The sequence below is a fragment of the Lepisma saccharinum genome, chromosome 1 (assembly GCF_977018435.1).
Source record: "Lepisma saccharinum chromosome 1, izLepSacc3.1, whole genome shotgun sequence".
Lineage (NCBI taxonomy): Eukaryota > Metazoa > Arthropoda > Insecta > Zygentoma > Lepismatidae > Lepisma > Lepisma saccharinum.
In genome coordinates this window covers 202,035,313-202,101,938 of record NC_139229.1, presented here as the reverse complement: position 1 = coordinate 202,101,938, position 66,626 = coordinate 202,035,313, and the positions used below count along the sequence as shown (strand labels likewise).

Genomic DNA, 66,626 nt, shown 5'->3' with positions numbered 1-66,626 from the left:
TGGGCTAAAGGGGGGGTAACCCCCCTTGGGCACACCACTTATTGTAAGGTCCGTAAAGTTTCTACAAATTGTGAATAAAATTCCACAAGTCACACTACTTAGTATTGTCACTTTTCTGTTCATGTTGTGTCAAACAACTGAGAATGTTACGGTGTTTCCCTGGTTTTCTTGCACTGCCTTTTTAAGAAAACCAAATTCCTTTAAGAAAACTCGAAGGAAAGAAATTATAACTGATTTGACAGTCCCAATGCAGTTTCTTAACGCAGAATTTCCGAAACTATCAGTCCATCTATAGTGTGTTAAATTACGTAATTTTCTTCCCATAGGTATCCCGTACTGTACATCTCGAATTTAGGAGAATGATCTAAGTCCGAAGAAATGTTTATGACAAGCGGATAGAGCAGGTAATTTGGTAATTTTATTGAAAAATAAGGGGGCTGGACCGTTGAATCCCCCCTTAAATACGCCCATGGGCACAATCATTTACAGTTACCACAAATTGGAAAGTGAAGCCCTCCGCAATATCCTTAAGAAAGGAGATCTGTAATGGGTATCTTGGTTTTCTAGTATGTATGCAGTAAACCTACTCGGCAGTTTCATTGGGTTTGAATTGGGCTAATATCGAGACCACACTTCAAGAATCGTGACCAGATCCTTCAAGACTTGTCCGACGATTCCAAAGGACATATTGAGAAGATAGATTTAATTTTCTTATTTTCGGCATTCGAGCCCGTGACTCCTGGCGTTGTAACTCGATATGCTAACCACTCCGTCACGGAGGACGGCATGTATCGAGAAGGGAATGAAACTTAATTTCCGATTTCGAGACTTGTGTGAATGAGATGTCAAATTATGAACATTTCGTTTAGATCAAAATTGATTGGTTGCTGTTGGACTTATAGGAGTACGAATTATACCGAAGAGGCGGCTGACTAAGTAGAGATATTTTAGTTGCTAGAGACTAAAGCTTGTGTTTTTCATTGCGATGCCTACCTAAGTAGGCCATTATTTTGACACCTATTTTCACTCACTTTATGCTCAGAATTTACAAATTCAACATTATTGACAATGACGATTGTACTTGGGGGGGGGGGGGTCGGAGGGCTAGTTCCCCTGCCAGGAATTCCTACTACTCCACATGTTGATAATTGATTAATATATTTGTCTTATTTTACTTGGTTTTCTGCCATTTTTGGTTAATCGCGAAGATTAGGATGAAAAGTTGTAAGATAAAATTCGTAAAATATTCACATGTCTTCTTTAGACAAGATGAAACCATAAATGAAGACATGAGTCATCAACTTCACCAGATCATTATGTCAACAGAGACTATTTTGACAGGATGTGTACTGTACTTATTGTTATTAATGTTGAAGATATTACCTCTGAATACATTTCATCTGCACCAACACAATATTTTGTTGCTTTTAACGTGTTATCCAACCAAGAGATTAATTTAGTGACAACTGCAAATCTCATCTACGTGACATGTAGGATAGAAAATGCTGTTTTCTTTAGTTTGAACAGACCTTAATGAGCAAAACGTTACCAAGGAGAAACTCTACATAATAATTCCACTCCATGCATATTGCAGAGAGTTTGTTGTCATTTTATGCAGACATTTAGGGTGTGTTTTAAGTCCACGTTCTTCGCAGATAAGCTAATGAGAACTAGATCTACAGTTTACTGTGGGATCTACACAGCTATGTGCCTCCACCAGGTATTGAATCCAAGACCCCTTGATTATAGGGCGATGACAAACACTTTGTCATCATGGAGGCACTGGGTTATTCTGTATTTGTGTGTGTTTGTGTCACAAAGTTCATCCCATACCTCTTTGAATTGACACCAGTTCTCATACCAATTTCCTCTCCCTGTCATTGTGATACCAATATGTGAATATTGTAATAAATTTAGAATTACTCAATATTGAATACGTACAGAAAAAACACATTTAGATATTTAACAGTGTTGCTACGCGTCTGGAAAACTTGCAAAACAGGGAAATGTCAGGGAAAATCAGGGAAACGACAGGGAATCTTGCAGATCGTCTGTAATTTACGTGCATTTTGGAGTCTGCAAGAGAAAATGTTGCAAAATGAACAAGCAGTTCACTTCCACTTCTGGATTCGGTTCTTGTGATTTCACTCCTAAAAAGTATTCAGTTCAGAAAATTGTTTCTCTGGTGCTTATGATTCTCAGTCTCGTGCAAGATTATTATGGTTCCTTTGAATTTCAGTAAAAATTTCACTTTTATATTACAAGATATTAGAAAGAATATCAAAGTCCAGATAACTGATTGATAATATGATCATAATTATCGGAATGGTTGGTGAAGATGAAGTTATCGTCTATTATAGATCATAGTCTTGTTTGCATTTCGAATATGCAACAAAAATTTCTCCGGATGATGTGTAGTTGTAAATGTAAGCAAGAAAGCAGCATTTCCTACGACACTATAAATCCGCTAAAAAATGAAAAATTGTGTATTGTTTATCGGTATGGTCTGCTTTCGTCGTGTAGTTAAGCCAGACATCGGCCCTGTTGTGGCATTGTTACTAGTTGACAACCTTGTTCTGGTCTGCCATGAACATCTACTGGAAATGACTGTGGTACAGTGAACGCTGCTGTGACTTCAGTCTGTGTTTGATCTGCTTCCAGGAGTCCGATGATTCTTCGCAAACGTCTATGTGCTATGTTATTACTCTACATTTACCAAGAGATTGTCCTTAGATGACTATGACCGTTCGTTACAGAATGAGGCACTCTTGTTCTGATATGTTGTGTTTTGCTTATCTATCAATCAAGGGTCTATTTCACACTAGCAGTACTGTTGCCTATGCGCGTAAAGTGAGTTACACACCTTCATAAATATTTATGTTGATCATGCAAAACTTCTACTCCAACATTTCTACTCTTTGGACACTACAGTATTGTGGTAAAGGAGTAATAACGTTGCCTGTGACTTCCTCATTCAACATTTTCTGCAGCTCTATTCAGTGCCAATATGACAGGGATGATCTTTTTATAAACATTTTCTATTTGATCCCATCAAAAGTCCATTTGGCTAGGTAGAGTTGGATGTTCCTTTTCTGCTTTTATCTCACCCCAATAATTGGAAGTAACTCCTTCTTATAAAATGAGTGATGGACACTTTTTGTTGGTGCAAGACGTGAGCCTTACACATCCCGTTTCGTGAACAGACACCATCTTACTTTGCCAAAATCTTTGATTTTAGTGTCAGGCACGGATTCTATATGAATGAATTTCTTAAAAATTGTGTCATCATTTTCGTAGTGTAAGAGACAACCAAATGTCAACCTCTATTCAACATAGTACACCCTGTCTGCATTTTGCTGACTAACAATGCTCTGGCGTCTAGACTTATCTAGTGTGCTGTCTATATGTGCTTGTGATTGTCCTTCATCTATTTCATCTTATCATCATTCATTCTCATATTTGAAATTAGTCAAATGTAGCAGACACGAGAAGTAAAATAAATCAATTTATTGTTTCATTCTGTCATCTTGCTCATCGGATCCAGGAGAACCAAAGTTTGAAACAGATTGAAGCACATCATTTTCTGCGCCATCAAATACATTCAACACCCACTTCTTTGCCACACAAGCACAAACTGGGACACCATTAATAGTGTGCGCCTTACACCTTTCACCAGAAGGAGTTACTTCCAAGTAATGGAGTGAAATAAAAGCAGTAAGGTAACATCCAAAACTAACCACCCCATTAGGATGTTGAAGGGAAGAAGAACAGAATGAGGATGACAAGATCTTTACTGTCATAGTCACACTGCCTAGAGCTCCAGAGGATATTACAGTTTGCATGTAGTTGCGGAAAGAGGAAATGTTCATGCATATGCCGTGATCGCTCCATGAGACGTACTGGACTCTGTCTTTGTAGAGCAGATGAAGAAAGTGTGATAACAATGGCTTACAGGACAGATATTCAGATCCGAGTGACAAGCCACTCTTAATCTTCATAACAGGTGAGCTGCTTAAATTTCAAAAGACAATACGGAAGTCCCAGGTGGTGTAATTACTCCTGTACTATAATAGTTACAATAATAGTAATTATAATGATAATAATATTAATGAATATCTTTCAATTGTTATCTAATAACAGGGCGCCCGTGACGGTGCAGTTGTAGCGTCTTCGCCTTGTAATCAAGCGGTGCCGGGTTCGATACCCGGTGAAGGCACATAGTGGTTCGAATACCACTTTAAACTGTACATCCAGTACCGATTAGCCTTACTGTGCATCAAGTGGACTTAAAACACCAACTCAAAATGTTATTTATTAACAGAAAATGCATCTACATAAATCTGATAATCGAGCACTAAATCAGGATATGGACAGTATTTTATGTGTAGAACCTCCATGACGGCCATCTTGTATTTCCGACGTCATGTATGATCTCTGACACATTTTCCAGCAAGACACCTGTAGTAATGCATGATTGCATGCCTCCAAATGAAGGCATCCTCGTTACACATCTATTCGCTTCGTATAAACACCCAACAAACTTACAAATGGTTAACATGACTCCAAAAGAGATTAGAAGGTATAGTCGTTTATCTTTCTTAATGTCTGCAGAGGCGACATCTTGGATGTATGACGTCACATAAAATATACTCCACATAGTAGGCATCAAGAAAATATCACATGCGGTATTTTTGCCATTTATATAAAGAATGTCAAGTAAAGTGTAAAATACGCTTAGAATCCTTGCAGAAAAGGACGCAAAATAGTTTCACTGGATATATCTATAACAGTGCGTGATACGAAAAAAACCTGGAAGAATCGATTTTGTTCCGTTTTCAATTCTGAACAAATACTGTATCTACAAGACTTTGTCTAAAGCCATTCTTAAAGGAGTTATGATCGATTTTCTTTGTTAGTGCAAAAATGGTTCAGCCATGTTGGATTTATGGCGTCACACAAGAGATATGCCAGATGTCGGCCAAAACATGTGGTTGTACATGATTATGTACCACACTAGCAACCTATTACCGGTAGTCATATATTCCCTTCATTCAAAAACCCAACGGATTAGATATGCGCCTAGACTATAAATAAGTAAGTAAATATTAATTGGCGAAGATGAATAGAGAACAATAGTTGTATGAAGCAATATTCACGTTGATTCATACAATTATTTATGAATGTACAAGATGATAATACATAAAGGGAACTCTGTTTAATGCTACAAGAATGAAGTATGTACACTTGGAAGACTCCATACCTGCGCTCACCAATGGCGGAATCTAAAGATTCTATAGCGCCTACAATGACTTTAAAATTGAATACAGGGTAAAGAAACGCTTTCCATAATTGATTGATTGAATTGGTGTTTTAAGTCCACTTTGTGTACAGTCGGATCCGACCCACTATTTGCCTCCACCGCATATACACCTTCCTTAAATACTATTTGTTTACCTAACACTTCCACTTCCATTATGCCCGTAAACGTCTGTTTGCAGGAACAGCAGGACTCCACGCCTACTACGAATTAGTGATATTAATTAATTCTTGATTTCCTTAAAGAGAGAAAGGGAGAGAGGAAGAGAGAGGGGAAGGGGAGGCTCTCATGGATCTGGTCTCAAGCATTCTTGAAATCTTTGGTATCATTTTCGTCTTTAGTTTTAAAAGACCATCGAAAGTTTGTCTCGAAATTCGACTCGTGACTGATATAAAACCGAGATTTCTCTCATCTCCTCACAATCTTTAATTTAAACAAAATCTCCATCCTCCTATATACAGTAGGTATAAGTATAGATTTCCGAACACTTATTGACACAATTTATAACTTTAAGTCATAATGAAAAATGGGTGATAATTTAAAGAATCACTTAAGGTCGGACCATTTACCGACGCCAACAAAGGCGTTCTCGAAATTTATTCTCCTTTTTAGAACCGCTAGACTCTATGATAACAAAATATCTGAGAAATTCTATGTGCTTTAAATTCCTTCCAGAGCATTCACGTGAGTCTTCGTGTGATTTACTTTCGTTGTTCTCTAGATATTTGCAATAGTGTCGTGACTATGTTAGCTAATTAAAGTATTGCGAATATCTAGACCAGTGGTTCCTAAAGTGCGCATCACAGCGCCGTGGGGAGCCTCGAAAATATTCCAATATTTTCACTGAAATGATCTAATTGTCCCAAATATGTGCTTATTTAGTACTTGATACATTTAAAATGTTGCTGAATTTGAACTATGTGTTTATTTTGAAACTTAAGATAAGCAAACTAACCACACTAACTTATAACTTTGGCGCTGCGGAAAATTTTTGAAACACTAAGGGCGCCTGAAACTATTAACCAAAAAAATATTTTAATTAAATGCAAGGAAACAAGGGGGGAACCTCCGAAGTAAACCGCCTTCGCCCGCATACATTTGAACGCATGCCCTTAATGTCCTGGAGACTTAAATAAACCAGGACGTCAGTTTCCTGAATTTAAACTGTTCCCCCGCCTTTTTGTACTCTCTCTTGTCTTCTTTATTTTCAATTTTCATACATAAAATACAAATTCAAGCACAATAAGAAACAAAAAATAACAACAATAAGAAAAATATATATAGTTGGAGATTCTATAAATAGCTATATTTAATAACTTTGAGTTTGTATTTTAGTATTTGCCCGTTCTGGTGACCTGAACAAGTTTACAAATTTCTTGTTCATTTACTACTAGCTGATTGCCCAGCGTTTCCCTGGTATTTTTTATCTCAATCTTCTATTAGACAGGAAAATATTGAATTCTCACTATAGTGTAAAATGAACTTGGAGTTGAACTGCATTGGGAGTGTCGCTATTCATCTTAGCGGCCCCGAAAACTATGTTTTCCACACTAATATCGGTCGTTTTACATGTCACCCTATTACCAAACCCAACCTCGAGGGGTGCCAGGGATGTCTAGGATTTGAACGGCATTGGAGTGTCACTATTCATCTTAGCGACCCCGAAAACTATGTATTCTACAGTAATATCCGTTGTTTTACATGCCACTTTCTTCCCAATCCAATACGTAGGGGTGCTAGGGGACTCCTAGACTGGAACGGCATTTAGTGTGTTACTATTCACTCTAGCGACCCCGAAATTATGGATTCCACATTAATATAAATCGTTTTGGCTTATTTTTACACGTCACCCATTAGCACCCCCACCCATAGGGCTGCCAATGTAACTAATTTTATTTGCAGGTAAATGTCATCTTGAATGTCACCAATTAGCTTAACGACTCTAATGTGGATTCGACACTATTGTAGGTCGTTTTTTACACCGCCTCTCACTCGCCATGCCGATATGTTATGAACTTGGAGTTGAACTGCATTGGGAGTGTCGCTATTCATCTTAGCGGCCCCGATTGGGAGTGTTACTATTCATCTTAGCGGCCTCTAAAACTAGATATGGATTCCACAATAATATCGGTCGTTTTACATGTTACACTCTTCCCACCCCGACACCTAGGTTTCCAGGGCTGTTTTCGAGTTGAACGGCATTGGGAGTGTCACAACGAAAACAATGAATAACAGCTATTTCTTGTTCTTAGATTTATTTTTATCACTTCAAGAAGACTTTTATAGTGTGTGAAGGAGTTTGATTATTAACAATTTTCAAGTTGCAGGAATTTCTGCTGCTCATTTACAAGACCATAATATAATCAAATCTTTCATATCGTAATTGTTGCACCTTACCCCCAGGTACCCATTTATTTGAGGCTGGGTGAACCATGGGGCCACTTTATGCAGAGACAATGCCGGAAAAATTCCGACTTTGATCATCCGCCCTGGGTATCAAAACCTCGTTTTCCACTTGGCAGTAAATGTCCTACCGACTAACATATATAAAATAAGTTTCCAAGAGATTGTGGAGACACTGGGAAGACAGTAGTGATGCTAAATAGGGTTCAGTATGACTCTTCCCTATAGAGATACAACTGTGTCCCAGGTTTTAGAAACAAAAAATTGTCATTATATAATATAATCATTTTATTCATAGTTAGGCTTACCAGATCTATATAAGGGAAATGTAGGAAATGCTGTCCCAAAATGTATGACATTAAGTCAAAATATAGGACACGAAACGTTCTCAATAAATAATACATACTTCTATAGAACACGTTAGGAAGTAATTGAAAATCATACTAAACAATACACCTCTTACTACATGATTGAAGTGGTACCTCTCAGAGCAGCCAATTTTTCTCAAAATTTCAGGTTTAGTCAAAATATATTTATGTTAAAATCCTTGAAATTATAGGGGCCAGTACTAAACATTTTACAGACATTATGAAAAAATCATTTCTCTCTTGAGTCTTTTGTGCTGATGGTAATGAAAGTACTCTGTCAACATTTGCGTTATGACCTATGATGACAAACACATATTCAGCAATTACCGTAATTTGAAATGGTTCCAGAAGTTTCATTTTGGGTAGTTTTTAGTTCAATAACAGGGTGTCTACCAAAATAACACATCAGAATTCTGGACATCTTCTGTAGTTTTTTTTTCCTGTTTTTCTTAACGTTTATTTATTGGACCCCTACTTAGGTAAAATTGGAAATTACCAATTAAGAAAAAAATATATATTTAATGAAAAACTTCTACCAAAAAGACAGTTAGGATAGTAGAATGACAGCTCTTCGTTCCTACGCGTCAGCAAAAATTCGATGCGACTGGTGTTATGTTACATCCTGTTGTAGCGGGGTACGAGCTTGTGTAAAAGGGTTGAGTTTTACAACAATAAATCTATAAGGGATCCGTCTATAGTGAAAAGATTTTTCTATAAGGCAGTTAGAAAGAACAATGCCGAGGTGCACTGGTTAAGGTTGTCGGATTATAAGCAATAGGTTTTGTGTTTAAACTTATGTTAAAAATATGTTAACCAATCAAATAAAGTATGTTAATATTTTAAACAATGTGAGGTTTTGTTTAAAACTGTAGGCCCACTATTCTCTTTACCGAAAAAGTAAAATGGGTGGATAAGTAATTGTTAGAAAAAAAGAATGTGAATGTCCATAAGTGGATAGTGTGAAGCGTTTTTTCACGCTGATGAAAAAGACTGTGGTATTATGAAAAGTAAAAATGTGGTAAGTACAGAAAAAATGCAAATGTGAAGATGTAAAAAACGGTGCAATTAAATGTTTGGAAATTATACTGTTTCATATTGTAATGATTACAAGAAATAAAATATGTTTAAAGTTTAAAGTTTATGAATGTTCAGTTACAATTTTTGAAGTACATGATTGGTGCATATATAAATTATTTACAATGAAATGAATGGTGGTGTATTGTATATAAATGTATGCAATAGGCAATAAGATGGAGGGCATGGTGGTTTGGATCTCACTTTGCAAACTGTAGGTCCTATTGTGCTTATTGATTTTGTGAATGAAATGGACGTAAAAACTAAACTGGAACTATTAACTCAGAGCGGTTGGAATTCTACATTAAATAAATTATCTCAATGAATTAACGTTGTAATGGTAACCTATCTTATTGTCTTGTATTCAACTGTCCCGGGTTTGGCACCTAATGAAATTATCCATTCTATGTCCATCTCAAATTTACCCGATAATGTTGTTACCTTGTAATAAAAATGCCTGGCTAAATACCCGGTGGAAACACACATTGTCCGGACACACAAAGTCTTTGGAGACGTGTGGCGAGAAATTTCTCGGAAATGTAAGATTTGAGCGTAAAGTCTTGGAAGTTGCCAACAGTCAAACTTGATAAATGTGTGTAGATTAAGAAAAGAGTTTCCAGAAGTAATAGTAGTGGTTATCACATTAAATCTATGTGAATATTACAAAGCTAAAACAATCGAGAGAATTATTTTTTGTATTTTGCAAGTTGTAGTTGTAATGTTGTTAATATGCAATGATACAAGGGCCCCCCGGATTATAATACCGGGTAACGCAAATGTTCAAGGTTCCAGGAACGGACACCTAGTGGAGACACCAGTCTACGATCGAACCCGGTGCTCTTGAAGACAAATTTGAAAGGTTCAAAGGTTGCTGGTTAGATACCCGATGTGGATACCACACTGCATTTCACAATGTTGTAATGAAAGAAAAGTGGCAGGAATGCGACAGTAAAGAAATTAAGATAATCAAGCGGTGACATAATGGTAATGTTTCGCATTATGATAAAGGGGTCCCAGAATCGATACCCGATTACGATACACCAATTTCAAAGTTGGATCTTATGCCTCGATATTTTAACAGAGCTGTGTTTGAAATTAAAATTTCGAGTCCTTGTGATCAACACGTCCAACTGTGTTATTTTATCGCGTTTTCTGCAAATGAACCGATTTGTACAATGGAACTAACATTTTCTGCTTTTGCATATTAGAACAAAACCGATGCCAAGCTGAATAATAGCATGCAGGGAGAAAAAGAGAGAAACAAAGAAGGAGAGAGTGTGTGTGTGTGAGAGAGAGAGAGAGAGAGAGAGAGAGAGAGAGAGAGAGAGATGAAGATTAAGAAAGGGAGATGAAATAGAAAGAAAAACAATTTTTCTCTCTTGTTTCTCTATGTACGGCTGTGAAAAAGAAAAGAAAGATATAGAGAAAGAGTCAAAAAGTTAGAGGAACAAAGGAAAAAATAAAGAGATATACAAATTCCCTCATTCTGTTTTTTTCCCTTTTGTATTGTGACTCGAAAGGAGAAAAAAATAAATAAAATACAAAGAGTGATAAAAACAACCCGAAAGAAACATAAGAGAAAAAGACACTCCCTCCCTCTTTTCTTTTAGAGTATATCCTTCACTGCTGTTTTTTTCCTTTTTAGATTCACACAGAGCTGCGACAAAGCAATAAAACACAACACGAATGATTTGTCGAGCAGATAATTGAACAGTAAACTGACTCTCGAAGACAAATTTGAAAAGGTCCCTTGTTCGAGACTCGATGGAGCATTTTCCTACGAACATCATAAATTCACCTCATATACCTATTTTATATTTTGATAAGAAAAAACCGTTGGAACAATTTGGGGTGGTTTTTAATGGTGGTAGAGGGAAAATGTTGAGAATGGAAAGGAGTAAATAATGGGTGGGGGTTGGAATTGAATATTGAACAAACGTTTTACAAGTTTGAGGATGAAATTGTATCCAAAAATGCTCCAGGGCGTATTAGATTTTTGGAAATCTCTCCGATTATATCCTTCACTGCACTATTGCTTTTTTGCCCATTAGATTCACGCAGATCTGCGATAAAGCAAGAAAACACAACATGAAACTGTCTCTTGACGACAAGTTTGAAAAGATTAAAGGGGTCCATGGTTCGACAATTGATTACATTCGGCTACGGACATCTTATATTCCCCTTATATGCCTTTTTCGTACCTTGATAAGAAAAACCGTTGTAACAATCTGGAGGAGTTAATGTTGATAAGAGGAAGCAGTTCGGAGTAAATGGAAGTAAAAAATGGGCGTGTGTTGGATTTGATCAGAAAACAAACTTTTTTACAAGGTTGAGCATGAATTATTATCCGAAAATGTTCCAGGGCATATTAATTTGTTTGGAAATTGGACAGTTTTACACGTTATGTGATATATTATTAGAAATGGGATTATTGATAATTGAAAAATGGGTCAAGACGTATTCGTTATCACTTAAGTAATATTTGGTGGAAAATGGAGTATTGGCAAGCCATACTGGGAAAGAAATTGCAAAAGGACGCATATGAATTTTTAGATATTTTGTGATGTCATATGATCTATGTTTTACCACTTGTGAATAATTGCGAAGGTAAAGAATAGTGGTAAAGATTGATTGATTGATTGAGTTGGTGTTATAAGTCCACTTGATGCACAGTAAGGCTAATCGGGACTGGACCTATATTTCAAAGTGGGATCCGAACCACTACCTGCTTCCACCGTGTATCGAACCCGGGAGCTTTTATTACAAGGCGACGAAGCTGGCAAGGTCACTAAATTCCGACTTTTGAACATCCGCCCTGGGAATAAAACCCTCGTCTTCCAAGTGGCAGTAAACGTCCTACCGACTAACATATATAAAATAAGATTACAAGATATTATGCAGACACTGGGAAAACAGAAGGGATTCTAAATAGGGGTCAATGTGACCCTTCTCCTCAGAGAAACAACTGGCTCCCAGTTTTTAGAAACAAAAAATTGTCAGTATATAATAGTATTATTTTTTTCGAAGTGGGACTTGAAGAGGAATAAAAGGGAATTTCCCATTCTTGATTCTCTATGGTGAGGGATGGGGTTAAGATGAGGTGTCCTCTTGTGTGAATAATTGCTCATAAAATACGCTACCACACACACAATATATAATATAATTTTTTTCAATGCAACCACCAACTTTCCGAACCACTGTTCTCTACACATGAGGATTTCTGTGTTCACGTGTGCAGTCAGTAGCTACATTAGAGCAAACTGGTTAAGAAAGTAATAGTTCAAACATTTATTTTTAGTATTGTGCATTTATTAACAATATGTTGAAAGAATATCAGCGTTTACAATTTGCATTCAACAGGATTTCATTAAAATGGCATCACTTAATCAGACACTTCATAATTATGAAAATTGAAAGTGCGTATGGAAGAATTTTACCATCTACACATTGGTGTCATTAGATGCAGAACGGTCTAAATACGGAAGATGCGCATCCATCTCTACAGCATCTTGCAATAATTTCACGAGCATCGTCTCTGGTAGTTGGCTTCAATCCCAAGAATGAACGCACGGAATTCCAGAAACTTGGGAGTGGTTTCTCTGAAAAGAAAAGCAAATGAAGTAATTACATCTGTTTGAGGAACCATAAATTCAAAAACTACACTACTGGCTTAGCATTATTCAATTAGAACTACTTACTCCACTATTTTTTAATATCAGATTGCATAAATGAACAACATTGTAATTCTCTTCTGTCACGATTGAATGATTACTTGAAGGGTGGTACACAATTTGGATGTTACCGTTACCGTTGCTGCTCGCTGGTTTGGATGGGGAGGTCCTTTTACTAGCTTACGAGGTAACCGAACCTGAATCCACTCATTCTTTTCACCCGACGATATCCCATACCACTTCTACAGGGTGTTTCCGGGCTGATGATACGAACTTTCAGGGATGATGGAGAAGGGAACATATATCAATTTGAGATAAGGAACCCTGGTCCGGAAACGACTTAGTCGACAGTTATATGCGAAAATCGGTGTATGAAGATGTAATACCTGCACAAGTTTCACAAGCTGCTACATTCACAACAGTTTTTCAAAGTGACACCCTCCAGCTTTGCTGCAGGCACGACTTCGTCGCAAAAAGTTCTGGCGTACCCTTTGGAACAACCCAGGGGTCGTTCAAGCAATGTCACAGGCAGCGAGAATTATTGCCAGCAGATCCTCTTCAGTTTCGACAGGTGCCTCGTACACAAGACTTTTCACATGACCCCACAAGAAGAAATCAAGTGGGGTCAGATCAGGTGACCGAGTTGGCCAAGGAACAGAACCCCCTCTTGCTATCCACCTTTCTCGGTGCCTGTGACATTGATCGAACGACCCCTGGGTTGTTGCAACGGGTACGCCAGAACTTTGTGCGACGATGTCATGCCTGCAGCGAAGCTGGGAGATGCCACTTTGAACAATTGTTGTGAATGTAGCAGCTTGTGAAACTTGCGCATGGAATATAAGTATTACATCTTGATACACCGATTTTCGCTTAGAACTTTCGACTAAGTCGTTTTCGGACCAGGGTTCCTTATCTCAAATTGATTCATCTGCCCTTCTCCATCATCCCTGAAAGTTTGTATCATCAGCCCGGAAACACCCTGTATATGATACGCCAGTGGACACTGACATGGAACTATTTGCCAGTATTTACGCCGCATGTTCACGTATGTCGCTGTCGTGTTTGAATTGCATTTGCAATTTCAAAGTGTTGTGGGATCCTGGCACCTAATTGTATGGTGTTAATGCCAGTCTGTCAATATTATGACCTGACCAAGTTTCGCAAATGCACAAGCATGTAATTCATACAACGTCAATAAAAGTCGCTACTAATGGTATGCCAATAGTGTCATTATATGTCACTTATTTGTTCTTCCTATGGTACGCGGTATCAGTATCAGTCCACGTCTCGTTGCTATGGCCCGAAGTTCCTGATCTCCAAATTTCAGTGGTGCATCACCTATTCTCTGTTTGCTTCTTGAATGCTCTTACTGTATCGCCCCGTATAAATACCTCACCTGAGCATTTCCGCACGTGCACAATTATCCTCAGGGCCCACACATACCTAGGGCCAGCCTTGATTGTTTGCTACCTATTTACTACGTTCCCTCCAAAAAAGTGAATCATTTTCAGCTTGATGATTACTAGGAATAGGATTTTTATGACCTAAAAACCACCAAAATATGCAAAATAAAAATAAAATTTCCTTAAACACATTGGCAGGGAAAAAACTTTTTCTCGGAGGAAGAGGATGCTTTACGGTGAAGCCACCCCCCACCCCACCCACACCAAGAAGAAAACTAAATTTCCCCTGTCCTCAATAACTTCTATCCCTTGTCTAAAGTCTATTAAGTTCCCCCGGTCTTTCTCCCCCCCCCATATCATTGAGCGCCTGTGCCCTCATAGCTACAGAGAGGGCCTCCACATTGTTGCAGCGTTAATTTTGTGTTTTGCGTTTGATCAAGGGGTAGTACCAGGTTCGATCCCGGATGTAGGCACATTGCACAGTATTTCGGATTTCACTTTAAACATTAGCTTCAGTCCTGTTCTCAATTGAGGGGACTTCGTAGTGCCGAAATCCCGTAGTGGATATCACTTCAAGTCATTAGCAACTAAATGTAGGAAAATACTTAATATTTCTTTGGAGAGGACTGGCATGGTTATGTGGAAGGTATTGCAAAGGTTAAAATTAGGGTTACTAAGTTGATGACAAATCATCTTTTTTCTGGGCTTGGTAAACAAGGTTAACTCTGATAGTAGTCCGTTTAACTTCAGTTAGAACCAGAAAACTTTATTTTTTATTTTGAATTTTCCAGTCTTTTTTGTTCTTAGGTCATTTTTCATTATTTTTTTCCATATAGCATTTTCTTCATCATTTTTCAAGATCCATTTTCTCCATCTCAGTTGTTTAATCTTTAAATACGTTTCCTAGCGTAACTTACATCCTTAAATTGACTAACACGGTCTTTTAACAAGTACGCCTTTAATTGTAAGTGTGCCTAATGCAAAATTACAATATAATTTTTAACTAAGACCTGTGGCAAAGGATTTTTTGAAATTAATTGTGTTAAATGAACTTCTTGTCCAGCAAACTTCAAACACTTTGAGTGAAGCCTACTTTGAGTTTCCGCTTTAACCTGTGATTTTTAAGTAAAATTAGTCACAACTTAAAAATATATATACGTATATAAACTGATGCACACGAAACAAAACTGTATCTTCAGATGCTGACCAACTTTTATGTCGTGCAGGGCCCACTCTGACGGAAGGTGAATGACTTGCACAGAAAAATCTTGATGTAAAGATATCGAAAACTGCATTAGCACTTAATTCGTTTTCTCCCTTTGCTTTGATAATTTAAACCAGCAAAGAACAGATTCTTTATCACATTATTCAACTAGTCGCTTGGAATTTATGAAAAATCGAGCTTTCATCTCAAGGGCGGAAATTATTTTAGGTCATTTTTTATTTAGATTTTTTTTCATCATCAAGTTCCGAGCCCTACTTGTTATGAAAGCAGGATCGAGGAAAAAATGTGCATGTTCCAATACAGCCAAGGAGCAAGGTAACAATACAGTACTCTCGACAGTCTAGACTTCAAATGAAGTAGATATTTAATGTATAGATCAAGTACTTTTTTCCTCTTTTACCTTTTTCACGTCCATGTGCTTTCGCTCCTATGGTTTTACATTCTGCCATTATTGTCATTCTGGTTTTCCTATTATCACAAGTATAGAACTTTTCAGCCAGGATAGATGTTAGGAAAGCGACAAAATAGAGAACAATGATGAATTTACCCTGGAAAAATATAGATTAATTAACATGTAGTAGGTACAAATCAAGTGCGTAGGGACTCATGAGGACCCCGGGGCAGACTATTTAAGTGGGGTCCTCAATTTCTGCTATTTTAGTGGCTGTATCTACGAATAAAGAAAATCGCAATTTTAGCATATGGGCCGGTAAACAAATATAATTTTCTTGATTGTGATCAATGATGTGTTTATTTTCTTTTGACAAGTACTAGAGACTAATAATAATAGTGTGTTAAAAATAACTAATAAATAGATAGTGTGGATAATAACACACCGGCGTTGGCCAGGTTTTTTGCCATGTGTGCGTTGCCTAAATTCAGGCGGCAAAGAGGCAAGTATGTGAATTCTTGGAATTGTGTGTGTATGAGGGGTTTTCTTTGAATTCTTCTTTTCCGGTAACGTTACTGAGTTGAAATTCTGGGAATTGGTTGTGACAAAAATTCTGTGTTATTTTTGTTTCCTTCCTTTTTATAAGAATATTAGTTCCTGGAAACCGTGAGAGTTTCTGGGTCGTTAATTGTAAAGAAGATGACGGTTGAAGAAGATAAGGAAATTCTCGGAACCAGGAAGCGGCATGTTTGAATTGGGTAGAGCTTAAATTGTCTGAAAGGGAACATGTTTTGGGCGTAGCCTTTCAGGAATTGTGACAGTTTGAAATATGTTTTACGGAAAACGTGACGTAGAAAAAAAGAAGGTATAATAAGAAGGGATACAATATAATTGGCATACGTGAGGATGGATGTGTCCTGTACAAGACTGTCTGATAATGGTGTGAATTTCTACGAGAGCAACTAGGAGGAGTTCTGGGAACTTGTTCGATCTTGCGGCGACCTGGACAATTATCGAAGAGTCCTGCATCGGCTGCTGAGTTATTTTCCGTTCATGTATGTAGCGATACCTGAATCTCCCTGGTGTGGATGTTACCTGTTTAACGAATTAGGAAAGGAGTTCATTATCACTGCGAGACGTTGAGGGAGATAGAAGCGAGAAAAAGAAGATCTGACGAGAGAACAGGATTTCCAAGTCACGGGTGTATGTGCGAACTACGTCACAGGAAGGAGGAGTACAAGATCAACGAAGCTTTGAAGGAGAGAGTGAGAGAGTGACTTTCTTTGTTGGTGAGCAGAAATTCCTTGTGGTGTTCTGGCTGTGATCGTCCTTTGTTATGTAAATTAGAAGGACATCCCTGTTTCCCTGTGTTTCCTCCGGAAGGTTTTGGTGTTCGCAGATCATTGTACCCCGACGATCCTGAGGATATTCTGGCTGTACCTTTATCGCCGATACCAGGGACGCCATCACCTAGAGTATCCGATTATTTTTCCTTTTGTGACATATGAGAGTGTTTACGTACCACGATTGCTGGATTCGCACCGAGCCGTATGTTATCAATTACCTATCAATGAATTCGAGACACAGAACGTACAGAAAGTGGCCTATAGGATTATGTCAGACTCCGGAAGAATTAGTCACTGCAGGATTTTACTATTCAGGCTTTAGCGACAGGGTATTGTGTTTTTATTGTTCGTATGGACTTTGTGATTGGACATCCAAAGATTGTCCGATTCTAGGACATTACCTGTTGATATCCCATTGTCCATTCATACAGAGTGTTGTGACGTTACATCGTAACTCCAAGAGTTGCAAGTATTGCGACAGTGTAGAAACTCCTGAGGAAACCTCTGATAAACAGATTGTGGATTCTGTGACAATTTGCAAAATATGTTTTGAGAACGCATGTAATGTTGTAATTCTTCCGTGTCGACATTTTGTTTCCTGCGGATCATGTGCTTCTCAAATGGACAAATGTACCGAGTGCCGGGGCAGAATTGAAGATACATTGACTGTTTTCACCTGTTGAACAAAATGGATGTTTGTTTTTTGGACGTTCAAGGTCTTCGAGGAGCAGAAGAAGAATTTATATGGAAGGAAGTGGGAATTTTAAAATTTCCTTTTTACAGTGCATTTGACTGTTTAGTGAAATCTCCATATGGTTTACACTTTTTGAGTTAAAAGTATCGCCGCGTGAATTACTGGCTCCGTACCAATAAACACGGTCTCTACTGGGGAGATGGATGGGTACCGTATGAGAAATTAGGAGACCTTTTATATTGTGTGTTCGTGAATCAAAAAGTGTACGTGAAAGGTACGAGAAAGTAAAATGTTTGGAAAAATTACTTGGAGAAAAACGTATGGGTAAAGTAACTGTATGTAACATCGAAGAACTTGAATGTCCAAAATTAGATAGTGTGAGAAAGACTTCAGAAAAGTTAAAATGCAGGTAACATAGCAAATGTGAAAATGTAAAAAAAAAACTGTGCATTTGGAAATGTCTGGATAATGTACAGTTTCTATTGTAATAACCACGATTGTTTGTATCGTTTTTCGAAATGTCCTTTGACGACAGAAATTCATATGACATCACCAACATTCAGATCTGAAGATGCCTGTGAAATATGTTTGTCGGGTTTGATGAGTCCTTTCCACACAATGTAAACATTTGTTTCGTTAATATCTCTAGGTGCCATTCCTATGGAACTGTGGATTGCTGTATTGTAACCTTCAAGAAGTTGTGGGAAAATACGTAACGTCTTGTTTGTTTGAGGTGAAATATTTCCACATCCGTTCTTTTAATGTTCTGTTGAAACGTTCTACTACACTTGCTTTCACAGGGTAATTTGAAGCGGTTGAAAATTTTACACGTTAATTTTTTTAAAATTTCTGGAATATAGAATTTGTAAATTCCGCTCCTTGGTCGGTCTGTAGTGTGACACGTTTTCGTCTGTTTTGTTCGAAAATAATTTTGAAAGCTTCGGTTACCGAGTTCCTTGTTTTATTTCTTAGCGGTAATGCAAAGGCATATTTTGAAAATACGTCTATTACTGTCAGAAGATATCTGTATCCATCGTTATGTTTTTGTATCGATGTCATGTCGTTGAGAACAGCTTCCCAAAGCATGTCTATGTTCCACACATTGTAATGATTTTCAGGGAACGTTTTTCTCGCAGTTTTGTGAAGAGTGTACGTTTCCTGGTCCATCAGCCATTTTTTCACCGTGTCGCGGGATATATTTTTATCCCGTGCTGCTTTCCATAAACGATCTACAGATAAGAATGAAGCACGTTGTCGGGGATCGTAATATATTTTGGTGAGAATTTTATCGTGTTTTAACTTAGGGACTCCCATGATTGACCTCTCTGTCTACGACTTTTTCTCAGAGGAACCAGCTTGTATGTGCCAGGTGTTCTCAGAAAAGGTGTAGTTTTTCTGGAGACACGGACGTTTCCTGACGTTCATCTATCAAATGTTGCGCAGTAGATTGGTACTCTTCGATGATATTTTGTAACTGGTGACGTGCATTACTGGGTAATGTCTCTGCCAGGTTTGAAGAAAAATACGTCGATCCTGGTGAAATAGTAGAAGAACCGTCGTTATCTTGAACAATAGGAATTTGTAATGGTTGTTTCGATTTTCGACTCAACCATAAATACTCGTCCAGTTCTTTTCTGTAAAGACGCAATTTTTGATCGTCTGATGTATTTTTCATTTTTAGAATATCATTCATTTTCTTATCTAGAACGGATAATGTTTCTTGAAAGAAGTCGAATGTCGATTCCATTTAGAACGTGAATTGGTACGTGTCTTCCTCGTTTTCCTCATCTCGATGTTTAAAATATTCCTGAGGAAGATATGCAGTTGAGTAATTCTGGTTGACAATATCTGTCTGATAACGTAAAGGATCCGGTGTTGACTGTGAAAGATCAATATACAAATAACTGAAAGGTTGCGTGGTAGCATCTCTGTATACTTTTTCGAGCTCCTTCATGAGGTGAGGATGAAGTTGCCGTGCAAACACAGTGAATTGGTTCATATCTCGTGGATTTTTTAAAATAACAAAATTCTTCACGTCCAACGAAATGCCCCTGCAATGTTTTCCTTGATGAAAAAGTTTCTGTGTTATGAACACCTCCGAAATGTTTTTGTGATGACTGCCTTTCGTGAAAAGGTCGGCGACTTTTTCTCCTTGAGCAACCATCATAAGTTCATCCAGGATTATGAGAGTGTTTTTCTTTTCGTTCCACGACTGCCAATCGACGATACCTTTATGATATTGCACACATCAAAGATTTCGTGGAGTACTGATTTTCTGATCGTAACACCACATGATTTTTTTGGCAGATCCTTCGACAAGATGATCAATGGAATCGACCACATTTGTCACGAAAGTAGTTTTTCCGCTTCCTGATGCTCCGCAAGCCATCATGGTGAAAGCATGTGGGAGTTTGGGGTACTTTTAGCTTCAACAAAAACCTTCCTGATTCTTATTCTACGAGGCTTGAAGAAGAAATTAGATCTGTCAGTCTGTAAATATATTTTATACCTAGTCTGGATAGGATCCAATAAAAAAATAACATAGTACCCATCCGGACAGTAGAGAAACAAACTTTATATTTACTTAATGCAGAAACTATAAGGATAGAAGGGATGTTTATCGTCGAAACAACGTTTCACCAACACCGGTTGGAACAGACGTGTTTCCGATATACTTATCACCTGGAATTGTTTTTTTCTTCGAATTCTAAAATTATTGTCCACAACAGCTTCAGATTTTTTTATTTTTCAACATATCACACATTCTTTGGAAATTCACCAATGTTGAAGTTGAAGCATACAATGTGAACCCCTTTTACTTTGCATATATATTCGGGTTCTAAAAATGGTTTACATATTTTCAAACTGTAACTTTTTGGTGCTGTTGAGACAAATTCTTCACACACAACATTCGAACCAAAGTCCACTAATTCATCGGCGAGTTCCCCGGGAGCATCACCTATTTGGGGATGGTATTTCATTCTAGAGTTGTCAATGTAAATTACAGAATCGGAGTCACAGTGACATACTCGTTCAATTTCTCCAGAAGTTTGTACAATTTAGGAGGTGCGTGAAATGTTGTGAATGCACCAATGAAGACACTTACTTTATCGTTTCTGGGGATAAATACAGTGTCCTGGTTGATAAATATAACTCCAACGATATTAATGTTCGGGTCGGTTATTTTATGAAGAAAATGTTTTGATTCGGTGATGATGGTGGTTTGTGAAAGATTATCCCGTTGACAGAACTTGACCCACAAAGAATTCAGACATAGTTTTGCAAGGGTGCGTTTACCAGGGTTCACCTCAATGTTCTTTACATCCAACAAAACCCCCCTCTCTCAAAATTTTGTTGGATATAGGTTTGTTTATCCTCTTCTGTCTTACATCACAAATGCCAACCACTTGCTTCTTGTTTTATTTTTAGAAACGTGTTCATATAACCCGTAAAAATCCTCCAGATTTGGTGATAGGGTCATACACAGTTGTTTCATACTTCCACGCTTCTGATACCGATAGTACAGTGTAACCTAAAGTGTAGGGTTTACACGTCCCAGTAAGTGCACGTTGTTCTATAGAATGTTGGTAGGTACCTTTACACTTTAGTTGTAATCCACATTCCTTGCACAAAACAAACCTTAGTCTGCTGTTCATTTTTGTACGTAAAACAGGATGGAGAACTGTTTGAGGTGGAAGAATAGTACATTTGATTAACCCTTAAATAGTTAATATTTCCGATACAGGAGGGATGGAATCTTCAAGGAAAATGGTAGGATGCCCTATTGGATAGACACAGTATTTCTTGACATAGAGGTAAAAACTGATAAAATCATAGTATTTCAACTGTTCATTTTCCTTGACTTTATAATAGGTTCTAATACTCTGTACTCTCCCTCCATATAATGCATCCCGTGGATTTAAAGGTGTGCACTGTACGTACAACAGGATGTTTTGTTAAGTATTTCTCAAGTTGTGGGTTGGTTTGTAATATTTTCTTAAAGTGACACTCCCACATGGTTTCAAAATTGTAACCTTGAGACTGTAAGACACTGATTCTGCGACATGTTGTTTCATACCTGAACGCCGCCTTTTTAACACGGTTGATGTATTTATTACTCTCTGTTATATTCTGTTGATCAATATTACCTCCATCTTCTTCTTCTTCCTTGTCATTGTGGTTGTTGTACTCGGGATACACACTTCTGTTGGTGGTAATACACCGTGAACATCCGTGAAACAAACACCTCAAAAACTCGTACCAGGTTTGTCTATTTTGCTAATGTGAATAAAGTCTTGTCTCAATTTCAAGCACCCCTGTCGCAAGAGTGGCATATCCTTGATACAATATTCCAATATTTGTTCCTTGTTGTTAAAAGAAATATTTTTCTTGCACTCGTTTTCGTACCACAACATAAATTTGTTTTGATCATCCACTGATCTCATGTAGTCATATCCGTATGATGAAGGTGGTGGTTCTCATTTCTTCTACGTAATTTCGGTGTTCGTAGGTATTCCACACATGCGGATAATATCCTTTCTGAATTGGTAATAAAAAAGTTTTGAAAATCCTGCAAGATTTGATTGAACATAATTTGAACTATCGATGAAATGTAAATTCTGGTACGTCATGCTCAGAATTTTTGTCCCATTCAAAATAATTCTAGGGTCCATTTCTCTTTCCAACATTCTACGTAACAGAAATGTAGAATCGTACCCCAGTGCATTGTGCGCACAAATAGTGATCTTACTGAATTTGTGTTGCAGTTCTAGGTATGATAAAAATGTGTCAACAGGATCATCCCAAAAAATGTATTGTTGTGTTCAACAAACACGACAGGACACTGATAAATCTTCTTGTAGGTAACACCCATGGCAAGCTTTTTACAACACAATTAAGTTGGGCACATGAAGAAACGCATTGCTTTTTTCTGTGTAAGCGATATCAGTGTAACATTCAAAATCGTAAAATATAAACAAAAATTTGGATTATTGTTGTGGTCTTGGAATTGGTATTATCTACAAATTTTTATTATACTGCAGTTGTGCTGTTAGAAAATGTTACTTGTTGATATGAAAAATGAATTACGTATGTATAAGTTGCTGCACAATATCAGGGTGGCTACTCACTTGGAATTTCTCGAATTCCGGGAATTACACGTGAATTTTTGGCTCCGGAAATTATGCGTGAATTATTTGATCTGGAAATTATTCATGAATTTTGGCAAAACATGAAATAAGGTACAAGCGGATGTTTTCTCTATTCCAATTTTTTCTCCGTAGACGTGAAAAATTGCAACTTTTATTAATCCAAATCCCATTAAATGTATACATGTTTATAAATGCCCTGAGGCAAGTTTCTCGCAGTTTAGCTTTTTTTAGGAAGAAGAAGAGAGCTACATGGAAAATAAATCTAAATTTTCTCAATCCGTTTACTTTCTTAGTGTCTTTTACAGAACAATCTATGTGACAGACGAAAGATTATTACAAAATAATATATCTTGAAGTTGATTAGGTAAATTTTTTGGTATACTGAAATCATACAAACCCTTTTTATTGTCAATATTTTTGTGTGTGGAAGGGAGGGTGAGAGTCGGTAATACGTAAGGTTTGAATAGAGAAAACATCTGCCTGTATCCTTGAAGTTTTGGAAAGTTCGTCTTGAAAACCAGGAATTATAATAGTAACCATCATGAATCTTTTTGCGTTATTCACACTCAAACTCCGCCTATTGTCTATGAGGATCATTTCATGTGCTGAAAATTATCTTTCAACAGAAACATAATAGTCAGTAGTGAAAATTTGAATGCTGAAACATTTCTTCTTAAGGCGTGAATGCCAAGAAGGAGCAAACTGACACGAGAGTGGGCAAGGCCGCACTGATCAGAAGTTTGCACTTGGGACGATTGGGTGCCAAAACTAAGAATGGGGAGAGGGGCAAGGATAGTTTACTTTATCTTAGTAGGCAAGGCTTATAGTGCAGGGGTAAAAAGTATGAACTGTCCTCTTTTTGACGTGACTGTTACCTGCAGATAACAGTGACGTCAGACATTTTTTTTGTTTTCTTTAATGTTTTGATATAGATCATATACTTGGAGGGAGGAAAATCGACATAAAACATGTTTCAAACACGCCAGTCATTGAATAATTTCATCACCAAACCTAGTAAATACCTCTGTGAGATATAAAAAGCCTACAAAACCTAAAAAAAATATAAAAACCCAAAAAAAGGTTTAATTTAGGGACATAAACCTAAAATAGGTTATTTTAGTCACTATAAAACTTCGTTAGTTGCTTCGTTTTTTAATGAAACGCTGATATAACTTGTTATTTCTTATTGACCTGCAAAGAAAAAAATAAGTTAAAAACCTAAAATCCGAGATTTATTTATAACCATCCCTGTAGGATTTATAGGCGGTATCTTGATCTGCATATGCCTTCCCTATAATCACAGCTTCCATCAAACACAAAGGTTTATCTCTATTTCGCACACGTACAAGACTTATTTTCACTGAGGCTTCCATGTAATTCGGTAAACAATATCGGTAAACAATATACACGTTTACCACTATCACCGCCAACATGTATGTCAACATGGTCGGCTCGTAAAATTAAACGGTCTGTGACCAAAAATGTTTTGCACTCTGAAGTTTTTTAGACAAAATATCCCAAATCATATCAGGTTTCAACTGATCACATCTATGCCACCCTACATATACATGCATGTCTTTTACTGTGACATCGGATACATTAGAGAGTGTGAGTCCTATTTTATCACTATCCTTGGCACCTTTTTTTACATAAATAAGTAGGCTTTCGATTCCTTCATGAATCCATGTTTGGGGATCGATATTTTTGGGTTGCGAAAACTAAATTCTACCCGCTGTCTCTTAGAACGAAATTTTGGATAGTTACGTTCGTGTATGTTGTGCAATATAATATTCCCGATAGTTTGTTAAACCACCGATACATGTTTTCTTCTTCTACTTTTCTTACCTTCCATAGAATCCGGAATGGAAATAGGCACAGTGCTGAACGATGTTTTCTTAGAGGTTTCTTCTGGTACTGGATCCGCTCTCCATGGCGGTCCTGGCAAAGGTTTCGGGACTGATCTTGACACAACGTTCTTTGAAGTTCCTGGTGATGTAACGGAGTCAAATGCGGCTAGCTGCTTCTCCTTGGTAACTCTCGATACAGGATCGGGTGTCGATGAGTGGTCCGGTGACTGTTCGGAAATATGTGTCCACCTTTCTCCGGAAAGAGCGGGTACGGATGTTGTCAATGTCCGTAGTAATCGGTCATATTTCTCGACTAAGGAGATACTTTCTACTGCGATGATGTTTTGGGCAATGTGCGCCAAAACTTCCCATAACGGTCTGGGTGTTTTGTAATACCCATCCCGATATAGTACGCGTACTAACAACTGGTCAGCGGATAACTGAAAGTCCATGATCGTACAATGACTGTCACAAAGACTGCTCTGTGAAGAGAACGCCGTTCTTTATAAAAGCAAGCATAACAGAGGAGTTATTTAGAGTATATCTGTTTCTAACGGTTTTAAACTTCTCAAAAATATGTAACGGTCTTTTGAAGTTTATCTGTGAAATTCTCGGAAATAGTTAACCGTCTTCACCAGATGTTTTCCTGACTAATATGAAAGCTCATGCACATTCTCGGAAGTAGGTAACCGTCTTCAGCAGATGTTTTCCTGTTCCTGACTGCTATGAAATTCTCGTAACTAGTTAACCGTCTTCAGCAAATGTTTTTTTTTTATCAGGGAAACATTTTGTTATTCAAAGGGGCCCCGATCCGAGCTTACTTGTGCTATAGTGAAAGTGATTTTAGATTCGGAATTTGTACGTAACGACCTTTCAGCATAATCGTCGGAAAGGTGTCTACGGTTAAAAATAAAGAACTTAGGGAACCGCTGGTCCTAGAAAGATGAAACCACTTTCAATGGAAAGAGGACTTCTTTCCGAGTCTGATGTCGTTCGAACCATCCTTCTATCTCAAATACGGACGGACATATGAGTATTTGAATTTTTAAAGAAAACTCACAAAAAAAAACTTGAAAAGAAAACTGAAAAAACTTTTAAAAAACTTTAAAAAACTAACTTGAAAAATTTTTGAAAAATTCAAAATAATTTCGAAAAGAATTGAAAAAAATCGAAAATTTCGAAAACAACGACAAAACAATTAAAAAATACATTTTAAAAAGTCTATAAAGAAGTCCAGACTTTTTTGAAAATGGTCGATAGGGGGTCTACGATAGGAAGTAAAGAAACTAGATAGGTCCAGTCCAAATCAGTCTTCCTGTGTATAAAACCCTATCCCGATCAGTCTTCCTGTGCATAAAACCCTATCCCGATCAATCTTCCTGTGCATAAAACCCTATCCCGATCAGTCTCCCTGTGCATAAAACCCTATCCCGATCAGTCTTCCTGTGCATAAAACCCTATCCCGATCAGTCTTCTTGTGCATGAAACCCTATCCCGATCATTCTCCCTGTGCATAAAACCCTATCGCGATCAGTCTTCCTGTGCATAAAACCCTATCCCGATCAGTATTCCTGTGCATAAAACCCTATCCCGATCAGACTTCCTGTGCATAAAACCCTATCCCGATCAGTCTCCCTGTGCATAAAACCCTTTCCCGATCAGTCTTCCTGTGCATAAAACCCTATCCCGATCAGTTTCCTGTGCATAAACTTTACATCAAATATTAAATCGGATTAATGTCACCACTGTGGAAAACTATAGGACCGCATACCATATGAACAACCTCTTTTGGATCACTTTCAACTTTAGGTTCAGTCCCGATCAGTCTCCCTGTGTATAAACTTCACATGAAATCGGACCAGTGTCACCACTGTGGAGACAAGCATACAGACTCTAAACAAGGATGAAACAAGGAACTGCTGTGCGTCACATCTCTGGTATACAGACTCCTAATAAGGAATCGCTGTGACTAAAACTGATCTTACATGCGAGCTTCGAAAGTACATTGTAAAAATGATAGCAATTACTGCAGATGGTTTAACCCTATAAGGAAGTGAGAGATTGTCCTTGCAGAAAACTTTCCTCTCGTTATTCGCTACTTAGGTATGTTCATCTTTAGGAACCCTTGGTTTAGTATATATATGTACTTCACTTGGACATTGTTTCTTCAGTTCATTTTAATTTTCTCAGATATTGTCAGTGTGCATATATCAGAGTGTTGACATCAAATGGAGAACGGGAATTTTGTAAGTACCTCATATCTATGTATATTGAAAACATAACATCTTTTTTCTGTATATAATATATTTTATTTTCGGAACTTCACATATTTTGGTACACCGCCACAATCTTACACAAAATCAGTGTTTCGAAAAAGTACATTTTAATTTGTGAACACATCTATTAACTATTTTCTACAAAAAGGTTCTCATATATTAACAATACTTACAACGTTTCGGTTATGCACCATAATCTTACAAAACGCAATATGTACAGTCACAGACATTTCCGACTTGCAACGATTGCATTCAAAGTTTATACCAGTGTTACAAGCCGGAAATGTCCGTGACTACCTCGCACAGAAAACTAAATGAACAGGTGTTAATGTATTAGTGATTGTTAATTTATTCGTTCAGTTTTATCTTTTTTAACATTTCCATCATCCGTATCTCCATATATTTCCCAGTTCCTCCTATTTTCTTATTTTCCGCTCTCTCATTCGTCACACCTTTAAATAGTCTCATCAAATCGAAACAGATTCTTAACGATAAATGCGAAGGTATATATTGTGCTCTCTGTATGTTTTCTACAAAATCACCAAACACTGCCGCATTTCCTTTATTTTCAATAATGAAGCTGAATGTCTTGGACAATGTGTCCACCTTCACTTCAAAATCTTTACACGTTTCTTCTGGTTGCCGCAATAACTCTTCGGCCAACCCGTTTTCTTCGCTGCCGACGTCCTTTTCTACTTGTCGTCCGTGAACTTTACTCCATAAATTTCTTCTCTGTTCTTTTACGTCACCATACAGTAGACTGAACCCTAGTGGAAGTGTAGTCATCTGAAAATAGACAGAAAATATGTTAGTTTTATATTTTACACAAGCTGTAAGCACTGTTATATATTAATTCACATATATTTGCTGGTAATTCACACGGGGAGGCTCTGCGGAATTCTTACTATCAACATCAGATAGGTGCTGAAGATGCCGAACATTTCGCAGAGCTCACCAGGTTTGTTCAGATGTACCTGGAGAAGCAGGTTAGGATCGAAGAGGAGCAGCAGCGTGACTTTGCCGCTTTCGGCGACGAACTAATACAGTTCCTATGTCAGGGGTATGCGCAAGCGGACGCATTCGTCGCTCGCCATACCCGGAATCGGGAAAGGCTCCACGATAATTTTCGTCAGTATCGAGAAAGGTAATTATTCTTTCAGTTCATTCCTGATAACATCGTATATTTTGACATGCTGTTTTTCAGATTATATATGTCACATACCTGATAACATTTTCCTTTATAGCCAATATCTACATGGAACGGAATATATTTTTAATTGTTGTATATTGTTTTCCAGAATGCGCCAACGAAATAATCGAAGGGCAAGAAACCTGCTCCTCCTGGTACCTCCTGCGGTCCTCAGAGAATATCTTCCTGCTGCTGCTTCTCCTTCTCTCGCTCCTCCTTCTCCTCCTCCTCCCGCTTCTCCTTTTCCTCCTTTCGCTCCTCCTCCACTCACTCCTCCCGCTCCTCGTGTTCTGCCGGAACAAGAGGAGGAGGACGAGGATCTGCCCGTCATCGATCTGACTGAAGAAGAAGATGAGGAGGGAAACTGTTCGCCACCAACAAAGCCACCAGACGGTCAGGGACAGCCAACCCCCCCCCCCCTACACTGTCAACGGCAGAGACTGCAGTACCATCATCATCATCATCATCAGTAAGACATCTTTTGGAATAAAACATTAATAACATTTTTTTTATTTTCTCACCTTTCAAATTGCCTCGTTTTCTGCTTCCGACGTGTCGGTTTCCGCTAGGATATCCGGGAACTCACGATGTGGGTTTCTGTTCCCCAATTGGTCTTCAAGTTTGCCGATGCTGGAAAGAGACATATATTTATGTTTCAGATTCTCATGGCTTGAAGGGCGGTCGGAATATCTGACCATCTCTTCCAGATCTAATTCAGGATCTTTTATTCCTAGTGTCTCGCTTAGTGTTTCCTCCAAATTCATACCACATTGGAACCATTGTAACACCTCGGACATTTTCAACACAGATTCCGTATAAGTTTTACGGAATTCCTTTGTCACTGTCCCGACATCACCGTTCTCAACTATCATATGTTTCCTGTGACAACGAATCCTGTACAAGCGTGGAATGTCCCCATTTAACAACTCATTCAAATTCTCATACCTTGTCATTCACAACCCTGTCAGATCCGTGTTTATTCTCTCGTCAGCCATCATGATGCATTTCCTTGCCAAACAGCGTGGAGGAACATGCAGATGTGTTATATCTACATGTTCCGAATTTAATTCAGATTCCGTTTCCACCCACATACATTCTATCGGGAAATTGCCAGACACTACAATAAAAGGTCCTGCATGATATCCTCGAGTCTCCACCTCACCGGCTACACGGCCACTCCAGACACGGTACGGTAGATGTTCGTATACAGGTGCTTTCTCGAATTGATAATGAGTCTCGCATAAACCACTTGTGATACAATACATTCTTATCGGATAACCTTGACTTTCAATCTGCATGCAAGTCTCCTTCGGTAAATTTCTATCTTAAAATGGTACCAAAATTGATTCCCCCTATCATACTGGGACGTCGAATATCAAAAATTTTGAATTTGAATTCTGAAATATTTTCCTTCTGCAGCCTTTCATCTTTTTTGATCCAGAAATCGCTGTAGGATATGCGAGACACGTTGTTATTTCGTGAAAACACTCTGTATACCCGTACAGAGTATTACACTACACCTTCCTGTCAAAATTTTGTTTCCGTTTCCTCAACGTTTCACCACCACCACCGAAAGTGTCTTTCCTGCCAAGTTTCACTTCTTCATACTGATGCTTTTTTTCTTCCCACAGCTTACGAAATTGTCGTTCCGTTAGGTATTTCGGACACTTACATAAGGTTTTACTTTTTCTCTCACTTCTCCTTCCCTAGGCGATTCTGAAACTATCGATGGTCGTGGTGACCGTGGAGGAGACGGTAGTGGACGGGAACCACATACTGTTTCAACCTGCGGCGGTGAGTCCGGAGACTTCATACCGAACACACCGCTCACAAATCTCAACAGCCACGATACCACGCCCATTTTTACTCACCTTCGGGTACTTCACCTTCGATATCTGCTCGAATCTCACACAGATAGCGATGACTCTGATGATCTTTCGACGGTGATCCGTTATCTGCTGGTCTGTTCTAGGTGAAAGGCGTCTCTGCTGATTCTGCAACGAAGATGGTGATTCTGGTAACCTTACGATTCGACCTTCCTTCCGATCTACGTTATCATTATATTCTGTGCGCATTCGTTCGCGTAGAGCATCCAACGCCCACGTACCTCTCCTATCTTCTTCCTTCCCCGGTACACTGTATACCGCTGTCACTTCCTAGAAATATAATTTTGTACTCTATTCCCTTTTTTTACACCCGGCTTCTCCGACACCTTGTTTTCCTCTTGTTCTTCCTCCATCGCATCCTACACAGGTAAAATCTTTCTCACGTCTTTTCCTTTTATCCGATCAAGGTAAACACGTTCAATCAGATGCCCAACTGTTTTCCCTTAGAATTCCTCTACCGACCACTCTTTTCTCACACCCTTTCCCAGAATTCATCTCTTTTTATCCAGTCAAGGTCGACACGTTCAACCAGATGCCCATCTGCTTTCCCTTACAGGAATTCCTCTACCGATCACTATTCTCTCACACCCTTTCCCAGAATTCATACACACATCCGCGTCTCCGACATAAATACATAAGAAAACCACACAACCAATTCCCAGAATTACAACTCATTAACGTCACCGGAAACGACAATTCCAAGAAAAACGTCACACACCTAAATTCCAAATATTCACATAATTGCCCCTTTGCCGCCTGAATTTAGGCAACACACATGACAAAAAACCTGGCCAACGCCTTACGTTACTACTGTCTGAAATACAATACATTGTTTTACTCACTAACAAATTTAAATTAATGAAGACTTAATACTTACATTAGGTATCTCTTTCTTGGTTGATTGATTTCACACTCACAAACATCCATGGACAGGCCAGGATTCGAACCCAGGACACTTGGCATCATAGCGCGATGTGCTAACCACTGCGCCACGAGAGCCGGCGTAACTCTTTCTTGATTGTTTGCCTGCACAAACATTGAATTGAATTGAATTATTGTTTTAAGCCCACTTTATGCTACTCGGAACTGGACCTAATATTTAAGGTAGGATATGAACCACTCTGCAATGTGCATCCACCGGGCATCGAACCGGGACCCCTTGATTACAGTTACATTTTGCTTGCACAAGCATTTGTCTCTGTCATTTTCAGATAAAAGTAAAGTGTTCGACTCATAGGACTGGGCAAATAGCTGCCCCCCGTGTCGTAGTTGTCAGCACAACGTGCTAGAACTCCAGGGGTCCCGGATTCAAATCCTGCTCTGGGCGTGGATGTATTTAGTGAATGTCTCTTCATCAATTTCATCATATCATCATTCATTCTCATCTTCGCTTCGCAATTAGCCAAACGTGGCAGAAAAGCGACTCTTTAAAAAGGTTTTTATAATTTTCAATTCAGAAAACGACCTGTCTGCTAATGTGAAAGAGGCAGCAAGGGACATGGAAGAGGCAAAGCATTGATCAGGATAACGAAGCCAATGAACTATGTTTTGAATTTGGTTTGAGTTTTGGTTTTAAGTCCATTTTATGCACAGGGAGGTTAATCGGGACTGGACCTGCAGTTTAAAGTGGGATCAGAACCGCATGTGTCTCCACCGGATATTGAACCCGGGACTCAATGAACTATGTTGTATCATATGAGATCAACAAGTTTCCACGTAATTCACGTCCTTTATCTTGTACTTGAAAGAACTAGCTGATAATATTTGTGAATGAAGTAAGGGTTTGGAAATGTTCTTTCATGTCTTTTTTCAATTTCAGTATCTATAGAACTTGACAAAGGAAGGTTGCATCACTTTGTATGTGTCTACAATTGCTTTCATGTGTTGAAATCAATTGTCCTGTAGTGAGAAAATTGTGTTTGCAATCGGAGAATAAAATATTAATACTGTGAACTAGCTCTCTCGATTGGTAAGTCTTTGGTCCCGACAGAGTTCGTCAAAGTGGTTATTTACCTTTTTGATTATTTTTCATGACAAAACTTTCAATACATCGCTAAACTTCTCCTTAAGAGCATGGCAGCGTCTTATCATGCTATCCATCGTGTTGAATTAAGCATCTTGACAGATAATTGTTCAAGATTTCAAGATTTTAACTCTTGGCATCGCAGAGTTACCATATTTATTTTGAACTCTTTCCCGGTTACTTTCTACAGCATCTTTATGAGCCAAATTTGAATTATGAATAGCGAGCGCAATGTACTTCATAAGCTTGAGACACTGTCGTATGTAGGCTAAACTGATGGGGCTGCAGATCCTCTTGAAATTTTGAATCAAATTTTAAAAAGATAGGAGTAAAGAACTGAATTGATAAATGTAACTTCCTTAAATTATTCCAGATAACCATTTTTATCTTTGAATACTTTTAGAACGAAGGTTAAAAGGAATAATTATGAAATGTTTTAGAGTTTCTCTCCAACGTAGCTATGTAATCCACCTTTACAATGCCGGCCCCTCCGAAAAAAAAGAATCCAGCGTACGCTTGGCGCTTGAGATGCAAATTGCTGCGTTCTTTATTGAATGTACAAGATATACCAACCAGCGTTCTAATCCTAGCCCAGTTGTGTTAAACCTTGCATAATTCACCCCACCTTTATTCCTTGCTTAGCATAGTGGGAAATCGTGGCATAATCTCTGAAGACTTGCATCTATATGGAACACCAACTTTGGGTCTCTGCCTGCAACGGGCCAGTGGAACAAAAACGTAAGTCAGGAGAGTCCATTACAGTCTTCCGCACATTCGTGAAAAGACGGCCCCGGGGCACTGTCACCTTTTTCTACAGCTTGGTTTTGCCCCTGGTATAAATAAGAATTTTTCCACTTGTTTTTAGGATAAAAAAACTATCGGTTGCCTCATTTTGCAACATCTCTTAAATGTGCCTACATGGTATGGTCCCGTATGCACAGGAATTTTACCTTTTTCATCAACCCTTACCGGTGACAGTATTTCATAAATAAAACTTTACGTGCTTTGTGGGCTTGAGTAATGTCTAAACCCTATCTCGGGTATCTCTGGAGCAAGGCAGCAGTTAATGGTAGAGAATGGGAGAATGCGAATGGGCGGAGCGAATCAGTACTTTTGCTGTAAACATCTGGTAGCTGCAATATATTTTCCCCTCCATGCAATCCCGATCCCTCTCGCGAGATTATTGGTACGAACCCTCTCGAGTCACTACTTGCGCAGGGACTTGTTTCCATTTCATTTCACAAACTATTGCCATATCGAATATTTCTGGCTAGTCTCAAAGCAGAAGGTAAACTTCACAATATTTTCTCGAGTTTTGAAATGTTTCCATGGGAAAAAGTGCAAACAACCCCACCCCGCCAAAAAAAATATCCCCGCGTAACCTCTGGTTTTAACAAAGTATATACTACATAAGAATTTTTGCGGAATGGAAGTTTTTGCCAACATGTCATTTTCTATAATATCTTTCATTGAAATAAGTAATTGTGTTATATTTATATACTTATTTAAGTAAATAAACCCAACAGGCTGATTCCAAGTTAGAGAGTTCATGGTACATAATGGAACCGAGATACAGGTTATACATGCCTTAGTGAGCGTTATTTGAGAGTGTTTTCATTACAGCGTTTTTAAATTGCATATAAGACACAGATAATGAATCAATATTTTTGTTACGCTTCTCTAAGGCATTGTAGAAGACACTCATTCTCCATATTTTTTGACAATGTTAGTTCGAGCTCTATTTACAAAAAAAATGTTTAATGATTGGGTCGCGTTTTGTTGTTAGGAACGCGTAATTTATATTGTGAGATCCAGAGCGGAGAGCGAAGTTTCCCATTACATACGTATTTTCCAGAGCAGCGGCAGGTTGCGTTCTGTCCTCCGATCGTCAAGCATGTGCATTCGGAGCTCTTCTATTAGATTACTGTAGGAATCAAATCTGGGATAAGTACCTTCAAGTTTGTACTTCATGTAACGTAACATTTTCGATTGTACTCGCTCTATTTTTGTAGTCTGACTGTATTATACTGTCAGTGTTCCATATAACATACCCGAATTCCGTACTAAAGAGTAATATAAAACCTTAAGGGTTTGGGTATTTCAGAAGCTTCTGCCCATTCTAATAATGAGCCCGATAAGTTTCTAACCATTGCTCATTACTTTGTTAATATGGTGAGTGAAAGTTAGCTTAGAGTCAAAATAGATTCCTAGGTCCCTTGCCGTTTCCGATTTTTTAAGATTGGTATTATTCATTTTATATTGAAAATTTAAGATCGTTCTTTGTTTAGAATAAGTAACGGAATAGCATTTTTGCTGCATTCAAAGAAAGACCGTTGCACAGACATCACGCACTCAATCTATTTATGTCTTGTTGTAGACAAACAAAGTCTTCAATACATTATATTCTTTGAAATAATTTCAGGTCATCTGCAAATAACAGTTTTCTAGAATTAATCACGTGTTCTGGTAAGTCGTTGATTAACAGAAGAAATGGAAGGGATCCTATGTTGGACCCTTGAGGTACTCCGGAAAGTACTAGAAATTCGCTGGATGTGTGGCCTTTATATGAAATATATTGTTTTATATTCATTACGTATGACGCCATAAGTATCCTAAGGGGTTGGGAAAAGTTAAAAGTGCCCAATTTACTTGGCAGTACATCATGATCTACAGTGCCAATGGCTATGTATCATCTAGCACTGTGCTTATGAAATGCGGTTTTCACCAAGGTTTGCTTCTATTGATCAGTTGGTCAGAAAGCCATGCTGGAATTCAGTTAAAGTTTCTTTAACCTGGTTATATATGTGGCAATATAAGATTTGCTCAAATATTTTAGCAGGGGCAGATAAAAGAGCTATAGGACGATGGTTTTGTATGTTTCTGTTCTCCGATGATTTCGGTACTGGACATAACAGTTATTTTCCACCGTTCGAGAAACTGCATAGAAGATATTATCGCGTTGTAGATAATGAAGAGAGCATTTTTATCTGTCTCTAATCCCCATTATAATCTGCCCCACACGTTTCATGTCAACAATCCCCTACGTAACTATAGAGACAATAAAGAACAGAAAACACATGATTTGCAATTCGCTGGCATCCCCAAGAGTTAAATCTCAAATACCGTTGTCATCAATTGGGCAGCTAGCATACCTATCAAAGTATTTTTATTGCAGAAAATTAAACGAACACAGTAATCGTGGAAATTTACAACTATCTCTTGCATATACGGACCATGGTGATCATCAACATCTGCAATCTATGCAGTGCCGGATATACAACCCGCAGTGCGGGGGGCGGAGACAAGTAAGACTCTAGGGGGTCCTCAACCATAGCAGAGGGTCGTATATGCGTGTGTAAAAAATAAACGTTCTTACTCAGAGGTACAGAAACGAATACAATATATACAGGTAAAGTATCTTGTGCATGACACCTTGCCATGGAAGCTCATTTAGGGTAGGGCCCCACATATTTTCTATATTGACCATCTTGGAGGTGATGTGATCAGCACCACGCTGCGGCCTTCTTTATCTCCTCACTCCGGATACCATTTGGTTTGAGGCTGGGTGGGCCCTAGAGCCGCTTTATGCGAGGACAAAGCCGGATAAATTCCTACCTTTGACTACTCACCCCAGGTTTCCCGCGTGGCAGTCAGACAAGAATCAAGTCAGGCTAGAATTTCGCGAGAAATGCAGGAAAGTCTTCGACATTGTAACAAACGTATCATTTTCCAGGTGTGAGAAAATAGTGTCACATATACATCACATCATACCTATCCTTTCAAAAGGACCTCCCCGATGGCGCAGTGATAGCGTCATTGTCTTGTAATAAAGGGTCCCGGGTTTGATACCCGGTGAGGCACATCGCACAGTGGTTCGGATCCCACTTTAAACCGTAGGTCCAGTCCCAAGTAGCCGTACTGTGCCTAAAGTGGACTTAAAACACCAACTCAAACAAACAAATATCCTTTTAGAAAAATGTTAAGGGACTTTTGAATCACCCTCTAGGCATTTGTTGTCAACATGAAGTCAATAATAACACACCCATGCACATACATTATACGTGTGTGTGTGTGTGTGTGTGCGTAGAGGTAGCTAGGTATGTAGAGGGGTGCCTTTGGTAATATTTTGCGGGGGGGGAGGCAAGATTTGTAGATCCGGCACTGAATCTATGACAATCTGATATTAAAAAAGCAACTGATTTTATTCATAGTGGCTTTCCAGAACTATGCAAGGCAGCAATGGTCGTCTATCCCTAACGTAATCCACATATCTATTATACAGGAAGTAAAGAAACACGTTCTAAATCTAGTCCTCGAAACGTTGGACACAGACTACAGAAGTGATCGAGAACATTTCTGCACCTCGGACAAACCTACAAGGGATACAATATTTCTAATATTTTCACTGACAGTAGAAGAATTTCTACTTACCATTTCTGTAGACTTGATTACTGCCTGTGGACAAGTAACTGCAGACTCCTATTTTCCCATAGCTTTTATATCTTTAAAAAATGCGCAATTCAAATTGTAATTATTATGCGCAAGAATATTCAAGTCACTAATATTTTCAACGTCGTAATTTTTTTTTTAATTATAATGCATCGCAATAAATCTAGCGATACAGAGAATTCTGTCCATGCTTTATTATGAAACTATTATATTTTGTAAAGCCAGATAGATAAGCCCCTTGTTTGGTATAGTGCATATTATTTGTTCACTTTTAAAGTTATATTATATATTCGTTCTCTGAGTAAATATTACGGTTCAGAGTGAAGAACTTAATCTGTTTCTTATTATCATAATTTAAATGCACAGTAGCTTCACGATAGTTTTATTTAAATTTGATCTTTCGAAATTAGGGAATAAAGAATTATTACGCTGAAGACAGTTATATTATAAATAATAAAATTCCTTGATCGAGGAAAATAATCTCAAATACTGTAATTTTATACTACTGGTTTGCATTATTGAATCAAATACTGGTGGAAATAACTTAGTGTCATTTAACCGTGCAACGATAACGAATTTTATGTGGTTGCTTTTTTTTTCTATAATTGAAATGGAACTAATAGCTTTATCTTTCATTGTTGTGTTTATGAAGACACGTGAGCGTCTTGTCTTTGATCTGAGCATGATACACATTTTATTTATCGATAGATCCTGATTTTGTGTGATTCTCAAGGTCACGTGAACTCCCATTTCAGCACTTAGGGTAATACTTAGCGTACAACTATTTACAGTTACCTCAAGTTGAAAAGTGAAGCTCTGCGTAATGTCCTTAAGAAACGAGCTGTGTAATGGTATCTTGGTTTTCTGGTATGTATGCAGTAAACCTACTCGGCAGTTGCATTGGGTTTTGAATTGGGCTAATACGGAGACCTCACTTCAGATCCTTTGACCTTGTCCAGACGAAGCCAAGAGTCATGTATAGAGAGGATTTGATTTTTTTTTTTTCGTTTTTGTTATTTATCGTCGCTTTTCTGCTACTTTTGGCTAATCGCGACAACGAGGAGGGTTGATGATATTTTTAAATCAATGAAGGGACGCTCACAAAGAACACACATATCCAGGCCCGCAATCGAACCCGACACCCCTGGCGTCGTAGCGCGATGTGATAACGATTCAGTAGCGTTTGGTCCGAGTTGCAGTTCGTCCGAAAGCGAAATTCGTAGAAAAATGCTACAGTTCGTCCGCGACGGTTTAATGAGTTGCGTTTCGCCCGAGCCTGGCTGATGAAGAGTCACACCTTGACTAACCGGTGGCACCGGAGGGTGCAAGATATTGTGGACCATATTTGGATCAGTGCTTTCAAGGAGAACACATCTTTTCGTAAGATGGAGTTTACAACAAACATTTGAGAGTGTTAGCAAGCAGTTTGCTCAGTTGTACTCAGTTCACGTCAGTGGCTTGCCTAAGGGGGGGGGGGGTTGGTGGGGGTTATAACCCCCCTCCTTTGGCCCAATATTTCTAAAAAAAAAAGAATGTCAATGGTAGGAAAATATGACAAAATGAGGGCGGACTACCAAGAAAAGGTATACGTAACCCCTCCCTTACGAAAATCCTGGGCACGCCACTGGTTCACCTAGATTTAGGAAGCACTAGAGAAGATACAAATGTTGCTCCTGCAGTTTTTGGGTTGCTTCCTGACAAGAAAAGGGTTATCTACATTCGCCTATTTGAAGCTATCCTTAAAGTAGTACTGCAATGCGCTCCTGAAACAGTAAAAATTGATTTTGAGGTAGGAGCTATTGAAGCAATCAAACATGTATTTCCAAGAACTAAAGTACAAGGTTGTTTTTTTCCATTTCTCACAAAGTCTGTGGAGGAAGATACAGAAAATTGGGCTTACAAGCAGAGGCGTCGCCTGAAGAGGGTTCACGGAGCACACGAACCCCCAAACGAAAATTATTATATTCAATTTGTTTTCTTTTCTGCAGAATAAAATACTACATTTCAATATACTTATTTTATAAAGCAGCTATTTTTGTTAAAAAAAAGTCTTCATAATGCTTAATATTTCCCAATTTCCCCCGACTGTTGACAAGAGAAGCTCACCAGGTTAGGCTGCGAGAGCCCGGGGCACATCTGGCGCAGTGAACTCCCTCTGCTGTATTCTTCCCGTGTTTTATCTAGCTCGACGGAAGAAGCCGAAAAAAAGCAAGGGGGAAAACTGGACATCGGAGCACGTGCCCTTCCGAAAGAACACTCAACAGATGGCAGCAACTGTTCGGAGAATGCCGATAGCGGTCGAGGTACGAGTATTTAAGGTATTTTTAGTTTCGTTTAGCTTCTGTATTGGGGAAAAGTAAGCAGTTATTAATATATTATAATGCAAGTACGTTTGCATGCATTGTTATAGTAATTCCTAAAATCTTCGATGCTTTTCGCCATCCATTTCGCCAAAAATTAAGGCAGAAAACTTCCTCAAAAACTTTATTGCAAAGAGTTGTCGCGCACACGAAGCCTTGCAGTTGCATGGCAGAAGGTTTTGTTGTCAAACACTATATCACCAAAATGATCAGAGTTGCACTTACATCGACACTTTAAATATGTTGCTTAAACCTTTAGATAATGTAGACGAGTCAAAAAGAAAGAAGACGAAGACACTGCTAGTGGAAAATAATATTTATCTTGGTACACATGTATGCGAGTATGGATAAATATCCATTGTATTTTTATTGAAAAGAAATTGCAATTATTATAAACTCCTACAGGTAACTTAAGACAATAATTTTAAGTGTCGCAAATTGCAATTCACATCATGAAATTACAAATAGCTATTGAAATTGAAATAATAATAATAATAATTCGTCGGTATCATGGTTAGTTGAATTGGTGGCGGGATTAATTCTTAGGAGTAGGTACAATAATTTCCAACACTAAATGAGGACAGAAGAAGGCATTTCAATAGTTCAAACTGTTTACCTTAGTAATTTTTACATGTTTTTTTTCCTGGGTAATGACGGGCGAGTGGGATGTTAAGCGGAAACCATAAATCGAAACAGTGGCGGCGATTAGTGGGGCGAGGTAGCAGTTGCCTTACACTTTTTCCCTCGCACTATGCTAAACCTTTGTATACAGAGGGAAATATTCTGTCTTTGCCCCCCCCCCCCCCAGTTTTGGCTTCTTGCACCCCCGGTTCCGGAACTTAATCGCCGCCACTGAATCGAAATAAATGAAAATTGACTTATGTTTCATAAATAATGGATTTTCCCTGGGCTCTCTGGCGGAGGAGCTAGCACAATACAAGATCCCAGGCTCGTATTCTTCATAAAACATACATTATTATATTCACATTTCATGTTTTACTTTATTTTATTATTCCTTCCTTGTACTCTACAATTTTTTAACATTTTTGTATGTTCAATTAATCAGCGTCACTCACATTTAGCGTTATCTTCTTTATGATTGTGATCAACGATTGATTTTCTGAAATTCTCTTAATTTAGGCTGGGTGTGAACACCCAGTGTACAAATCCAGTCAGGAAGTTCGGAACTCCATCAGGATGTGTGCTGCCTTAGCATTCTTAAAGGCAACGGAAGTGGAGGAAGGATGGATTCATATCCATAGTCAGCCAGAACAAAATGAAGAATTGACTGAATTTATCGACTACTTTGTAGACCAGTGGTTGGAAAATCCACATGTTCCAATTGACATGTGGAACTGCCACCAAAGGAGACACATGACAAATAACGCGGTTGAAGGATGGAACCACCGATTGAACTCAGTCGTGGGTAAACCACACCCCCGAGTGAAATATTTGATTATGTACTTGAAGAAAGAAGCAGAACATTCAGATGCTAAGATTGTAAGTATGGAGCTGAATATTCAGGGTGGCTCAAAAAGTCACTTAACACCCCTGGTACAAGGCCACTGCAGCGCGCAACATGGAAATGGTGATGACCAATCATTATCAGGCCAAGTGGGAACCACATTGACGTCTCCCGCGTGGTCGGCGGCCATCTTGATGTCAGCCATCTTGAATTCAACTTCAGAATATTAAATGGGAAGGGGGTGATATGATATATCAAATCAGGCTAGAATTTCACGAGAAATGCAATGGTGAAGAATTTTTTTATGTATCTTTAACCAGTAAAAACTTATGACTGAATTCTTGTACCAATTTTCTTCTTTTGGAGGTGTTAGAAAAATGCCTTAAAATTTGTTTAGCGCATCGGTAACACATCTAGATCAAAGTGACATCTAGGGAGAGAAGTTCAAACGCCATTGCACAAGATTTTAATTGGATACATCCATGAAAAGCTGCGCACTATGAATGGTTGTCGCAAACAATTACCAGTGTGACGCATCCATTGAATTAAAAGTCCTTCAAAGTGAGAAGGCTAATGTTTATGTCAGGTAACCGTAAGCTGCCGGATCCTGGAATTCGGACGAAACGCTACGCCACGGTACTAACCACTCCGCCACGGATGCCGGCATCGAGATGCGAATGAGACTTAATGTCCTCTTTCGAGACTTCTGTGAATGAGATTCAAATCATGATTATTTCGTTTAGATCAAAATTGTTTTGCTGTTCGTCTTATTGTAGACACTTTTTCAAACGGGACAATCCCGGAAAAATGCCCTCCTCCACTCTCATACATTCGGAGGTATGCTCTATTGTCCCGTTGCCTTAAATTATACCGGAACGTCAGGGATGCGAAATATGAACCGGACCCCCTCTTTTTTTTCACATGATGGTATGATTATTATTGGAGACATACCGAAAAGGCGGCTGACTGAGTATAGATAGTTTGTTTTCAGAGACTAAAACTTGTTTTTTCATTGCGATGTCTAGCTAAATAAGCCATTTGATGCCACCTATTTTCACTCACTTCATTCTCAGAGGTTACCAATTCAACATTATTGACAATGTCAATTGCACTGGCGGGGGTAGAAGGGCTAGTGCCCCTGCCAGCAACTCCTACTACACCCCTTTACGAGCAGAGCAGACAAACCTTGTCAAGGCGACTTCCATAAGTAAGAGAAAACACTTCATTACTTTCGCATTTTTCAGTAAAACTAAAATTATTCCAACTGAGAAAATCTGGTCTATGTTATCATGCCATAGGAGTGTGAGAAGGGATGACAAATTGAAGGGATTGAGGAGGCAAACATATAAAAATATAAAATATGTATTCCTTCTCAAATATCAAAGCTACTACAGTAGTAGGAGACTGATTTTGTTTTACCTTATGCAAACTGCTCCGACACGGATACCCGGTGTTATTTTATCAGAAATTTTAGAAAATAGATATTGATTAATTTATTTGCTTCATTCTACTTCGCTTTTCTTCCACTTTCTCTTTTGGCTAATTGCAAAGACGGCACTGACTGCGAGTCAAGACGGCAGAGCCTCGTTAGTCTTCAAAATTCAGTCCAGCTGCACAGCGTGGAAGGGGGTTTGACATTTGGGTGTTTTGAGGAAGTAACTGCAAAATGTTTATGTGAAATATATATTAAGCGTCATACTGACTACGATCATTGATGTCATGATGTCATTAAGCAAATATGAAATGTACACGCTCTCAGCTGTCAAGATCAGCCACAAACCCATTGCATACGTTCAGCATTAGTACCCAGATTAATATGTGATATGTGTGTTTTAATAAGTATTTTTTATAATTCTGTGTATCATTCGTGTCTCGGGTGTCGCGACAAGACGACACCGATAAAGACAAACATTTACAACTCTAGATCTGTGTTGTGTTGTGTTGCAGACAAAATTTCCCCTTTGCAAAGGTCAAAATTTCGCCTGTTCGTCCAATTTTTCCCTTCATACAAAGAACTCGCACAATAATGATAATAGTAGTTAGTAGTATCAGTAGTAGTAGTGTCAGCAATATTTTCATTGGCCCATGTTCGTACATATTAGAATCAAAATGTTTTACAAATTCATCACGTACTAGTACTTGCTAATAGCCTAGTTATCGCTACCGCACCAGACGTCTAGAAAGCCAGGCATGAATATACAATTGTGTTTGTTCCTTCACCCATTCATTCATCCTCATCGTCTTTTTAACCGAATACGTAGGAAAAAGACGAAAATATTTTATAAATATGTAAGTAGACACTAGGCTTATACTGAAGAACTAACAGCAAAGGATTATGAATATGAAAATGGAACTAGTATAATCTTTAATACATATAATCTGTTCCAATATTGAGCCTGATGGTTTCATATTTCCATGTAATTTTTGTATCTTTCATGGAATTCCCTTTTTAGTTTAAATTCGGTCCGAATTTCCCTGCAAAAATGAAATTTTCCTTCATGTGGCAACACTGCTGTAGATGAGACTGTGCCAAGTTTCGTTTCGTCTCGGTGTCATCTCTAGATCTGTACAGGGCGATGGTATAGTCGTCGTCTTGCAATGAGGGAGTCTCGTGTTCGACACCCGGTGGAGACACATGTTGGTTCGACACCCGGTGGAGACACACGTTGGTTCGACATCCGTTGGAGACACATGTTGGTTCGGATCCTCCTCGAACTGTAGTTCCAGTCCCAATTAACCTCTTTGTGCACAAAGTGGACTTAAAAACAAAAAATCAAAACTCTAGATTTGAACCTTAGAAATACCGACACTCAAAATTCTATTTCAGTGCACTGGTAGGTAAGAAGAGTTAAAAATTCAGTCGTCAGGTGATGACTATAGTGAATTTTCATCGCCCTACATTCTGAGCTAGTGTCCAGCCCGTTATCTTCTTTCAATCAGCCCCACCACACAGTATAGTGGTTAGCGACACACCGCCAAACAATATGTTCGAATTCTGAGCGTGCGAGTTGGATTCGCTTACGATGGTAGTGTTGTTAGTATTTATTTATCCTTTTCATCAGTTTAATTAACCTAAGAAACATAGAAAAGTCAAGAAAATTAATTAAAATATCGAACATTACACGTTATTGTTTACCTTTATTGATAGATTAGTTTATCTCTTGTAAGACATTACATTTTAATATGATTCTTTTGTGTAGACAAAAATGATTGCCTGTTACATGATACTGGATGATGTCCTGGGAAGTAGCGTACGTTTATAAATAAGCACAATAAACATGTCTTAAACAAGTAAACAAATACATTATCTTGAACTTCGAATAATCGAATTTTTCATTCGAAGTAATTTTTTCCCCTCTATAGATATTTAGCACCATTGTTTTCATTTGTGATGAGATTAGGTCAACACCAATTTAACGAAATACATGTTCGTAATTTATTTCTTATTTGTATATATACCTTTATATATATATAATTTAACAACTCTAACATCAAATAGATATTCGTTAGTAAGCACCACTGGCATACGCCGTGGGGCTGATGGGGCTACACCTTCTCCCGAATTTTTTAGAAAATAGAGTTCAAATGGCAGTTGTGAAGAACTCGTGAAAATCAGAGTGGTAAATGCACCTCCCCTTCTTAATATAACCCTCGATTATCATTTTTGCCTTTGAACCACTTTTAAAACTAAGGTTGGAAATGGTAATTATGAACTGTTTTGTTGTGTATCCCATCCCCCTCCTAGAACGCAGCTACATAATATCCAATTCCAATTCCCTCCCCCCAGTAAAAATCCTGCCTACGCCATTAGTGTGCACTTTAATCTGTTGGAAAAAATTACATCTGGAGTTATGAATTCTGGAACTTACGTACAGTCACCGGCAATAAGAAGAGGACGCCTAGATCCTGAAATAATCTCTTCCCTGCAAGGCGCTATGTGTGTTGCCTAAATCTGCGGTTGTTGTAGAAGTTACCATTGAAAATTTGCTATTGAAATCCACTTATCGCCCTAGAGTTGGGCAACAAAGTTGCAGGGAAGCGAGCATTTGTGGATCTAGGCGTCCCATTTTTATTGATGGTGACTGTACGTGTATCGATGTTGCTTTTTGGTGTATAACAATTATTTTATTACCAAAAAAGTGCTCTTTAAAAGAAATCACTTGGTGTAATTGTGTGAGAAAGAGTCCAGGGGAAATTATATACCTATGTCTCAATTATGATAAAATTAACTATTATGTGAAACTGTGAAACAAAATAGATTGGACGGTGTTTTGAAACTTTTTGCATGCATTTTTCATTTCTTAGAAAGAAAGTAAATTAAAAATGTCTGGGACAAGGTGCTTCTTCCTGTGAAGCTTGAATTCAGTAGAAATAGCATAATTTCTTCATATTCTCACAACCATTAGATTGAAAATTTATTGTCAAGTGTTAAATACATTGATGCATTGTAGACGATATTTGGTAGAAAATTGAGTTGTTTGTAAATGTGTGAGTATGTTGATACGAAGATATTCATAAGCAGGCTCCAACGAGGTCCGCGTGGGAGCATCCGTCCACACAGCATCTGTGGAAGAGTTGGGCAGCGTTTGTAGGGGGATTTGTTTTTTTGACTTGTTTCAATTTCTGCTCCATTTCGAGAAATGGCCGCAAGGGATCCCACACAGGAAATACTTTCACTAGAAAAAAGGAAAAAAAACTAATTACATTTCCAAATATGGAAACAACAATGTGAACTAAAATCAAATGGAGAGTGGCCAGCAATAACAGCAAAGATGTTACATTAATAACCGAATAATGATTCAAATTCTAGGTCATGGCTGTTTTATTTGTCATACTGACGTGAGCAAAGTAAAGTGATAAATACGAAACAGAAAAATGGTTAATTGTCTCAACGCAAGTGCGAAAGGTGCGGATTTCGATCCTCGGTAGGTAACCCCAAAGTCTTGATATTGAGTCAACATCAATGCATAATATATAGCGTTAAAGTTATATATCACCAGGGATAAGTACACACGCGGGATTTACGAAAAGGTCCTACTTAAACTTATACTGAATATTAATATTAAAAATATGTCTTCCAAGAAATGGTCTAAAGATAATATTGGATAAGCATAGTTTACACCGTAGCTACACCACATGCCATCATTTTCCTAAGTAGATTAAGTCTAATTTAACATGTACTTACTTTTTACTCAAGCTTTCGTCACATTATATGGCTTCATCTTACTTTACCCTCAGCTCCAACTTACCTTACCTTTCCCATGTTTTAACTTGACTATTCTTGTCTTATCTCCTGATGAAGCTACATGATGTGGTGAAAGCTTGTGTGAAAAGTAAGTACATGTTAAATTGGACTTAATATACTTAGGAAACATAATGTATCAAGTGAACTAAGATAAACATATTTAGTTTTAAATCCTATGTATTTGGAGTCCCTCTAAACATTCAAAATTGCACGGATTACGAAAAGATCCCATCAAACCTTCGACTTCACAGGGTTTATATTGAATTTACATTCCTATAATTTTTTAACGGACATTGAGAGAGTGCAACATGTCGCTTTCTACATTTTTGACAACGCCGCATTCGATGGAACCGATTAAAACTTAAACTGCCCTATTAATATATAATTTTTTCACTATAAATGAACATGGACGAAAGTAATGTATTAGGTGGACCAAGATAAGCATATTTAGTATCAAATCCTATGCATTTGAGCTCCCTCTAAGCAGCCAGAATAGTGGCGGACATATGGTTGTCAACGGCCGTCATGGGCATCCAATGTATCGTGTTGTCTACAGTTGCGCGTTCGTAGAATCAGTTATAATGCCATAACATTCATATTTAACTTTAAAATGAATACTTTGAAAATATTTCCATCCCCCCAAATATTAAACATGTGGACTGAGATAAGAATAACTAAAATAAAATCCTATGTATTTTGAGAGCTCCGTGATCAAGAAAGCTGACAAAATGGCAAGAACGCAAGACACAGCTAATTTGAGATATTCAATATGGCCGACAAATATGACTGTTAATATTTACACAAGGAATTGCCTTTTCAGTTTACATAGGCAAGTTTATTGCAAACCCTATGCTTCAGGTGGATAATATAAAATAGTGTATCACTATTTTGGAACATAGAGGACATAAAGAGCTGAATGGAGGATAAAATTGCATTTGAAAAGACATTTAGCTTTCTTTTTGTAGGAAGTTTAATTGACCAGGGTGAGGAAAGAAAGGTAATATGCCCTAGATCAAAGTTGTAGTATATATCTAATCTAGATAGGTTTTTACCTATTTCATTTATATCAACTTTAGGCCCTGCGGAACTGCATGCAGCCTTGACGGCCTCTCGGAATTCTCTCGCCGTACAGGTCTTCGTTAGAGATATGCTTGGTTTCAGGAGCGCCACACATAACACCAGTAGAACAAGTTTCTTCTGAAACAAGGAAACAGAAGACAAAAATTGAGACAGCAATTTATAAAATTAATATTATATGTACTAACACATTTTTTCAAAATTCTAGAACATATAGACTAGCTATTAGTTCTGAATATTAGTGGCAATGGTTCTACATAAGCAAGCTTAATTAATTGGACATTATGCATTATCGAGCCCTAGTGCTCTAAACTATACTTATTCTAACACTATATTTCGAGAGAGTTCAAAGTTTAAAGCACTAGACAATAGATAATGCCCAATCAACATTGCATGCTATCATATAGCAATGCTGATTAACCGTTAGAAGATCATATGCAGAGGCTTCATGGGTGCGCAGATATTGAAAGATACATTTTTATCTTTTGTTTTACCTCAGTCTTTCTTGGTTAATGTCGGGAGGGTACATTCAACGTAACCTTCGTCTAATTCCTTCTATCCTGCATCCTGCTTTAGTCTGCACCGTCATAGTTAACTCAAGAGTGCGAAAATGTGGATGTCAGTGTAGGAACCGAGCACTTCGATGTTTCTCGAAATTTTGAGGGAGCGGCCTTTCCACCCCTTGCAGGTCATCAACAGGCAGGGTTGGGTATCGCCGTCGCGTCAAAACAATGCTTCCAGCTCGAGTAGTTTGTGACCAGATTGAAGAATGACCGCTTGTGTGGCGGTAAATCGCATATATGCAAAAAGTTACAAGTGGTCCCGAATCAGAGCGCAATACACGCTAAAATAAGTACGTATAATGCTGGCGTGATGCCTATGTAGATTATCATATCTCAGGGCAAGTAGTATTATTCGCAGCAAATAACTATTCTACTATACTATTGAGACAACCTAAAACACGCAACGTGTTAAAAGTAATTATCTTCACAAACTGTACGATTTCGAATCGCCCATTATCTTTCTCGATTTCGTGAAGACCGATTTTGAGAATCCTCCTTAGCAAACGATGCCTCCGCGATGGCGCAGTGGTAGCGTCGTTGCCTTGTAAATAAGGGGTCCTGGGTTCGATACCCGGTGGAGGCACATAGCGGTTCGGATCCCACTTTAAACAGTAGATCTAGTCCCGATTAGCCTTACTGTGCATAAAGTAGATTTAACTGTCTCAACTCCTTAACAAACCTTTCAAAGGATCAAAGCTTTTAAACAAGTAAACATCTAAGGAATAATTATATTCTCCTTGTGGTAAGGAGTCGTTGTCATCTAACAAATTTTATTGGTTTATTATATTGGTATTATTGAAAATATTGTGCCATACTAAACCTAACAACTTAACAAAGGCACATTGATTTCTTAATGAGGCACTTTTCTTGTGTTTCAGAGCAGGTTCAGTTTTGGAAGTATTACAATGCTTTACGGAGTCCGTTCGAAGAATTTTAAGAATATTGATGTTTTATCAGAGGGACCACCCCAGAATAAATATCTGTGGATGTTTTACAGGTTTCATCGCATTTAAGATGGTTATTTTCCGGTGCAACATGTCTGTTGCCACTCAGGCTGAAGAGCCTAATGACGCTGACAAAGTTCCGATTCATACGTGGCAGGAACGAACTCTGATTGGCACCATGTTGAAGCCCCAAGACCGACAGAACTCGAAGTGCTCGGATCCTATTGACATAAACTTTATTTTTAGACAACAACAATGCAGAAAGCATGATTTTGTTTAGTTTACATATTGCCACTTATTTGTGTTATTACGTTAACAGAGACGGGAAGGGTGGAGGATGATGGAAGAAAAGGACAAGAAAGTGATATGAAAAAGTCAGTGTTGTGTGTACTGTACAAGGTGCCTTCCCAGTATTTGCCTACGGTAGAGACACTTGCGAGAAACTCAGTCAGGTCGGCTAAATTTATTTAGTAGGAAATGCTGTTATTTCTTTGTAGTTTTGAGCACACCATCTCTAAAAATGTCCTTGACATACACGTGTATATAACTACTCGTAACTAAGCAATGTTATAGGCTTGAGTGTCCCACCCTCAAAAAATACCCTGACCTTCAGAAATATCACAGTTAAATTTCCATTTTTTATTTTCGAAATAACTTTTGAAGGCATATTTTTGAAACATGTATTTAAATTTATATCACAAATGGAACCACTAACAAGTGCGAAGATAATCCCTATTAATGCAAACGTGTTATTGAAATGAGAGTACATACGTGTTAACGGCGTACCTTTGTAATCAACGAGTCCCGGGTACGATACCCGGTACAGGTACATAGTGGTTCATATCGCACTTTAAATTCTAGATCCAGTCCCGATTACCCTTTCTGTGCAAAAATCGGACTTAAGCACAAACTCAACAAATAAAAATATGAGAATACGGCAAACCTCACAATGTTTTAGTTCCAGAAGTGAACTGACCAATCCCACAGGCCACAGTTTTTTCAAACTTTCATTTCTTCATCTGCACGAAGGATTTCCCAGTAATTTTACCACTCTCATATTATAGCTAGGCATCTCAACAATTTCCCAAGGAATTCAGAGGTCGCTAACATCAAATAGCTTAGGCAGCAAACGAGACACCTTTCTCACGAAGGAAAAAAAAACAAAAAAAAAAAACTGCAGCCACTCAGATGTGTGAGAGAAGAAATGCTGTCGTTACGTCTTTTACTGTTCCTTCAAATCCAAATCCATTGAAATGAAACATTTTTTCATTCAGGATGGATCACCAAATGAGTAAATATTCAATTGATGGCTGCTTGAAATTTTTTTCGTGTCTCTCTAGCGAGTAACGTAATGGTGGAGGGTTGATAGTTTAGTTTATCAGTTTCTCTTTGCCAGTATCACCAGAAAGTGGAAACCAAATATTCCTTAGTGCTGTAGGAAAGTGTTGATCTTCATTTTCAGATGGGGCATGGTTTCCAAGAAGACGAACGTCAGAAATTGAACCGTGGTTTTTGTTTCACCCAGTTTTTTCAGCATCAAACCTGTATAATCCCACAAATATTTTATCCATTTTCTCCGTTCTGTTTCGCATTGTAACACGAATTATCCGAATTATTTCACTATTTATAACAAAACAACCAGTAGTACCGACTAGACATGTTGACAAACTATACAATGTGCGTCAGGGGTGCCCACGAGGGGGACTACGGCGCAGACTCCGCCATCGAGATTTTTTGGGGGCGTCTGTTCCCTTTCAAATAACATTCAACATTTTTATACATTTCTAAAATATATATAAAAATGTTACACCTTAAATGCACCATATTTAATCCATTAGATGAAGAAAAGAAAGTACTTAGGGGCAGGGGTACTCACAGGTGAGTTTGTGGACGCCCGTTGCGTACAGCCAATTGGGAGGGGGGGGGTTATGATGAAAATTTGACGTGAACAATATAGCATTGGACACAAGTTACCATTGCTGCTTTATAATAGCAATTTCTGGACTTCCAAGGGAATTGTAAAGGATAATAAGGGGATATCCAACTCTTACCTATCGACACGTAGATTCTGGGGGGATTGAGACTTAAACGTTTGGGGGGGACAATATACATTTCTTGAATATCAGTGTTAAGTCTTAGATTACAGAGGGTATTTTAGTTAGGGGGGATTGAGCGTCAAATTGAAGGGGTATCCAATTTTTGTATATTACTATTGTCTAGACTCTAAACTGTTGCGAAAATTCTGGTAACTGAGAATTATTTGTTTTGGAGAAGGCAACATCCACTCTTCAACATAAACAATAAGTCTAAATTGGCACGGAAATTTTGGTGAGTATTAAATTTAAGGGGGGGAGCTAAAGTGTTAATTAAATCTTAGATTGTCGATGGATTTCTGTAGTGGGGGAAAGTTCGAATATTATAATTACGGGATTATATTTAGCGGTATGGTTTCCACACGTTTTTGGCGCCGAACGTGCGAAAGGAGGAGCTAGGGAAGAGTAAATATCGCAGGGTTATAAGAAAGTATTGACATCCCATTGAATTAATTTTCTTGAAAGACTTCAAAGAAATGGATACAAAAATTTTCTTTCTCGGTTCGCTCGCAATATTGTATTACGATAATGCGTGTTTCGAATTTAGTAAAGTTTTATACTATATATATATATACTATATATATATACTGCAATACAAGACATGAACTACTTTCTCGGTGTTGATTCATAACATCACTTCTTACAATATATTGCTTATAATGTTAGTATTCTGCTCAATTTAAAGCAGGTGCATCATTTGGATGATGCACTTCTATTTGTCGTATTATTGTAGTATTAATTTCCTTTATGCTGTAATAATTGTACTAAGTGTACTACATATTGTACAGTAACACCTTGCACGTTACCCGATAAAACAGAAAAAAAATAATATCAAATTTCTTCGCATTTCTAACACCTTGTCGCAGGACAATTTTACTATAACAAGTGGCATTTGCACTGAAGATAGAATACACGTAATTATTGCTATGAATTACTAAAATAATTATATTTATCCCAAGCAGAGGGAGCGAATTCTTTGAAGGAGGAACCGTATTAAATTCTCGCAATTAGCTTGGGAAGGAATTAATAGCCAAGGTTCTGTAATGTCCCATGAAACAATAATTGAATCGGTCACACGGCTGCAGCATGTCATTTGGTTTGCCCAGGTTGAATTTTCTATCTTAAGTTGTGTAACAATTTCTGCTAAATACTCAAATTGTGTGTTATATAAATCTCATAAATCTATTCTCCATTCGCACTGTTTAAAGGCATATTTATATAATTTTACTTATTACCCATAACCAATCAATGTGCCAGCTTTCCATAATTTCGAATACTGAACTATTAAAAATATATGGACATTTTAACATGGTATTGTATTCAAACAAACAAGAATTAAAACTATCGGGGGGGGGGATATGATGAACGATTTTGGGGAGGTAATGAATCCACGGTCTTGGGGTGATATTCGATTATAGGTTTTTAAAAGTAGGTTGCGTTCCAGTTTGGGGGATTCATGATTGTCAAGTTTGCTTGTTTTGTGTAGTGGGAGTGACATTCTTGCACAAAACTCCAAATGATGAAATAATAGATAAATGATAAATTTGCAAGGTCCAGTATTCAGAAACAAAAACTTCCTTTAATATCTTCATACTAAAGTTTGTTTTAGCATATATTTGTCTTGTAAATAAACATTAATTTGAAAACGATACAAGCGTTCTACTTCTGATATTCTTTTTCAATGAGTAATCAAAAAACAGAGCAAAAAGAGTAACATGGCTTACCATTCACGTGATTGTCTGAGAACTTAAGATTTCTTATTTCGTCATAAAAATGTACTGTGTAAGCTGTGGTTCAATAAATAGGCTACTATTAATTATTTTCTTTCTACAAAATATTAAGTTTTCTTAGTGGAAAACAATTGTACATTTTGTTCATATACATGTTACAATAAACGAGAAGAAGAAATAAATAGTAAAAGTCAATACGTGTCTTTACTTAAATTCATATAATTATCTATTGTATTTCCAAATATGCAGTGTATTTGCTCTTAACAGAACTCGAACATTGTTATTTCATATAAATTTAAGCAGATTATAAATGATAATTCATCTTATGACGTTAAATATGTTAAGAGTTATCTTTATATCCATACCATGTAGTTTGATGTGGCAATTCATCTCTTATCCCCTGATTAATGGTAAACCTTGCTCATACTAGACGCAAAACAGATCATCGAGTTTCCACTTTGCACTACAGAGTATTTGATGCGATAGTGACATGTTAGATGTAGAAAAGGAATAACTCAAGTGAAGTGTTCATTAAAGCTAAAAATATATATATCCGGAAACACTGTCCTAATTAAATACTTTACGTGGATTATGACATGAACATGGGTGAGGGGTGCTTCATTTTCTTTTGGGTGGATGTTACATTGGCTTTTGGGATCTGGCGGACACAGAACCTAAAAGGACCTTATATTTCATTTTACAGATTTTGATAAATAATTTCCACGGTTGAAATGAAATAAAGTAACTATTATGGCATTTTGCGACGCTCCATAGGGCGGTAGTTTTGGAGGAGAAGGAGGGACTACAATGGAAACTGAACGGTGAAAGCAAATAAAGATAAGAGGTGACAAAAATAGGAGACGACGAAAGATAGGAGGCGGTGAGTGATAACCTTATTTTGCTTTTCAGATGTTTACACAGTTGGGACAAATTTTAAAAATATATTAGGGTATTTTTCATCACGCATGGCAAAGCAGTGACAACAACGGTGAGCTGTGGGGGATGGGAATGATGGGCTAACAACCATCCCAGTCTTGACTCTTTCCCCCCCACCAGTAAATAATAATAGACAAATACATACTATTTGTTCTCAAATGGGCATTTTGTATAGTATTTCGGTCTATATTAAATATGACTCTCATTCCAGATTATTCCCACCATTACTTCAGCCTCCTCACTTTTTCATTTTTTCATATGATTTCACTGTGGAAAGATCGTAGGTGGGAGGGCAGCAGGTGGCATGTGCCCTGGACGCTGAAACTTGGTGGCGAAAATTATTTACGTGAACTACAACTACCAATCTTAGTAGCTTGCAAGGGCGGGTTAAATGGGAGGATCTTGTAGGGGACTCAGGAGACTATCGAATTCTCAAGTGCCTTATTTTCTTTTCTTAGTTATTGATAAATTTGCATAAATGCATTTTGGTATTTTATGGCACTTGCTAAGGCCGCAGTAGATTGGAGAGAGGGGCCAGTGAACATTTTCATTTTCTTCTTGTGGGAATTTTTCATATGTTGCACCCACCAGTCATTTGCATATTTCCTATGTGGTTGGAGCGAGACATTACTATCGATCTACAGAGGGGGTTAAAGTGTTACGGGGGTGACAACCCTAACTTGAGGATCTTGGGGGTGCGGGGTGTGCGATTGTCTTCCTTCGAAATGCCTTATTTCATATTTTTCAGTTATTAATACATAATTTGCGTAATTCATATACTGTGTGTGTCCTATAAATATCGGTATCGGAATCGAAAAGTATCGGTTGAAATTCATCTAACGATACCAGCCGATACTTTTTCGTCATGTTGGTCTTTCATGGGGTCCACAAAAATGCTGCGGGATAATTTCGCGAAATCTGGAAATTATGCAAGATTCAAACAAACTTTATTTTTCTTCTGTGCCAATTTTCCACGAAAAACTGTATTTTGTGATTACATAACATCTATTTTCATATCCTTAATTTAATTCTTGAATATTCTAAAATAAATTTCTTGGTAAATTGATGCATGCAATTGGAGAAGAATATTTACACACTAATATTGATTAATATTTTGAACAAACTTTAAATACCGTAAAACCTAGTTAATCCGAATAACGATATGCCGGACATCGCTTAATCCGGACAGGCAAAAGGCAAAAGGCAAAGAAAAAGAAAAAAAAGAAAATGAAAGCAGAATTCAAGGTTTTAAATGTGGCTATAGATAAGTCAAAAAGAGAACTTCCCAAATAAAAGGCAGTCAACCACTGATGAAATTCTCTTTCCCGCAGACTTTGTAATGTACTGTATAGTGTATTTAGTATTTAGGCCTATGCCCTTTAAATACACCATAATAAACGTGTTTTGTTGCTATAAACGGAGTTTTAATGCACTTTCTACTGTTCTTTTAGGTTATTTCAATTAATGCGGACTTTCGTTAAACCGGTCAACTTATCCCCCCATTAGTCCGGATTAATGAGGTTTTACTGTATTACAACTTTCAAATATCGGTATCGGTTGGAATCGGTAAGAGTAGCGGCATCGGTATCGGTATTGGTTCATAGTGCTATCTGTTGCTTGAGTTTGTGTTTAATCAAATAACAAAGCCCAGTTTGTGCACAGACAGGCTAATCGGGACTGAACCTACAGTTTAAAGTGATCCGAACCACTATGTGCCTTCACGGATTGAATTATTATATAGAAATACTGATGATTACAAAACTAACACAGAGCGTTGCAAGAACATATAACTTCAAACTGAAACAGTTGTTTTGGAGGGAAATGCTCCAAGCACTAAATAATTTTCAAACAGGGAAGAGAGAAGAAACAGCATCCAGAGGGGACAATTCGCTCCGTTTTCCTACAAATACCATTCGGTTTTAACTTTGGCTCAAGCTTTAGTTCAGTATGATTTTAAACGAACTTCTCTGCATTCGCTCCGAAATTTTCCTATGATGTAGTGTTTCGAATCTGTTTTGTTTACAGGAGAGTAAGATATCATCATCACTCGGTCACAAAGTTGTGATTCTGTCAATAGATATCATAATATACATACACAGTTTGAAAGCCCTATACGTGTCACTTATAGCGACATTTGAAAAATAGTTTGAATCCTGAGGATTTGAAGTGAAAGCATTTTGTGTGGGGGAAATCACTTTTTGTTCGTTGCTTTGTAAACAACGGGTCACGGCTTCGATACAAGGTGGAGAAATATAGGGGTTAGTTTTACGGATCATACTTTCAACTGTAGGTTCAGTCCCGATTAGTCTATCTGTACATAAAGTGTACTTAAATGAAAAATTCTAACTCAAGTCACGTCTGTTGAACTTAAATATCAAATTTATTTTGCTTTATGAGAAATGTATTTCTGGTAATATAATTTGAAGTAACATAGGTACTGTTTTGTGGTTCACGAAATTTAATATGAGTGGTGTGTGCACAATAAACGTGGCAGCATTTTATGACAGGACCGTTGATAGGTGGGTGTGAGAGGGAGGTGGGTGTTGGACGCCAAAAGTTGGGGAGGGGACGTCATATAGACATCCGCCCCCTCCGAGTGAACGTCTTTTATCCGCCACTGACCTCGTAACGTGAGTTGATGAAAGTGATGTAGGGACACTTACTTTTTCTTTGCCCATTCAAACAAATGTTTACTTGCCAGAATATAAATATAAACTAATAAATGGTCTCGTTATGGAAATATAGATAAATATGTACTAACGTGTGATTATGTACCAATATCGCAATGTTTTCTTTTAGAAACGCCTATCATTAATATTGCATCAACATCATTTCCACTATATATATATAGTGAGCTGGAACATGAAGATTGTATGCTATGTGTGCACGCGCTTGCGGATGGTGAGTCAACCTGTCCACTCCCCACCCTACCAAATACTAAAAACTAGATAAATAAATGCTCTTTAAACCCATGTGCAGATTTTTGTGTGATGTGTTTTGGGATATATATTAATTGTGACTGCCCCCCTCCAGAAAATACTTCACTCCTTTATCTGATTCCCCACTATTTTATTTCTGGGTCCGTTGCTGGACGCGTTGCTTGAATATATTCGATGCAAAGTTCAACTTCATTGTGGAGTTATGGAAAGAAGCAGAACATTTACATTTTTATCAACACCATTGCAGTGTTCTCTTTCTTACACAACTCGCTGACCCGTTTCCTCATCGTGTCGCCTCGGCCTGTTGGTCGCGCATGCGTAGTGAATACTTTTTTCTTATTTTTTAAACAGACTGAAAGGGACCTTGTCGCTTGTCACTTCGGTGTGAAACTCCCGTGTCGGGCGTCACTCCGGTCTGAAAGCTGCCGCTCGTCACAAATATTCAGCAGTGCTTGGAGCGAGCAGCGCCATCTTGAGGGAAATGTGCCTGCCTTCAACCTTACGGACATCTACTGCTAGCTGAGTCAAGCTAGGAACCAGTGTGCAATCACAGCCCAGAACGGTTATTTTGACAAAATCCTGTTTCCCTAATGGCTGCTTTGGGGAGGGGGAATTTTAACGTTGTCGGCTCTTCCCGAAGATTGGCAATTTGACCGCGAGTTCCTTGGCAGGTAAACGCGGCAACAGAGGGTCATTGCCATAAAGGCGGCCTCCACGCCGGTAGATACCGCGATTTCACTTCTAATATTACATTCCGATGATGATGATGATGATAATAATAATAAATAATAAAGCCATTGCTGTACCCGAGTGTGTTTAGTGGTTCACTCAAGGTCTTCCTACAGAGCTTCTAGACCCTACCTGAACAGAGATATTTCTTTCTTTTGGAGTGTCCCATCACCAGTTCATCTAATCACCATTCCGTCCTCTGTTGCAATTACACAAAAGTAACAAAAATGCAAATTAAAACATTAAAAATACAAAAATAATAATACAGTACTCACCATTGCATAAATAGAAATCGTATTTGCATATTCCTAGTTCAAACTCCTGGCCATAAAAACCACAAAATACACTCAAACTCCAAACTGCACATTGATTGGTTCCATTCCGTGTCTCTTTTTTATCTTGCAAGATTCACACTTATGCAACACTGGCGAACCAACCCCCTCGGGAAATTTGAAGAGAGGCTTGTATCTGCCACGGAGTGCTGAGGAGCACTGCTTTTTAAACTTCCGTCCTACCACACTCTCCATGTTGCATTGCCATGTGGAAGTTCATTCACTCCTCACCATGACTAGAACTATTACAAGCATTCGTCCTTCCGGAGTTGCATTTCGTTGAGGTAAGCATATTTTGTTATATGTTTTCTGTTTTGTGCTAGATTTGCTCCATTCGGTAGTCTGTTCTTTCAACAGCAATGGATCAGAAGAATTCATAACACCAGTCAAGTAGGTCGGATTCACCTGCCCGGTTTCACAATTGGCATACCAGGACAAGTCGCTTTCCTAACTATAATTGCAACAATATTTTCTTTTTGCAATTATATTTAAATTGAAATTCATAAACTTTGGAGCCAAATATAGTTCAGGTCACTAATGACGTAAGCACCTACACTAACAGGGACAGTTTTCACTGGCGTATGGAGGATTTTTTTTCGGGAGGGTCTGGAATTGCTTTACTTGGAGGGAGTGAAATACTCGACAAGATATTTCATAATTTTAAAACATTTCACTGTCAGAAATGGCAATCAGCGTCATTTTACGGGGGGTTTTCACTTGCCACTTTGTTTTTTCCTTGAGTTCTTCACCGCATTTATTCGGAAATGTTGATTTTTCTCAAAATTTCGGAGAGGGCTGTAGCCCCATCAACCTCACTGTGCGTACGCCAGTGACAGTTTTGTATGGAGGGTCACTGCACTAGTTCAGTCACTGTACTACTTCAGTCACTGTGCAAATTAACGAGTGGGATGCCGGAGCCCCCCCCCCACACACACACAATTATCACCGACAAAATAAAAAAAAATAGTTTATCCCTGCCAGGCATGTTTTTATCCCCCTCATATAAACGAAATTGAAAGCATATAGTACACTATTTCGTAACTGTGTTACAAACCCAATTCACAAATCATTCGTGTCCATTAACGATCCCAGTCATCAAAGATTTCCCTGCCAAAAAGTATGCAGCCTTGTGGATTAAAGAAGGACATACTTCTGCAACTGACCAACCTTACCGAGCCGAGGCAACAGCAGGCTGTTTTCCACTTACGTTTTCGTGGCATATTCTGATATTTTAAACGTATTAATTAAAGTGTTCACAAGAAAGTTTTACGTGGGTTAGATGAACATTGTGTTTTGAACTTGGCAACAGAAATTTGGACAAGTTGGACAGCATGATGAAATTGATGAAGGGACACTTACGAAGAACAGCAAATATGTAAGAAACTACGTAAGTTACGTCTTAAAGTCACTAGACCAAATCCTTAGACAATGATTTTCTCCATGGAATGGTTTTTGTTTCGTGCCTTTAGAGTCAAGGATTAAGAAGATGTGTAGTTTAATACAGAGTCATGTGATTCTCTGTATTTTACGTGTTCCATTAATTCTTATGATATTGATGAGAACGTAATACTGCGGTGTTCGTTCACTTGCGTTTGTTACATGTTGTTTTTGTTGTTTAAAAATGTATGCACAAAGAAGTGGCGATTACTTATCTAAACTGGTGTGGGGGGACTAACATGAACAGTTTACCTACTGCAATAAGAGAGAATCGTATTGAAAATGGAATTCGAGCAGATGATTCTTGATTAAAATTCTTGAAGATTTAATACTTTGATTGTCTGTCTGCACAAGCATTCAATTGAATTGAATTATTGTTTTGAGCCCGTTTATGCACATATAGGCTACTCGGAACTGGACCTACTCCTTAAGGTAGGATCCAAACCACTGTGCAATGTGCCTCCATCGGGTACCGAACCGGGACCCCTTGATTACAGTGACATTTTGCTTGCACAAGCTTCGATTACTTTCATAAAATTGATCATTTGGCTCTGTGATTTTCAGATGAAAGTAAAGTCATACCACTAAAGCGTTTGTCTCATGGAACTGAGCAAATAGTCGAAGTTGTTAGCACAACGTGCTACGCCTTACGCCAGGGATCCCGGATTCAAATTTTGGTCTGGACATGGGTGTTCTTAGTGAATGTCCCTTCATCAATCCCATCATATCATCACTCATTCTCATCTTCGCTTCGCAATTAGCCAAACGTGGCAGAAAGGTGACTCTAAATAACAAAACTTTTAAATAGGTTTATATAATTTTCAATTCAGAAAACCATCTGTCTGCTTTTGCTAATGTGAAAGCGGCAGAAAGCAGGCACGTATCTACAAATATGTTTCGTGGGGGGTCCGAACCAAGTGTCTCAGGAATAATAATAATAATAATAATAATAATAATAGTATAATAGTAGTAATAAGAATAATATTTAATTTAAAATTATTATATTAAATCTAATTAATACTAATTACAATACATAAATTGATATTATATTATTGTTACACGAATAGGTAAAAAGACTGTATAAGAATAGAGATATAACAGCGCATATTCATTACGTAGCTTACCTGTAGTTAAGATCGGAATAATTTACATAAAAACAAGTGACCTGGCAATGAAATTAATGTCAAATAGATTAATAATTGAATATTTATCGAATTACATGAAGGATGTTACATGTAGTAATATTTTATGTATATTATTTTGAGTAGTAGTGTACATAAATCTTCTTTGCAATGTCATTCAAAGCCGTTTGATCCCAATATAATCCTTGCCTTCTAAAAAGTTCAGAGGAAATTATTAACCATCGAATTTTAGTACTTGGTAAGTCGTTTTTGTTCTTCAAAGCCGTATGATTCTTACATAATCCTTGTCTTCCTATAAGTTCAGAGGAAATTATACAACAAAGACTAAACGAATATATTTTTCATTATTTAATTTTAGTATTTGGTAAGTCTATGGGGAGGGGGGACGGGGGTCCGGCCCCTTGGACTCCCCCACTAAATACATTTTGGTAGCAAGGGACATGAAAGAGGCAGAGTATTCTTCAGGATAACGAAGCAAATGAACTATATCTTCAGTTTGGTCTGAGTTTTGGTTTAAAGTCCATGTTATACATATTAAGGATAACCGCGACTGGACCTACAGTTTAATGAGGGATCCTAACCACTTGTTCCTCCACCGGGTATCGAACACGGGACTCAATGAACTATGTTGTATCATAAGGAGATCAACATGCTTTTCACGTAATTCACGTCCATCATCTCGTACTTGAAAGAACTAGCTGATAATATTTGTGAATGAATTAAGAGTTTGAAATGTTTTTAAATTTCTTTCAAGTTCAGTGTCTGTAGAACTTCACAAGAAGAAGGTTGCATCACTTTGTATGTGTCTACAACTGCTTTCATGCGTTTAAAGGAATTGCCCTGTTGTGAGGAAATTTTGTTTACCATCGGATAAAATATTGATACTGTGAACTAGCTCTCTCGGTTATTAAGACTTTGGTCAGAACCAGAGTTCGTCAAAATGGTGTTTCATTTTATATATATATATATATATATATATATATATATATATATATATATATATATATACATATACATATATATATCATCACAAGACTTTCAAAATATCTCTAAACTTCCCTTTAAGAGTATGGCAACGTCTGATCTTCCTGTTTAAATTATGAATAGCGCAATGTACTTCATAAGTTTGAATCACTGGCGTATGCAGGGGAGGCTGATGGGCTACAGATCCTCAAGAAATTTTAAACCAAAATTTGAAAAGATAGGAGTAAAGAACTGAATTACTAAATTTTAACCCCCTAAAATGATTCCAGATTACCATTTTTGTCTTTGAACAACTTTTAGAACGAAGGTTAAAAGTAGTAATTATGAAATATTTGAGAGCTTTTCACCAACGTAGGTATGTAATATGCACTTACACAATACCAGCCCCACCGAAAAAAGATCCTGCGTACGCTTGCGGCTTGAGATGCAAATTGCTGCGTTCTTTCATGAATGTACACAGATTTACCAGCGAGCGTTTTAATATTAGCTTAATTGTGTTAAACCTTGCATAATTCACCCCACCTGTATTCCTTGCTTAGGATAGTGGGAAATCGTGGCATAATCTCTGAAGACGTACATCTATACGGAACACCAACTTTGGGTCTCTGCCCGTAACGGGCCAGTGGAACAAAAACGTAAGTCAGGAAAATTCATTACAGGCTTCAGCACATTCGGGACTCAAGTTACCCCGGGTGCCCCGGGACACTGCCCCCCTTTCCACAGCCTACTTTCGTATGTGGTATAAATAAGATTGATTGATTTAAATTTTTTGAGTGCGTCGGTACATCAGGCCATTTTGCACCCTTCAGTGAATGTGATGAAATCCCCTTATATAAAACCCTTACGTCAAGTTTAAACATTTAAACATAGTGGTGTGAATTTGTCCACTTGCTTTTAGGAGAAATAACTGTCGGTTGCCTCACTTTGCAACCACAAACTTCAACTGTGAATGTGATGTTGCAAGTAAATTAATTGGAAAAAGTCTTAACGTTTTTAGTTTCTTACTTACTTATCAATTTGTACACAATGATAAACATTGTGATTTATATGAAGAATATGTTTGAAAATATTTTAGAATTTTTCATCAATCGGAAGAGTCGTGATGGTCTACACCGCAGTGCGTCTAACTGCCACGCAGAACAGCTCGGTTCGATTTTCAAGGTCGGCGATTTAATGTGGTAATTTTCCCCGCCTTGTCCCCGCATAAACTTGCTCTGGGGCTCACCCAGCCTCAAATCAAATCAATACCTGGGAGGAAGGTAAATTCGGCTGGAGTGTGGTGCTGATCACATCACCTCCAAAATGACCTCGATCGAGAATGTGTGGGTGTACCTTCTTATCTCCTAAATGTGCCTACGAAACATTGTCCTGTATGCAAGGGAATTTTATCTTATTATCAACCCATACCGGTGAGAGTTTTTCATAAGTAAAACTTTACGTGCTTTATGGGCTTGAGTAATGTCTATACCCTATCTCGGGTATCTCTGGAGCAAAGTTACAGTTAATGTTAGAGAAGGGTTGAAAGCGAATGGGCGGAGCGAATCAGTACGCGTTGATGTAAAATACTGGTAGCGGTAGTCTATTTTCCCCTCCATGCAATTCCGTTCACTCTGACGTGATTATTGGTCGAGATCTCTTTAGACTCTACTTGCGCAGAGATTTGGTTTCATTTCATTTCACAAACTATTGTCATGTCGTACATTTCTGGGTAGAAAGTAAACTTCAAAATATTTTCTCGAGTTTTGAAATATTTCCATGGGATAAAATGCAAACAACCACACCCCTCTCAAATAGAATCATCTCCCGTAACCCATCATTTTAACAAAAAATATACTAAACAAGTATTATCCGGAATAGAAGTTTAAAATAAACATTCCTTTTGCCAAAATGTAATTTTCTATAATATCTTTCATTGAAATAAGTACCGGTAATTGTGTTATATTATCTGTCTCTAATTCCCATTATAAACATAACGTTCCAATCTGCTCCATATCATACTTCATATCAACAATTCCCTACGTAACTGAAAATGAAATCCCGCTATAGATACATTAACAAAACAAACAAACAAAATCCAATTTTTTGCAATTTGCTACAATCGCGAAACGTTAAATCACAAATACAATTGTCTTCAATTGGGCAACCAGTATACCTATCAAAGTATTTTTATTGTAGAATATTGAACGAACACAGAAATCGTGAAAAATTTACAACTATCTGTTGCATATACCGACCATGGTGATCTTCAACATCTGCAATCTATGACAATCTCATATTAAGAAAGCAACTCACTTTATTCATTGTGGCTTTCGAAGCCTATGTCAGTCAGCAATGATCGTCTATCTTTAACGTAATCCACATATCCATCACACAGGAATTAAATAAACACGATCTAAATCTATTCCTCGAAACGTCGGGTACAGAGTACAGAAATGATCTAGAACATTTCTGCACCTCGGACAAACCTACAAGCAATTCAATATTTCTAATATTTTCACTGACAGTAGAAGAATTTCTACTTACCATTTCTGTAGACTTGATTACTACCTGTGGACAAGTAACTGCAGACTCCTATTTTCCCTTAGCTTTTATATTTAAAAAAATGCCCAATTCAAATTATAATTATTCAGTGCAAGAATATTCAGGCCTCTAATTTTTTCAACGTCTTAAAATTTCTTTAATAATTATAATGCATCGTAATAAATCTAGCGATACAGAAAATTTTGTCCATGCTTTATTATGAAGCTATAATATTCCGTAAAGCCAGATAGATATGCAACTTGTTTCGCATAGTTCGTATTACTATTTTTTCACTTATAAAATAATATTATATATTCGTTCTGTGACAAAAATATCACGGTCCAGAGTGAAGAACTTCATCTGTTTCTTATTATTATCATTTAAAACACAATAGTTTTATGATACTTTTTATTTGGACTTGGTCTTTTGAAATTATGGAACATAGAAGTGTTGCGCTGAAGACAGTTATATCAAAAATAATAAAATTCCTCGAGCGAGAAAAATAATATCAAATTTTTCATATTTTAATTTTTAAGCTTGTATTAAGAAGATAAGATTTGTTATTTGACCGTGAAACGATAAGGAATTTTATGTGATTTCTTTTATTTTCTGTACTAGAAATGGAACTAACAGCGTTATCTGTCGTTATTTTTACGAAGACACGTGAGCGTCTTCTACTTGAGCTGAGGATGATACCCAATTTATTTATCGATAGACCTTTCTTTGTCCGATTTACAAGGTCACGAAAACTTACAGTTCAGCACTTAGGAAAATACTTCCGGCAAAACCGTGGTCGTATATATAGTTCACGTAAGGGGGGTTAAACTTTTGGTATTATTAGGCTTGTTATATTTCATAAGTGAAAATTCAGGACACTTCTGACCTGAAGCTGGTTGGGGAGCGCGGGTTGTGGAGGGTGGGGGTGGGGAGGTGCAGGACCCGACAATATTGTGTGTATGTACATATCCATTCTCATATTCTTCACACTGCTTGCAGAGATACAAATCTTTTTTCTAAGTATATCATTGACATAGGTGTGTGCAGACTGTGTGATTAGCGGGGACAAGAGACTTGATGAAAGTTCAGTCAGGAAAGAAGAAACTAATTTTCTCACTCTTTTAGTTTTATTGCATTGAGGGTATGTGCGTATCTAATAATATACTCGTGTATGCATATATATGTGTGTATATATATATATATATATATATATATATATATATATATATATATATATATATATATATATATATATATATGTGTGTGGGGGGGGTGTATTTTGCAAATTATTTAAATGCATTACATAATCAATTCATCCTCCCCATAACAAATCAAGAGCAAAAATTATATAAATTGTCTCTGAAATATAAGCGTACCTTTTTCTTCGAACCATTGTTCCTGCATTTAAGTAAAACTGTTTAGCAGCAACAGTCTGAAGTTCTTATTTATTATTTTTTCTCTCTCTCGTAATTAACAATGCAGTAGAGAAAAGAAGTAAATTGCGAGCGAAGTGCCCAAGAAAAAATTCTGATCCAAATTTTAGCAAACTGAAAACACTATTGATTTAATAGGGCACAAAAAATCATAGACCGCCATAGCATTCTCTTTACTTTTTTTCATTTAGATTGTTTGGCGCCGAGGTCAAATTCTCGATAAAATTTTAAATCGGGGGGGCAATTTCCCCTCTGTGTCCCACTGCAGATTCTCTTGGCCGTCTGGAAGAAATAATGCAAGAAAGACGTAAAAACTAACAACTTCTTGAGTATTTTTGTCCTGTAACTCTTAGATTCTGCTAGCCTTGCCTTCTTTTACTTAAATGTATGCCCTCCTTGCCCCCCCCCATTGATTTCTGCACAATGCACCCTTTACTCCGTAGCTGCATTCAACTTTCGTCAGCTTGAATGTACTTCATTTTCTTTGAGAATATTATAGTGTTTAATAACGGCAATAAGAATCCTCTATAGTAAATTTCTAGATAAAAGTTTAATATAGGAGGATGGACATCTGGAAGGGAGTTACAGCAATTTACATTAATTGAGGACTAAAAGTGGTAAACGTTGTAAATGCCAAAAGCGAAAGTGTTGGGAATTCGCATCGTTCAGCACATCAGTCCGTAAGAACGTTCACACTAGTGACCTCCTTACACGCTATTTGAACTAGGCTACCAGCCACTTTTCACGTTTACAACATTATAAACCATGACACATTTCACAGTTTAAAGTGGAAATCTGTGTTTGAATAATTTGGCACTTACATCGTTTACCAATTTTAGTCCCCAATTATTATAATGGGGATGCGGAATGCGATAATTTCAAATTCAAGTAGTATTTTCTTGAGCGAGCAACACTATTATCGTAATAATATGACCCATGGAAAAGTACCTTGCTTGTCCCTGCGTGGAAAATATCTGGGGACGTGCATGATTTCGGGGGGGAAGGGGCACTTTTTTAATATCTCTTTTATAATACTGTAATGTTCACAGTACCGAACAGTACACCTTTTGAGGTGTTCAACATTACATTGCACTGAATGAAATCTATTTGGTTAGAACAAGTGAAGATGTTTCAAACTCCCCACAGGATACACAGTGAAGAAACTGAAGAGTTTGCTGAAATATTTCTCTTCTACTAATATATTGTAATCAGTGGCATGCTCAGAATTTTCGAGAGGAGGGGGTTAAGTGTGCATTTTTGGTGGTCATCTTTCATTTTGCCATCTATTCTTGCATCTTCGTTTTAGGAATACTGGGCTAAAGGGGGGGGGGGGTAATAACCTCCACCAACCCCCTTGGGCACGCCACTGATTGTAAGGCCCGTAAAGCTTCTACAAATTGTGAATAAAATTCCACAAGTCACACTACTTAGTATTGTCACTTTTCTGTTCATGTTGTGTCAAACAACTGAGAATGTTACGGTGTTTCCCTGGTTTTCTTGCACTGCCTTTTTAAAAAAACCAAATTCCTTTAAGAAAACTCGAAGGAAAGAAATTATAACTGATTTGACAGTCCCAATGCAGTTTCTTAACGCAGAAATTCCGAAACTATCAGTCCCATCTATAGTGTGTGAAATTACGTAATGTTCTTCCCATAGGTATCCCGTACTGTACATCTCGAATTTAGGAGAATAATATAAGTGCGAAGAAATGTTTATGACAAGCGGATAGAGCAGGTATTCTGGTAATTTTATTGAACCATAAGGGGGTTTGGACCGTTGAATCCCCCCTTAAATACGCCCATGGGCACAATCATTTACAGTTACCTCCAATTGGAAAGTGAAGAAGCCCTGCGTAATGTCCTTAAGAAAGGAGATCTGTAATGAGTATCTTGGTTTTCTAGTATGTATGCAGTAAACCTACTCGGCAATTTCATTGGGTTTGAATTGGGCTAATATCGAGACCACACTTCAAGAATCGTGACCAGATC

At 37.8% G+C, this 66,626-nt stretch overlaps 1 protein-coding gene and 1 long non-coding RNA gene across 2 annotated transcripts; both read right to left on the bottom strand.

The window, feature by feature from the left end:
• Positions 1 to 12,455: 12,455 nt before the first annotated feature.
• On the bottom strand, positions 12,456 to 36,757 carry LOC145991210 (uncharacterized). Its single transcript, XR_014442018.1, has 3 exons — positions 36,695 to 36,757; positions 15,862 to 16,009; positions 12,456 to 12,761 (listed from the first exon to the last, which is right to left on the bottom strand). It is a non-coding gene; the product is annotated as an uncharacterized LOC145991210 (long non-coding RNA).
• An 8,160-nt stretch (positions 36,758 to 44,917) lies between these two features.
• Positions 44,918 to 63,350, bottom strand: LOC145978291 (uncharacterized). The gene is made up of 3 exons (XM_083110824.1): positions 63,212 to 63,350; positions 46,835 to 46,979; positions 44,918 to 45,213 (listed from the first exon to the last, which is right to left on the bottom strand). The coding sequence occupies exons 1-3, from the start codon at positions 63,212 to 63,214 to the stop codon at positions 45,050 to 45,052; spliced, it is 312 nt and encodes a 103-aa protein (XP_082966950.1). The 5' UTR covers positions 63,215 to 63,350; the 3' UTR covers positions 44,918 to 45,049.
• Between the last annotated feature and the right edge of the window lie 3,276 nt (positions 63,351 to 66,626).

Coding starts and splice junctions, on each gene's coding strand:
- LOC145978291 (XM_083110824.1), bottom strand. Junction 45,214..46,834: donor AGTTGATATAAATGAAATAG/GTAAAAACCTAT, acceptor CCTTTTTTCTAG/TGAAAGTATTTCCTGTGTGG.